The following is a 71,729-nucleotide window of genomic DNA, read 5'->3' on the forward strand; positions in this document are numbered from 1 at the left end:
CTTTTCATACGACTACATTTCTCCAGTCTGAATGACATTCCGATGTCATTGCTGTATATCCTGGTGGTGTGGGTCAGTGAATCAATGTCTCGTTCATGATCTCACTGAGGGGGTTCAGGCCTATGCATAACAGCAGTGGGGGACAGAGCATCTATATATATATATATATATATATATATATATATATATATATATATATATATATATATATATATATATATATATATATAGGGCTAACACACAGGGACAGACAACCATTCGCACTCACATTCACTCCCGCATTCAGACCTATGGGCAGTTTAGAGTTTTCAATTAACCTATGCCCACAAAGTGCATGTCTTTGGACTGTGGGAGGAAGCCAGAGTACCCGGGGAGAACCCACACAAATACAGGGAGAACATGCACAACTCCACACAGAAAGACCCTGCTGGCCTGATGGTGGAATTGAACTCAGGACCATCTTGCTGTGAGGCAAGTGCTAACGACCATGCCACCATAGATAGATAAATAGATATATAGAGAGAGATATAGATATATATAGATATATAGAGAGATATATATAGAGAGATATAAATATTTATATAGATATATAGATATATATCCTGTATTTACTTATAGAAGTTGCAGTTTCACATCTCCAACATAGTCATAAGTACATAAGTAAACTAAGTTCTATAATAAAAATGAAGAGCTTTAAGACTCTTCTGGAACCTGATCTTAGGATCTTCTTGGCCTCTCACATTGTTTCCAACCATTGTTGGTTTAACCACACCTTTGCTAGCTGCACACTCTGAAGTGCTGTAAAATGGTAAATGGCCTGTATTTGTATAGCACTTTACTTAGGACCACACCAAGGACCCCAAAGCGCTTTACACTACATTCAGTCATTCACCCAATCACACACACATTCACACACTGCCGTATATCATATAAATGACATCAGTATGCCTGTGTGTGTTATTTTAATATACGTGCTGTAGTTCAGTTTAACTTCAACCTCCTGTGGCTTCATTTATGCATCACAAAGTTTGTCACTGTGGAAAAGATGTCTTTCAGTGAGTAAAAGGGGCTTAAAGTTTTTTCTCAAAAAGGCGACTGATTCAGGAAATTAGAAAAGTAAATTAGTAAAATTCAGATTTTGGGCCTTAGAATGAGATTATGGCTTTGGTACTTTAGAACAACTGTAGTGTCTGTTTTAAAGTTTACTGAACTGCTGTTTTATATTTGCAACACCTCCTTTTGTCCTCAAGAGGGAGACTTATACCACATGTTAGATCTCCCCCACAGCTCTTTCCTTTGGATAGATGATTTAAAAACCTCCCACCAGTGACTATCAATTAACCGAGAAACTGACATTTCCCCCACTGCTGCCTCTCTCAAGGACCAGTGTCCAGCAATGAGAAAACTAAATTAAATCATTTCCCTTTTTTTCACGCCAGTATTCATTCTGAGTGCAATGTTTTATTTATTTATATTTTCAAGACTAATGGCCATTTGGTATTGATTCAGCCATCCACTTTAAAAGCCAGTCCATTCATTTTCTATCTCCCTAAGAGGCATAACGACCAATGTTAGGCTCCCCTGAGTCCATTATTCATTTTTTTTCCCTCACAGTAAGACATTTATTCATGCTAACGCAAGAAGACAAATGCTAATATACCCACATATAAAGTGGTAACCGAAACCTGAGCAAGTAAGCTGGACTTGGAGGGAGCAGAGTCTGAGCTGATAGTGAGTACTTCTCCTAAGCCTATTAGTACTGCTGGGGATACTTGGTGGTAATGATTGAAAGCCACTTAGCGCTGGTGTATTTACCAAGAGGATCATCCAGGGCATGGTTAAACAGCCCTGATGAATTAATTCAGTTTAATGTACATTGACAAGGAAAGGAAAGGAAAGGAAAGGAAAGGAAAGGAAAGGAAAGGAAAGGAAAGGAAAGGAAAGGAAAGGAAAGGAAAGGAAGTTAAGTTGTCCTACTAATTCAGGCTCTCATTGCCTCAAGTCATTTCGAAACAAAACAGGGTGTGCCTCACACAAATGTAAGGCAAATCCAGAGGTCAAACACCCGTGCTTTCTTTCCTTGCACAGTTTACGTGACAGCCTTTTTAGTTTAGTTTTGTCCATTTTTGATTTATTGCTTAAATGGATTATGAAGACCTCGTACCTGTATCCACACCGTACGTTGCTACTTTTAACAAAGAACTCATGCAGTATTTCCTTTTAATGGAGTAAATGTACGCCACAACACGTGGTGCTGGATCCCCCTCTAAAATAATGTGTGTCTAGAAACACTGCCGCATGTTACACAGACATAAAGATGCCATCTTTTCTACAGTGTAGCCGAGCCATGGTTGGAACATGTCTCACATGACACATGTAAAACATGTGTGGCCCAACAGTGTGTGAGGAGGCACACATGCAGGTAACTGACTTGTTTCTTGAACGGTGCAGTATGGTGAGTAATATTAACCTGTAAGACCACAGTACTGTGTTGCAAGCACTTGCGAGATTGCAGTATAAGTTGAATTCAATACAAAGCTGGGCAGGCAGCCAAGCAATGTCTGGTGCCTTGCCATCCATTTCCATGACAGACATAGAGGGCGTTATGGATCACTGGCCACTCATCTCATGTCTCAGGTACAACACACACATTTCAACTGGCAGTTTCTATGTCTATGATCACTATGCAGCTGACCATGAAACTTAAGGTAAAAAAAAGTACACTTAGATTACACAAGACATTTTCCTGAGAGTAAATGATTCAAATCAAAATAAAGGATTGGTTCTTTTCTCTTTCATGTGTAGGATGAGCTTGAATCACTATTTTTAGTTGCTTTGCAACCTCGGCAAACAACAGATTAACTGGAAAAAGAATTTCTCTGACACATTTTAGAAATGTAATGTTTTCATCTCAACAGCTGAAATATGCACAGCCCTGGCAGCCTCTCACATTAAAAACTGACATACTGTTTCCAGTCCAGCTGTCAGGTAGGAGCGCCCAGATGTTGCTGCTGCAGTGGCGTTATGTAAGCCAATGTAAACCAGAGATTTCCCTCGCAGTCACATGGGCAGAAACAATGAGCTTCAGTCTCACACACACATCCAGACAGATAGCAGATTATCTGCAGGATTTGCAGAGTAAATCTGCTCTTTTAAAAAGTGACATTTCTGTTTTTACTGGATGCAGAGCAGAAACACAAAGCACACAATAGGGCTTGTGTCACTGGTTACTCTGTACGTGATAGATGACGAGGCCTTAAAGGCAAGACGTTGCGCACACAGTCACTCTCGCCTGCTGCTGTCCTAAAGCAGTCTTAATCCTGGGTAAATGCATATCGGTGGCTTTTGGCTTAGTTTGTCTGTTTTTTGTTTTTTTGTAAGACTGCCATCATGAAAAGTCCAGCAGAAATCAGATAAACTGTGTGCTGTAGACAGTAGACTCACTCTGGCCACTTAAGGAGTAAAGGTGAAGGTACTGGGGATGATGCAAAAGCATGCAAATACATGGGCGTCTTTCCTTTTGACAGCAGGCCAGAAACAGAGGAGAGGAAATGCTTGGGCAGCTGCAGCTGTTCTGGTCCAAATATAGCTGCTCGAACACATTGATTACACAGGATCATTATCACTTGCCATTTGCTCTTCTTCACTCTTCATCAATAGAAGTATCATGTTGGTGCTTTCGATCACGTACAAAGAGCACGGTGCAGTCCTGAAACTTACAGATACATAAATTCTCAAGCATTCCACGTTAGGCATCATTTTCTCTCTATACATTATCGACTGACTGGGATGCAGCCAAGTATGCAAGGAGGGAGGGAAAAGTAATGGATTCATCACAGTGAGAGAGAAAGAGACACTTATACTAAGATGACCTCACTTTATGTGAGATGCCTTACAAGAGAAAATCTGGAACAACTGGTCTGGAGGGCAGTTTTAGAAGAAAGAGATAATGGATAAAAGATAAACCGACCAGTTTTTCCAGCTCATAGGTAGTTAGGTTTTACTTCAGGAGATGATAAATAAACAGTCTATTAAGATATTTAAGATACACTAGAATAAAACAAATGCACCTAAACACAATTTCCAGCTCCAAGTCAAACAACATTCGCTAGCTGCCTAATAAGCTACCTGGAGAACCTTGCACGATCCCTATTATACCATAGATCTGCACTTTAATAGCACAGCTTAAATTCTTATACACACTATGAACTATGTAGAGTGAGGTCTATCCCGCACAGTATGGAAAATATCTATCCAGCTACTGTATCTGTCAGTCTATCTAGCTATCATTTGTAAATGCAGACAGGCAGGGGGCGTGCAAAGGCCACCGGAGAGCAGCCAGAGCTGTATCTGCACAGGCTGAGGCTGCTGGCAGAGGAAAAGTGATCGTGGCAGAGGAGAGATGTAGCAGCGCTGCTCGGTGGGACTCTGTGGCCAGCCGTCTGTCACTTCTTTTAAAACCAGAAATTGTTTTTGTCAGACATTACCGTGAATGGGAAAGATTGAATGCATCTTATAGCACAGTGGCGCCGTGTGAATGTGTCGCGTAATGCGACCGAGAAGGATTGCCTCTCGGGGGAAATATTTATGTTTCGGGACGGTTTTGTTGGAGTAGCTAGTTGCTAGCGCTGGGCTAGCGACTGTGCTGGCTACTTGGAACGTATTCTGCAAGGATGATTCGGTGGATACGACAGCAGCTGGTAAATGAAACCGCACGTCCCATCTTCTTCATACATACCGCTTTCCTCTTATTAGTTCGCCACAGCAGCCAGCCTCCTTACGTATTGTAAGGCTTAGCCCGCGGAAAGCAGAATAAACTTTATTTAGAGAGCAAGCTAACCTAGCCAATTAGCTGTTGCTGATGTGTTCAAAACATTCCATTTCCCCTTAATGACAGTCAGGTGTAGGTTACGTTAGCTAACAATTACCTTATCTGCTAGCTGTCAGTAACAAAGAGTTTAGACCTCAACAAGGGACATTGGTTGAGTTCAAATTTGAGCTTGAGGTATAAGTTTGGTTCGAACTTTGATAGCATTTTAACAACTGTCGGGTGATTTCCGTTACTAAATGCACCTGAGAGTTAACTACCTTAACACTAGCTAACTGGCTAACAACGTCAAACTTGGCAAAGTTATAAAGCGTCTCTGGCTTGCTTTTATCTAGTGTTAATGCACAACTTTCGCTTAGACTGAGCTCAGTTTCAAATGTTCTATTTAATGTTTGTTCAGGGGACTAATAAACTATCTTTAACTGAGCTAGTTAAGACGTAAGCCTCAACACTCGAGGGTAATAATTGACGTTAGCTTGTGTTATTTTAACTTTACTTCGGCCCACTTCTTTGTTCCCTGCTTTCGTTACATGATCTATATCTGTATGTATTATTTGAAATTGAACTGATTTGATTCGTCACACCGCATCCTGTTTCTGCTGTAATCACCTGTTGTTTGTCTGCAAACATGACGGTCGCATTGACGGGCGAAGGCATCAGTTAAACCACAATAGTGGCCCGTTTTGGTACAGTAGAAAGAACGAGTTCTGAATTATGGCTAAAGAAAGCTACAGTGTCACGGTGCTTGTGGCTGTAATCATGAAGGTCTGTGTGGTCATTTCACTGTGTTTAAGCAGAGTTGGGATAAGAAGCACATTCAGTGATCGGCAAATGAGAGTGGCGTGACCAGTGGTGAAGAGCCATGTGAATGAATGAGTGATTGCATATTATGAGATTAGCCACACACAAACTGTTGATGTCACCATGTCTACTGAGTTTAATCAGTGTTGGGGGTGTTTTTGACCTCTCCCCGCTCACTGTGCACTCTCTGTAGTTAAGGTTAAGTTAAAGTGACACTTATTAAATTTTATGAGTCATGCTCAGCTTCAAGTTTGCCTGTTTAAAAAAAAAATCATTTTTGCTTTTGGAGATTAAGAGCACCACAGAGAGTTAGGCGTCTATTTAGAAATGGTACATAGCCTCCTCCTAATTTAAGATAGCTCAGCTCATTTGACCCATCCCGCCTAATTGACCTGGCTGCTTAATTAAAAGTGTAATTAAAATGCATCTTAATACAGCTGGCCTAATGAAAAAGTTTGTTGAGGGGCATTAGTCTGACCCAAATATCAGCTGGACGGTAGAATGGGGATGTTTGTTCACTCATACTATTTATCAGCTCTTTCTGATGGAATGAAGGGGGAGAGAGATGTGACGGTTTTCATTGTAAGTCTTGGTTCAGTTACACTATAAAACAAACCAGAAATTAAAGCACAAGGAATGGTAGCAAAAAAGCAAAGTCTTTGACATACTAGTTTGCAAGCCTGAAAACTGGGTTTTCTAGATGTCTTTATGGAGACTTAAAGTCTGTATGTTATTGCTGACAGATATTAAAAAGACTGGTATAAGTCTTCCTGAGGTTTTGTATATAGTTTAAGTGCACTATGAGAGAAGTATTTATTGAATTACCCTTGCTTTACCAAGTCACGTTAATCATGATATAATCATGAAAAATAGAGCAACTATCAAGAGCGCAAATGAGCAAAAGGAAAAAAAACATCTGTCTATACTACTCATCTGTAGCCCATTGAGTAAATGGGAGTTTCCTACATTTTTTTGAGTGTCATTCAGGCTCTTTCCTGGATATTGCTGCAGCAGCCCTTGTAATAATCCACTGACACCCAGCAATAAAACATCCTTATGTGACCCATGATAAAATATCATTCCTTACTCTCTAGCCCTGCTCTGACTACTCTGTTGCTGTGGGTTGCACAACAATATATTTTTTTCTAATATTTTATATTTGGTGATGTAGTCCATCAGTTTAGCTTATATGCAGTTTATTTTATTGTATTGCTGTTGTCATCAGTCTTATGTTTAAAACTAGTACCCACTGTACATGAGTACATACTGTTTATTGCCCCCCCCCCCCCCCCCTTTTTTTTTTTTTCTCTTTACAACCACCTCACTTTTTTGTTAACATTTCCATTTAGCTCATCACGTTTGATTAAGTGCCACTTAATCTGTAATATGACCCCTTGGTTGTGTTGCGTTGCCATTATTCAGGGCTGTTTCCCCAAGGCATTGTGGGACTTGTAGGCTTTATGTGGGGACTAATTAGCTGCCAGCCTTCAAATTGATGGGGGTATAGAGTCAATGGGTCAAAACAAGCTGATTTCAGCTTTATAGTTTTTAGTTATAAGCCTACTTTTATCTTCATTTTCAGTGGTATAATGTTCAAAATATATTTAAAGCATATATGGTTACGTGAAGGTGTTTAACTCAAAATTGTGAGGTACACCTGGTAGTGGTATTGAAAATTGAGTAAACCCAGCAGGAGTAATAGTATCTGTTACTCATCTGTTACTTGTATCCATCCACTCTCAGATTGGCAAGCAGTTTTCAGACATTTGTGCTATAGAAATAGAATGTCATAAATTACTGCACTTTTCACTCTAGACTTCACCTTAGGTGTTCGGCTTATTACCGCTGGTCCTCAAAACAACCAAACCATGTTCAACTGTTTAGGAATATTTTATTTTAAAATAAGTCAACCTCTTCATGTTATGTCTATCCAAACAAATGTCTACAGAGCCTTCATTAGATAAACTTCCTGCTGCACTGCAGAAATCTGTAATCTTATATAGCAGAGCTGCATCGGATCCACAAAATGCTTTGGCAGCTACCTTGTGAATTGAATTAGCATAAAATTAGTCATTTTTAAGCACAAATGCCAAGTTTGTGCTTGGTGCCAAATGTCAAAATTTGAAGTTTTTCTGTATCATATACAAATATACAGAATATCTTTTAGTCCTTGGGCTGTTGTTCAGGTAAAATAATTATATTTCCATAGCCATAGTCACACTAGTGGTTGCAGACTGTTGCGTGACTAAAATTGTAGGGCGGTGAGTTGTATCTATTTAACTTTGGTGTGTGTCAAGATGGCTAAAAGATGGTGTCGGTCTGTTGTTAGGTTGCAACTGAATGGGGGAAGTTGACAATTACATGCAGTTTGTTTGAAGTGTCATTAGCTTAACGCTGAACTATAGAGAAAACGGATCCTGTTAAAGCCGTAATGCTGGACTTGCAGAAGCATCGACTGAGGTGCTTCTCTCAGTGTTCTCTTTAACATGAGAACATGTTTGTTAGAGCTACGCAGGTTTTTATGTATATGGCCATCAGTCATTTTAACTGTAGTTATTGTTCACCAAGATATTGATGATCGGGTAACTTAAATGTTAGTTCCGTGACGTGCTCAGGCAATTTCCACAGTTGCCTGAAAAACTGGGTGGCAAATAGGAACAGAGTAAATCTCCAGTAACCGTTGTCTGGATTGCTCACAGCAGTTGCGTAAAGGTGTGTTAAGCATGATGTTTGCACTGTTAAAATTTGTAACTGCTTTAAGCTCTCTGTAAGGATTGACTAATTTCATTGACTCATCTGTTGCTTTTCTGCCTGTGGGGAATTTTTTGGCTTACAAAAGTTACTTCTTGGCCCCTCACCATCTGCAGTTTCATTTTCTTTAAAAAGAGAACATTAAAATATCCCTGGTTAAGAATTCACAGTGAGCTGTTGTTTGCCATTACTAATAAGACTAGAAAAGTTGCAATATACATATTGCATTTTTATACTACTACAAATAACACTTGTGTGGTAAGCCATTAAGTTAATGGTTTACTGGTTTAATTTAATCATTAAACTTTTGTCTACTTTTTCATTCCAATCCAAGACATTTTTTAATGCAGTGCTACTGGGACAAACAAGAAAACAAAATGCTTAATTCTACATACTTTCCAATCTCCAGTTGCCCATTAACTTGAAGTAAAGGACAAATATCTCACTAAGACAAATCCACCTTTTAGCTGCAATGTCTGAGTTTGTAAAGCACTTAATAAATGAGGACAGTGTGTATGTAAAAAAAAAAAAATGTATATGAAGGCATGCATATATATATATATATATATATATATATATATATATGCATGCATGCCTTCATATGTTTAGGGTTTCATGTCCTCTTTAAGATGTTCCCAACCCTGTTGCCCACTTTGTTTCAGGATCTGGTCAAATAGACCTTTGTTTTGTTTTTTAAACTGCTGCTCAGCCGTCAGTAAATGAGTGTTTGCAGACAAGTTGGTGTCTTCCCTTCAAACCGCAGACTACTTAAATAATCTACTGTGGATTTCGTTAAGCCATTGGGAAATGCACTCCCTGTCTTGTGATCGGAGGATGCCAGGGGCTCAGGGTATTTATGTTACTGAGCCCAACATGTTTTACATGTGTAAACACACATACGTAAAACATCTTGGGGCTCAGTGCCTGTGTGCCCTTTCCTTAATTCTGCAACCACTTCTTCAAAATCCTAATTGGCCATGGTGTTACTACAATGCAGAATTCAGCTTCTTCATGTACTTTCAACAATGCCTACTGAGCTGTGTATATCAAATAACTGTTGAACAACAGTTTCTTAAAGTTGCTGTAATGGTTAATTGATCAATGTTTATATCATTTTATAAATGTAAATGCAGAAAAAGAGAGAGAGACAATTTTCCCTCTTTTTTTCTCTGCCCATTTTTTTTTTTTTTTTTTTTTTTTTTTTTAAAGCTGAGAGCTAGGGGTTTGCGGTATAAACGGTATACAGTAGAAACGATATAAATTTGGCCAACGGTAGAGATTTTTACTATACCACTCTACCACGATAGTGAATGTTGATGGTGTCATCATCAAGCTGCGCCTGTTTTGGTCAAAAGCATTGCAGCGGCTGCAAACAACATTATCTGCAAATTATGCTGGGCGACAGTAATAGCAAGGAGACGATGCACTTTTGGAATATGAGGAAAGCCAAAAACTGCGCTTCCTCCACTTCCGTACCATTGATTCATTAATGCCGAATTCTCTCGCAGCCGCTCTATTCCCGTGTTGTTGCAGTATATCAATGACTAACCTCATATTGTGGATGGATCTCAGTTGTTCTCCTGACTGAAGTTTGGTCCGTTTATAGCATCCTGCTATGCAATTGCATTTGTCCCTAACCAGGAGAAACCCTCACGTTAACTTGTATCGAGTGGAAAAAAGCGTTCATCCTTCAGCTTCACTGTGCTAATGTTATGCTAACGTAGCTATTTTGCTAGCAATTACGTAGGACATCATTATACACCAGCTAGACCATCTTTAGTAACCCTACAAACGTCACTGCTTAGTTTTCTGTCTTCATTTATGTTGGAAGTGATAGCAGAGCTGTACGTTTTAATTTTTTCAGATATCTCTCAGTCAGAACATGGCATATCATGTTTAGGTGGAAGCTAGCAAGCTAACTTCCTGCTAACTTCTAACTCTGTTGAATTTAATAAATTCTGTTTTCATGGATGCCTGGATGTTAAACTTAATTGTTACACCTGGTAAAGCAGCAACGCTGATCATTTTAATAAAGATGAAATAATTTAGACAGTTTTTAACTCTCAGTGATGCCGCAGTGTTTGTTTGACTTTGGGACCTGAAGCAGACGGAGTTTTGGACCCAGATTACTCCGCGAGGCTCCTGACTATGGTAGCCGTAATGCTCCGACAATTCATCAGGCGGTGCGGCTTCGTAGCTTACCAAAGTCGTACTAAAACATTTTTGAGTGCCGTGTACTACATAAAATCTGTTTGAGGTCAGTAAGCACAACCAGAATTCATACATAAGGCACACTGTCGATTTTTGAGAACATTAAAGGATTTTAAGTGTGCCTTATAGTGTGTAAAATACGTTATACAGAAGAAAAGAATATATCGCAATATACAGTATATCATTACCGCACATGCTTCAAATTATACCGTGATATAGATTTTAGGCCATATCGCCCAGCCCTACTGTGAGCAAATAATACAAAAAAATAAATGAAGAATACTGAAAATATTATTTCCACAAGTGGATAACTGATTTTATGCCATCACCTGCATTGCCCATTGGCTGAGTTACTGTATGACAAAGTCATATGAGCTAAAGGCTAACAGGTGTTCTGTTATTCAGTCATTGAACTGCATGTGCTGCATTAATTTTCACAACGGTCAGATGGGAGAAAGATGAAGAGACTGAGAACATTACAAAGATGGGTGCTAATGGTTTACATGTGTCCCTGAACAGAGGTTGATCTTTCTGGAAGTGTAGTGACGTGACCCAGATACATTCCTTTTTGTGTGGTCGGGTGTGCGTATTGCGTCACTTACATTTGTGAATAATAGGAAACGCCTCCTTTAGTCGTCTGTGTACAGCAGTTGGGTGGGGTTTGTCAGACCAGTCAGCGCCAGAAAATCTTAGAAATGTCACTCGTTGAAAAGTTCACCTTGTTTGTCATTGGTGTTATTTTTCTTACATGTTGAGGGTGTAGTGACTATCAAAGACTTGCCAGAATATGCTGGAGATTTGAATTGCTCAATCTGAATGTAAATATGTTAGAGGTACGTTTTAAGTAGCATGTTTATGAAATATTTGCAAGTGACTTTAAACAACAAGTGCTGCTTTAAAAAGAAATGGAATGCTTTAAATGTGAAATTTTAATATGCAACTAAAACATGAAAGGTTGTTATGTAATTACATACAGTTCAACCAGAGTATTTTAGTATGGAAGTTAGCTTTGGACAGATTTATGTTGGAGACAGATTGCAATTAGAACATGGCCTCAAATGCATGTCAATGTCCTGCAGTTTGTTTATGCAACAGAGGGAATTATGAATGTATGGTGCACAATTCTGTTGCAGTATTATAACAATGTGTCTGAAATATATCAAAAACTGTCTAATCATATCCTCCACTTATATCACAAACAATGAGCAGACTAGCCTTGAGTCCAAACACAGCACTATCCTGAACACAACACAGCAAACCCTGAAGCAGATGAGGTACAGCACGATGCCTCATCGTTCTCACCTGACCGATATGTGTCGCCACTCATACAATACTACCACATAAGTGCCAATGTAGGAAGACAAGAAGTCAAAAGTGGAAGCAAAGACTTTCAAGTTTTTTGAACTGTTGCAACATCTCCCTCTGTATATCTGAGGGAGATATCTCTGAGCTTCTGTACTGAAATATCATTATTATGGCAGTAAAAACCATCATGATCATACCCTCATGTCTTCAACCCAGATGCAGCAGCCAAGGTAGAATGCAGCAGGTCAGAAAAAATTGAGGTGCACAATATGAACGTGTCTGTGTAGTTCTCAGTTAATAACAACATGGAAGTCTAAAGAGCTTGAAAAGCAGGTTGTTTTTTAAAAAAAGATGTTTTTCCTCATATTTAAGAGGCTTCTTCATTTCTAAGTCCAAGGTATTTATCTCTAGTTGAGGTTGTCACTTAGGAAGTGGTTGTTGACCCACTATTGGTTGTGTTATCACATAAGCCAAGATGTGAAAAAATGCATTGGCCATTACCATCATGATTTCGGGTCAAACCACTGTGACACCTTGCCCCACCCCTATTATGTGACCTACTGAGGTCACCTGATGTGAGTGGGGGTTAAGGCACCTGAGAATAGATCTCAAGACTTATCAGTCCAAAAACCGAGAAGATATATGGTTTGTAAGAGGAATAAAAGAAACCATCTATGCCACTCACCGAACAGAGTTGGTGGCTTACGATACCAATGGTCAGCGACCTACAATCCAGTCTTGAGATCCCTTCCCAGGTCCCTCACCCCCCACTCACTGATGACTATATCTTTATGGTAAGCGGGATTTACACCAGCTGTTCTGATCTAGTTATTCATGCCTTACCATATTGTTTGCAATAAGGCTTGTCTGCATCCAAGTTGATGGCATTGCTTGTAAAGTTGTTTTGCTTTCATAAATGTGTTATGTTGTCTAACTGTCTGAAAAAGTGAAAATGATTTGACTCTAGGGCTGTGCGATATGACCAAAATCTCATATCCCGATATAAGACATCTATCGTCCAGATAACGATATAAATCACAAGAATGTAACATTTTCTGTGAATCTCGGGCAGCTCGGCGTCATGTACGTGGAGTTGAGTGTTTTAACCGATGCATGAAACGATACATTTTTAGACATAAGTTGTAACGGACGCCTTTTTTTTTTTTTTTTTGGAAGTATTTATTACACGGCATGCTGCGGGGAAAAGAACATACAGTCATCATAAAACAAGGAATGCCACATTGCCATATTCTCACTCTTGATATGTGTATTTACATTCTGTAACAGTAGCATCGTGTCTGGTATTGCTTCTCTTTCTGTCTCTTACTGTAAAATCTATCAAGCCCCAACCTAAGCTGTGCTGCACTCGACAAAATAACAGCCCACAGAGAAATCACTTTACACTCCCAACTATACAGCAGCTGAAACCACAATGAATAAAAGCACAAAACGTTGCTCCAGGTGGACTTTAGTGCGGTGTAGACTTGCAGTGGTTTATCACACCGCCAACAGTATTAAATAACTTGGTTTAAAATAAGATCATAATATTGCAATGACATCATTAACTGCAATTTTATAGTTAGTGTGGTGTTGAAGTGATGATGTTTTAAATCTGGGTAGCTATACAGTTTTGTTTTGTTTTTTTTTGTTTGTTTTTTTTTAACCTTTCCTTACACTTGTCTGGTGTTTCTGCCTCACCCTTTTCTCCCTCAGGGCTTTGACCCCCCTCATCAGAGTGATACCAGGACAGTGTACGTAGCTAACCGTTTCCCCCAGAATGGCCACTACATACCACAACGCTTTGCCGACAACAGAATCATCTCATCCAAGGTATGTTACAATTATGATCTTAAAATTTGTGTCAAAAGTGCAAGGGGAAAAAAAACCCTCTTGATATGAACGCTAACATTTTGCAGTCACAGCAACTATGGCTACAGAAAATTTGTCATTGAGAGAAACTCTAAACTCAGTCTGGTTTCGAACACCAGTGTTGACCACTGCTAAATACATTAGTGTGTATCTCTGGTGTGGTAGGAGAGAGATAAGCTTAAAGTGTGATTTGTTGATAACAGGATTAGCACAGACAGAAAACTTGTGTGTTGGTGAGAGGCTAAGTTGGTTAGCTAGAGCACTGGCAAGACAAAAGGATAACAAAGAAAAGGAGCTAGGGCCTGCCTCCAGCAATCATGACTGTCATTGATTAGCCGGTAGATTAAATGATTGACGGGAAGGTTAAAGCACCTGCTTTAGTCAGGCATTGATTTCAAACTGATTTTGGATAAGGTTAATTCTGCCATTCGTGTGTACTCATACAGTTAGGTCCATATGCGTTTTATGTTTTTCCTCTTTACACAGCAATAGAATTTTTTTCAATTAAGATTAGCTTGAAATGCAGAGCTTTGATTCAAAGGGTTTAACAAAAACATTGCATTAACTGCTTAGTAATTACAGGTATTTTAACATATGGTCCCCATTTTCAGCTGCTCAAAAGTTATTGGACACGCAACTGACAACCAGTTTCCGGCGAGGCTTCATTATTTTATGTTAAATGGGGGTGACGTATATTGGCTGTTGATTCCAAATATTCAACTTGTATATTATAGCTTGTCGATGGAACTCCTAAAATGAGCTTGTGATGTATGCGACACACACACTCACCGTTTTTGCTCACGATCACGTTTTTATTTATAATAACAATGCGCCGTGACAGCTCGCCCCGGTCCAGCCCTTTCAGGAGATGAGAAGAACTTCAGGAGGGGCCATATCTACAATCTAGTACAATAACCCAGGCACTAGCACAGGCATGTGTGGGTGATAGTGGAACTGGGCTGCTAGTGTTTACTGATGATGTGACTGCTGATAGAAGCAGCAGGATGAATTGTGAAGTGTGCAGGGCTATACTCTCTGAGCAGAGAGTATCTCAACACAGCATTGATGATGTCCATAGGATCCAGAAGTCATTGACAGCAAAGGATATTCATTCAAGTATTAAAAATTCCTGTAATTTAAAATTATGCTTCTTTACTTCTGAGCCTATGGAAATTTGGGACTTGATTCAAGTCTTGATTGTTGGATTTTAAAATCCATTGTGGTGGTGCAGAGAGGTAAAACTACCAAAACTTTCATTCTTCAGAAACTTATGGACCTAACTGTCTGTAGCATTTTATCTTAATAAAGTAAGACAAAGACTTAAACGGCACATTTATTGAGTAAATTACACAGAGCAACCAGTAATCAGTTTATCTGAAGCACACTTTAACTCAGCACAGCTGCTGTACTCCTTTATCTCAAGCTCCAATTTGGAAATGCCAGTGAACACTATAGCCATAGACGAGACCTTTTACAGGGGTAATCAGAATATCATTTAACTATATTATTGTATTCATGTAAGGTCTTAAATATGGCCAGTATAAATATGACACAGTAAAAGTGTTTTTTTTTCTGCTCTAATAAACAGTTGCTACAGTAGTTTGAATACCTCCAGATACACTATCTATGTATTTGCAATTCAATTCCTCTGTTTTACTTAGTAAAAAAGAACCTTTAGTAGCAATTATTCTGTCCCAGTAAACCCTGAAAGATGTTTGCTTTTTTTTATTTCAGTATACAGTTTGGAATTTTGTCCCCAAGAATCTGTTTGAGCAGTTCAGAAGGATAGCAAACTTCTACTTCCTCATTATCTTCCTTGTACAGGTAACGGCACACAAATGCATGTGAACACTCCTTGACGTATTTCCTTCTCTTAATACAAATGCCTGTGCTCGTTCTTGTGCTTGTGCTTCCGAGCATTGAGTGACTCATCGACTTCTAGGTACCAGAGCAGAGACTGGTCTGCCTCTGTATGAAAGCGACACACTTACTCACTTAGTAATATGTGTGTCTTTGCAGCCAGCCCTAAGCATTAGGCCTTCACTGTGCATCAGTCATTTTATGCTGAAGTAGGATTTGGCTTTCAAATTTTTAGCCTTCTGATTTATTCTGCACTGTGTAGTGAAGCCAAAGCAATCGCCTTGACTCTGTCTATTTCACCCACTCAACTTGCCAGTGAGGCTGAAGTCAGCTTAGCCTCAAATCACTGAGAGAGGGGCCTCTTTTCATCTAAGATGGCCAATTTGACCATTTAAAGATTGCTTTAGATGGGTTTCTAGATGACTGGTGAATTCTTCTGTTAGTGTAGCCATTTACAGAAAGTGTTTGTTAAAGTGTTAAGATATCTTTTCCTTGAGGCGTCTTCCTTTTAAGCAAAGTTTCACTTTACATTCAGTGTTGCTTGCCTAAAGCCTTTGTGGTTACGCTTGAAACCTAACAAATGTTGCACATTTTCCTTACATGAAAAGTTTGCAGTGCATTTGTTTTTTTATGAACATGCATTGTTTACATTCATGTTGCTTTCTTTCTCATTTGTCTGCTCAAGGATTTTTTTTTTTAGAGTAATTATTATTATTTTATTTTTTTTATTGGATGACTACTTCCACCTGTAGATTAGTGCAACAGTGTGAAAGAGTTGCCAGAAACCTGCTTATGAAAACCCCCGCAATCCAAAACTAATATCCACTAATAAAAGCACTGCTCAATGGCACTAAACCATTTTAGCTTGGTCTTCAGTTTCACACACTTTGCTCAGCATTTCATTGTGATTATTAAGACCAGGATATGGGGTGAGGAAATATAATATCCCAGTGACCCTGCTTACAAAGACAGTAGTTCAAAAGTGTGTGTGAGACTTATTCTTATCTGATCGTTGACCTTTAAGGGAAGTTATACGGGTTTCCTGTTTATGCACATTGGCCACTACTTCTGTCGTATTTTTCAAGTTGCTTGTTGTTGCAAAAACCACTACCACTTTTACAGTCCCTTTTTTAGTTTGGCAGCATCTCTAAACTCTCTGTTTTGTATTTTTCTTTGAAGTTAATGATAGATACGCCAACTTCCCCAGTAACCAGCGGCCTGCCTCTGTTCTTTGTGATCACAGTAACTGCCATAAAACAGGTGAGAACATAACCACATAGCGGCTTCCTCTTCCTCATGAAAATGTGGAACAAACATGCATGCGTCATCAATGATTATTGTCTATTTGTAGGCAAAGCTCAAAGCTTTTGTTGTTGTACAAAGCACATTTGAAATGATAAAGTATTGATTGAGAACATTTGAAGCATTCCCGCTTCTGACATTAAACAAGTTTGTTTAGAATAACTTGTTAAATTTGGTGGCCACTTCTGTTGATCAGTTTCTAGTAGTGCTACACATGCCACACACATAACCATAGTCAGTAAATAAGATTATTTTAACCAGCTGCCATCTGCAGTTTGTAACTGGTTGTGTTTCACAGGGCTATGAGGATTGGCTGAGACACAAGGCTGACAATGAGGTGAATGGGGCTCCAGTGTTTGTGGTTCGCAGTGGAAGTCTGGTCCAGACGAGATCCAAGAATATCAGGGTAAGATCATCAAAGTTGTAAAGGACCTTAATCATGCCAGTTATTCGAGGTTAGAAAGAATTTCTTTGGTCCAAGAAAATTAAGGTATCAAAAAAAGCTTTTTGCAACTCCTAACGAATCGATGTAACTAACTTTAGCTTGGATGTTATAGTGTCATTTCTTTAAATTTGTTCCCATCTAAAGCTTATAAATTCACTCTAATACCTAATTTCCCGTGGTACAGTATGTGGACACTCAGAGACCTGTTCATAATTCAAATAAACCCTGAAACGGTGATGTGATTCTGTTCTATGTCTAATTGTATTTGTATAACTAGCTGCAGCATTTGCCCTTCAAACACTGTGTCATTTTATACCTCAGCATGTCTGGTAATGGTGGTTGTGTGATGATTATAGGTTTTTCCTGATCTTATCCGACACCATGGAAACACTGTGGGTTGCATGTCTGGGGTCATCACTAAAGACATCTCTAAATGTGTACTTTAGTAAAAGAATAAATTAATCACTTCAGGGGTTTTTTCCTCACAGGAAACTAGGTGCCAACAGGAGAAATTGTTTAATCTAATACAAAGGATGACTAGTTGCTTTGTGTTTGGTGTTAGTTTTGGTGCGAGTTAATTGTCCTCAATCTATGGAGAACTACATCGCTTCTAACCTGCTACTCACAAACATCTAACTGCATAGCTTCTATTAAATAAGTAAAATATGTAGTGTTGTATTACTCTGAAAAGACAAAAAGCTAAAAATTACAAACTGTAATATAACAATTAAACGTATTGTCTAGAGTGTGAACAATACAGAGTTTTTGTTTGATTTCTGTTCACACACAGAACATTTGAAACACTCCCAGCGAACTAAAATGCTTCACAACACTTCACTAACCAGTGAGAATGCTCACTACACTTCTTGGCCAGGCTCTGGAGTAGTAGATAACATGGAGAATGTACCTCTAACATTTCCATTTACCTAGGCAAATTTTCAGGCAAAATGGTATTCTTTACGTCTTTATGTGGTACCACATCCTCAAAGCACACCTGACTACAGGACGGCGTGTAGCTCTTGCAGCGTGCGCCTAGTACCTGGGTCACATTGACATCAGAACACATTGTCACAATACAAAAACGGCTCTGGAGCTTGTTTAGAAGCAGAGTGAGCCAACGCCCTCCAAAGGGTCCAACTGTGAGTGTTTTCATGTACGCTAAAGAGCACAGAGGTCAAAAACAACCAAAAATGAACACATTTGCAAATTTCGATAATAGTTGCACCCCAATCATTTTTAACTTGCCTACAATATATATTTTTTAACAAAGTCATTTAGCTATTTAGTTTTAAACATTTTTAGATTTCTAAAATATTTGTGTGTGTGTGTGTGTGTGTGTGTGTACTTATTTTTTCTCCTATCTGTCTGAAAACGTGTGATAATATTGCCTAAGTGATGCTAAACGTATTTTAACTCAATTAAACATCACCGTAAATGTGTGAATACAATTATTTGACAATCCAACTGAAATATAGTGAAAAACTGAACAGACTTTACCCCGTGCCTGCTTCTGTCTATTCATCTAGGTGGGAGACATCGTCCGTGTGGCTAAAGATGAAACGTTCCCAGCAGACCTGGTGTTACTGTCGTCAGATCGTCCAGATGGCACCTGTCACATCACCACAGCCAGTCTTGACGGAGAGACCAATCTCAAGGTCTGACAATAATATGAGTGGTGCTGTTAAACATACTTGGAGGTGTTTAAATCTCTTTAGCTTTGTCACTGTGAGTTTTCAGAAGCTATTTTCACCCTCTTTTCTTTGTCGCAGCTCAAGCAAATACTAGATTTTTGCTTTGTCGAAGTGACACTTTTTGTATATTTCTGTTTGGGTCATTTAAAGTATTATTTACATAAAAAAATAATATTGAATTTCAGTTGTTGCAAACGTGCTGACATGAATGCATGGCTAATAACCTAGTCAGGAAAATGTGAAACCAATTTTATAAATCGTCTGTGATCTGAGTCACTGCAGTGAGTAATTGCTCGTACCAGTGATGGTGTTGATATACAGGAAGGAAAGTTGCCGATATTGCTGAGAGTCAGACATCATAAGTATAATGGCCTGCATATTAAAGCCCTATGGATGGAGAGCCCCACACTGAGCCTCATTCATTAGCAGCTTATGGAAACAGTTTACATAGAATAGGAGTTCTTTTTTTATTTTATTTTTTTAGAAAACTGAGTTTAGTTCGAACTTGTTTGTGTCTGGCATAATAATGATCCCAACTTTGAGAGTGTGCTGAGTTTTTTTTGTTTTTTGTTTTTTTTTTTGCTTTTCCTCTCATTTTATCTGTGAGTTTTTACAGTGTTTTTCTGTTATAATTTTCTCATTGCTCACTCAGAAAACCACATTTGTCCCACTTGAAGCAATGCTTCCCGGCCATCACTAATTAAACTGTTGTGTGTGTGTGTGTTTTTTCTAGACCCATTACTCTGTGGCTGAGACATCAGTGTGCCAGTCAGTCTCCCAGCTGGAGGCATTGCAGGCTGTGGTGGAGTGTCAGCAACCAGAACCTGACCTGTACAGGTAATCGTCAATTAAGTGTACATATCCTTCAAGATAAATCTAAGGGTGTATTGTGTGGATTCAGACAACAGATGTTTAAAAAAGGTACTTAGTCCCATTAAACCACATAAGAAAAAAAAGCAACAACAACTTTCTGGGTAACTAAAGCAGTCAGAGGGTTATGTAACTATTTGAAAAAGCTGCTCAGAAAAAAACATGTTTACCAAACGTCTGAAGAAAATCTCGTAATACATGAACAAGGCATCTCTCCATATGTGCAGGTGCAAAAGTAAAAAATATAAATGGTTGCAAGTGCATGTGGATACTTAAATCAGAGGAAGAATTGCCAATAATCCGGAGGTATGAGGGCAGATGCACCAGCTTGGGTTGTGTTTGGGTGGAAAAACCTGATTGAGTATACGGTCTTAAAAATTCCACTATGATAGCAACCTTTCCTGTCTGTTTGAGAAACTAAAATCTGAACTGTTACCATTCTTTTGACTATTAGAGAGGAATGCACATTGTGTCTGAAAACCTTTTCAATGTGGGATCCTATTTGATAAAGTAGCTCAAGAATTGCCTGCGAGTTAATGTTCAACTTGAGGTTGGTGGATGGAAAAAAACAAAACAAAATCTAGCCAGGAAATTATTGTCACAAGACCACAGCTGAACTTTAAATGTAGGATGAAGATTATTCAGTATTTATCAATCATAAGATGTAAAATGTTTCGTCATGCTTGGACAAATGGCTTCATTATGTAACTCACCATAGGCCTAATTTATATTCACAAAGCACTGATTTATGTTGACTGTCCATTAGGGTGTTTTTTCTTTGTTGTTTTTTTTTTAAGATCTTTATTGTAACTTGTCTTTTTTTTTGTGGCATCTTGAATGTAGAATATATAGATACAGTATTAGAGGTCCATTACATTACATTTGCTGCTCATTATCACAAAAATGCATAATAATAAAAAAGAGAGCTTTTTTGTTGTCTTTTTGGGAAAATGCATTTGTTTCTTTATTATTTTTATTATTATTATATATTATTAAAATTGCATCTGTCACACATTGGATCGATCTAGTCTGATCAAAATTGAATCTCTGAATGTCAGCTTTCTCTTTTCTGTTTGTCATTTCTTCTAAGTGCTCTATGAGTCACAAAGCTTCCTTAAGCTGCAGAGGCATTAATCCAATTACTTAAATATGTCAGAGAATGGTGGATGGATAAAAATATAAACATAGGCTTTAAAGTAATTTGGTCATCACAGTGCATGTAAGTCTCAGGTTTTCTGTTCTTTCCTGAATTTTTCCTTTTACTTTGTGCATGCAAACAGAGTATCCTGTTTGGTTTATCAATCCACTTAACTCTGTTTTTTCTTTCGTTCTTCTTTTTCCCAGATTTGTTGGTCGTATGACGGTGACTCAGCATGGGGAGGAGATAGTTAGGTGAGATGAGTTTTCTGTCTGTTATAGTACCTATAGCTATAAGCACTAGAGCTAATGATACAGCACCATTAAAAGAGAGTGAACATAAAAAAATAAATGAAAATTGTTACTTAAATATGGAGACTGCGCATTCATTGTAAGATGCATAATGTCACTGGATACAGATACAGATGTATTTTTCTCTTGTTTGTATTTGTCAGACCGCTGGGTCCAGAGAATTTGCTGCTGCGAGGGGCCAGGTTGAAAAATACTAAAGAAATCTTTGGTGAGTCAAAATAAAAGGAACAAAAATAAAAGGTTCAGCAAAGCACAAACTTCACGTAAGAATGAGGCCGATTAAGAATTCACATTTTTTGCTACATTTGGAAGTATGATTTACCTTTTTGTGCTGTTGCAGGTGTGGCTGTTTATACAGGCATGGAGTCCAAGATGGCACTCAACTATAAATGCAAGTCCCAGAAACGCTCTGCCGTAGAGAAGTAAGCTATTTTATTATTGCTTTTTAAGATGTGCTTAATGAAGTCTCCAACTTAATATTTCCCAATGTTCACGATGTCAGGTCCATGAATACCTTCCTCATCATCTACCTGATCATCTTGCTGTCCGAGGCCATTCTCAGCACCATCCTAAAGTACGCCTGGCAGGCTGAGATCAAATGGGACGAACCTTTCTACAACCAAAAGACAGAAGCGGAGAGAAACAGCAGTCCGGTTAGTCTGCTTTGTTTTTACGACCAGAGGAATGCATTCTTATTGATCTGTTTTTGTGAAGACTGCAGGCTATCGGCTCCAGAGATTAGATGAGTTGAGATTTTAGTTGACATTCCACTTCTTCTCTCTGTTTACATTTGCACCCTGCGCTGTCCTTCACTTTCTGATCCCCGTAAAAATTATAAGGGGCCTATAATATAATGTAGATGTAAATTAATTAATGGTAAAGATTCTTTGAATTGACATGCACAATACGTCCACAAAACTACTTGTGTTAGTGTTTCTAGATTTTGTGACAAGACACTAGAAAGGAAATGCCTGTCACTGGGCCAGCCTGCCAGCCTATCAGCCAACCTGCCAGCAGTAATCAGTCACGGGGAACAATAGCCCTTATGTATTGAGACAGCAAGAGATTAAAAAAAAAAAATCATAGTTGTGCACAAGCCGTCCTGCTTCCTGGACACACAGGAAAAAACCCAGGAAATAATAAAGCTCTTGTAAAGTCTGAACTCTTTCTAATATCCTGGTCCAAGGATAGCTAAACGTATATTTGTAATATTAAATCACACATTTCTGAGAGTCTTTCTTGTGTCTATAATGCAGACAAACGTATATCTAAGTCATTAATTATAATTTCTTTATTTTAATTAGCATGTTAGTCAGGCTCACATAAAGGCTTATACAGTGCAAACATGGCTTTTAATAGCTGGTCATATGTTCAGTCTGTGCTCCTTATCCTTTCCTGTCAGTTAAATAATCAGTCCCTTAATGTCAGTGAATTACCTCGCCTACTTTGGTTTCATTATTCTGTATATGGCTGAGATATATGTAAGCGGATTTATCGAAAGACAGTCTTAATATTCTCCTGCCTTTTTTTTTTTAATGCTTCGCTCATACAGTTTATATAATTTCTCTTTCTTGCAGCAGTGCAAACGACTTGCACGTATATAAATTTACTTTATACTTTTCATTGTACTGCTCTCTTGTCCTCTCTTTAAATAAAAAAGAATCTGTCATGTTCTTTCAGATCTTAAAGTTCATCTCAGACTTTTTGGCTTTTCTGGTGCTCTATAACTTCATCATCCCTATCTCGCTCTACGTTACTGTGGAGATGCAAAAGTTCCTTGGCTCTTTTTTCATTGGCTGGGATTTGGACCTTTACCATGAGGAAAGTGACCAGAAAGCTCAGGTCAATACCTCTGACCTCAATGAAGAGTTGGGACAGGTATGAAAGAGGAATGAAGATACCTATGTATGCATATTACAAAGCACACCCTGAACATGGATATGCATGGATATCCTGCTGTATCATCTGAGTTTTAGTCTTGTATATAAAAATAGCATATACTGTAAAATATTTTACATTTATATGAAATATCATGTATTTTTAGTAATTTGGAAATATGAACCGGTTTGAATCGGTGAATTCCATTTATGTACAAATTCAGTATACAGCATACAACTGTGCCGACTTTAATGGTTAGTGTACTTCTGTGAGCATCTGTGTGTTTCTGTTTTTCAGGTGGAATATGTGTTTACTGATAAGACAGGCACACTAACAGAAAATGAAATGCAGTTCCGCGAGTGTTCGATTAATGGAACCAAGTACCGGGAAGTTAATGGCAAACTTTTACCAGAGGGAATGACAGACGACTCACCAGATGGTTCTATGCCTCCCCTGGTATTGCATATATATATATTGCAGGCTTGGTTCTTTTCTTTTTCTGTTTTTTTTAATAACATGCTGTGTTTGTATCCATCAAGAAAAGAGAGAGAGAGAAAATAAAAAATTATGTCTCATCTTTCCTTCCAGATGGGTGACGAATTGTTATTTCTCAAGGCAGTGTCACTTTGTCACACAGTTCAGATCAGCTATGACCAGTCAGACTGCCTGGCTGTGGGAGGAGACCCATTCTCCCATGCCAACGGGTTCTCTTCCAATTCCATGGAGTACTACGCCTCTTCACCGGATGAGAAAGCTTTAGTAGAGGCAACAAAAAGGTAAGATGACACTCGAGCTTCCTCTTCTGCAAGTTTCAGGTTCACAGGTTAAAATTTATGCACAAAAGACAGACTGTTTTTTGCGTTGTGATGTTAGACATTAAGAGCTGGTGGTTACACCGGACTGCAGAGGTTGCGACACAGGAAATGTGTAAATTGTAGTCTGCATCCCAGTAATGCCACAACAAAACTTCTTAAAGGACTTTATTAATTTAAGGATTCCTCAAATCTTTCTTAGTCTTCTTTAAACTTTAAAGATGAGTTTTGTTTTGTCTGTGCCTTTATAGATGGGTCAGTGATTGGCACTGGCACCTCACAGCAAGGTACCTAGTTCAAATCCCAGCTGGGGTCCTTTCGTGTGGAGTAAACACGTTTTCCCTGTGGCAGTGTCACTTTCCTCCAGATACCAGTGACATGCATGTTAGGTTAATTGGTGATATCCTAAATTTGCTGTGGATGTGATGTAGAATAGGTGCAGTCTAAAGTGCTGAGAACTGGAAATATGCTATATAAATGAAAGTGTATAAGAATCCTTGCTTTGACATGATTCATGCTGTACTGATTGTGTTAGCTGCAAAGGGAAATTTGGGGGGGAGGGGGGGACACTGAGGTTGGGCTGCTGACCACTTGTTCCTTTCAGTGTTGCAATAATACTATATGGGCAGGAATTCAATATCCAGGAAGCGATTCAAAAACCCAAGCTGACCACTGTGGGAATATGTTCTGAAAGGGCAAACGCAGTATTGTGCAGCTAAAGAAGCTGGAATCAAAACACCACCTCTAGATCTACAAGAAAACCTTGATAAATTGATCATTTCTGCATGTAGCTGTTTAGGACCAAGTTATGGTTTGCTTGTCCACGAGTGTTTTAAGGTCTACTTGGGTCAGACTGACGTTAAGTTCATCGTTGGACGTTTAGCATAAGGCTCTGTTTGGATATGTGTGTTTCTGCCCATTTTTATGAGAGCTATGTGAGTTCATCCAAAGAGAACTGCAGTGCATCAATTGCACATGCGCATGGTAATTGTTGTAAGATGTTAATATAAGTGCTGGGGTTTGCTTTATTTTTTATTTTTTCTCTCTCAGGATTGGAGTGGCCTTCACTTGCAGCAATGGAGATACCATGGAAATCAAAACTTTTGGCAAGTTTGAAAAGTATGTCACCTTGTTCATTTTTAAAATCGCAAATAACAGTGGATTGTTGTTTTTCTTAATCTCACTCAGGAGATGTTCCATGCTCTCATAGTTTTTAAAGTAAAATAATAAATAATAAAAACCTGCAGCCAAAAAATAAATCGTCCCTGTTCAAAACAAGTAACTAATCTATGTCTGACGGGTCTTTGTTTGGAAACTAAGGTATAAATTGCTCCATGTACTCGAATTTGATCCTAACCGCAGGAGGATGAGTGTCATACTGCAAACTCCCTCAGGTAATACCACATTCTTCACCTGAACTGTACGTTTGTTGCAAGTGACAAAAAAATGAATTTAACCATTAACAATAAAAACAGAAACATTGAGGAGTTGATAATATTCTAAAATAAGCGAAAAATGGAACGCTTATGTTTACAAGTATAATATAGTAAGTTTTTTTGTATTTTTTTTATATTTTTATTGAAAATTGACATTTTAATGCATATTTAGCGTATATGTTCTTGCTGTGTTGCTTTTCAAGGAGGCAAAGTGCTGTTCACCAAGGGGGCAGAGTCTGCCATTTTGCCTTTCGCGACTAGTGGTGAGATCGAAAAGACAAGGCTGCACGTTGATGAGTTTGCCATGGTAAGATTTTTGTTATTTGTTTGTTTGTTTGTTTGTTTTACTCTCTAAATATTAACCAGATGCTTATATTTTCACAATCATGATACAGATTTATCACCCCTTAAGCACAATATTTTTGGGGGGGATTTTTCATCTGTTGCAGAAACACATTTTTTTTTTAACCATTGAAGTCACACATCAGCTGCACATGTATTATTTAATAGGATACAAATGACTTACCTGTCTAGAGGTAATATGATTATCAATATGAAACTTCCCGATATCCCTGTGGTCAGATGTTGGATGAAGTTGATACATCTGTCTTCAAAAGAAACCTTTAAATATATATATTTTGATTTATGTCCTCAGATTTGTGTCTGTATGTGTAGGCCTGACATTTTTCAGTGTTACAGTGATTACTTTTGGCTCTGTGGCTCTCTGTTCCCATTACATTGTAAATTCCTCGCCACAACAGACACACACACACGCACTGCCCTCACATCATGTCATCATACGTCAGTACCCAGGAGTCGGTGGGTTGATTTGTGGTCATCTACCCCTCAGGCTCGCTCTGTGATTTAGAGTCAAGCTTTAATAATTTGTTTTTCTCGTCTTTCTTTCTCTTTGCTTTTTCGTTTCCTGGATTCATTTCTTCCCATCATTCTGTTATGATTTTTTTTTTTCCAACCTTGTCGACATTTGACCTTACCATCTGCCCAAACGTGGTGTCTCATTTTATCCTTCATCATTTTATCAACCTTTCTTTAGATTTTTCTTCTTTTTCTTCTCTGTTTTGAATCCTTTTTCTAAACTCCATTCTCCTAATTTAATTATAGAAAGGTTTGCGAACCCTGGTCGTAGCATGCCGCCACTTCAGTCCAGAGGAGTACATCGATGTGGACAAGAAACTAAACAGTGCCCGCACCGCGCTGCAGCAGAGGGAGGAGAGACTGCAGGAAGCCTTCAGCTACATTGAAAAAGATTTGCAGCTCCTGGGAGCAACAGGAGTGGAGGACAAGTATGGAGACTCAAAACATAAAATAAAATATTTTGACATTCTCATCACATTCATAACCCGTGCTAATCAATACAGAAAGGATTTTGCATTGATTATCCACACCTAAATCAGTATTAAGGACAAACACAGTCTCGCTAAACTAATAATACACAAAGCAGGCTTTTGATGTGTGCATTGAACACAAAGTAATAATCTACAGTCTAGTCTTAAGTAGAGTCAAGTGAACTGGGTAGACTGAGGTCTTACTTTTTTTTTTCTTTTTCTTTTTCTTTTTTTTTTACACAATGTTTGATATAAATTAAAGCATCAATTCTTTTAAATCAAGAAGAAATTGTTTAATTTGGTCAGTACAATCAGTACACTGAAGTACTGGTTGTGGTTTGCTTGCTTTTCCAAACAGTTGTGTGTAATCTGAGTCAATTTTTAGGAATGTGGGGTTAAGATAATGTTAATTGTAAGTGTTGCTCACTTTTGGAAAATGCTACATGGTTATGGGCATTAAATTAGATCAATTTAAACAACTGACCACTGTACTATTTGAAGATGGTTAACTTTAAAAACAGGATGCAATTGTACAGGAGTAGATGATTTATGTGCCACACAGGCTTCTGGATTTTTTGTTTATGCTGGCCAATTTCAGTTGACAATTTGTCCGTCCACTTTGGTGATCGAGATCTGGATATCTGAGCAGCTATTGGATAAAATCAAGAACTTGAAGGACCAGTAGGCTTATGCCATGGCAAAACATCTGTCACCCATCCATCTGTAATTTACAGGGCTCTAGAGTGCGACCAATTTGGTCGCAAATGCGACACACTGTCGGAGCTTAGCGATTCTGATGCGTCGGGTCCGCTCTGTGTTTACGTCTTTTTTGCGCTGATTCTGAGCTGCAGGTTTTGTCTCTCTCCAACCAAAATTCACAGAGCCAGCAGCAAAAGAAGCAGCAAACTGTGCTTCACATTTGATCAATGTCGTCATGAATTCCCTCTGACTTTTGCGGTTTTGCTTCCACCACGATAAAAATCACACTTCCTGCACAGCTCTCTCTCACTCTCTCTCTCTCTGTACTTCAAGAACAGTTTCCCGTCTCAAATCTGTTTTCTGCATTATTCATTCACTTATTACCCACCAGTCTACTGTTGTTTACAGCGCTGTCTTTTTCTTTTTTCACTTAAATGACCTCGGACAAGAAAGCCTAATTTCTGCTGTTCAATACTGAAGAAATTTAAACTTCTTAAAACTAAGCAAAATTACAGAATATTTTAAGGTTACCTGCTATAAAAAGCCAGGTCAGGAAAATCTCCTTCATGTTTTTCTGTGTTTTATTCTCAGTTACTTTCACACAAAGGCATCTGCTGTGATGTTCACAATTCTGATGAAGTCTCATGTGTATCAGTACTGATAAATGATCAGAATATATATAATATTTCTGACTGTCTGAGGCTAAATTGAATCAAATCAGGACTTTGAGAACCGGAATCAAATGGATTATAGAAATCAGTGATGATACCCAGCCCTAGTGAGCAGCCTAGGCCTGAGAGAAGTGGATGTAGCTGTGGGTAATAAGAAAAGATGAAAAATACTATTGATAACTTTTTTGTTAAGTTAAGGCCTGATCCGTCTGAAATTCAAAGCCAGTGCTCTGACATGGTGCCATCAATCTTTGAATGCTGAAAAAGCACAGTGTATCCAGGAAACACATTATATGCTGCAATAAATGCACTGCCCAAGTGTCCCCTCTCCCCACTGCCTTTCAGCAACAGACAGCAGCAAACAGGTTGTCAGAGGAGGCCAAGATGATGATTAAGTTTAATATTTTCTACAATATTGACAAAGCACTTAAAGCACAAGTTTGTTAGTTAATAATTTAGAAATGAATATTGTCTGTATGGACTTCCCCCCCAAAGAAAGTGCACATGTAAAACTGCAGAGTTAAGCGATGCGGTTGAAAAATTTGAGTGCGCCTAACTTTTGTGCCGGTACGCCTAACTTTTTAAAGTTAAGCGTACCGGTGCGCCCATGTCAAAAAGTTAGTCTAGAGCCCTGATTTATCGTGGTTGAAGACACTTTTAAGTTTTAAGATGTTTCACCTCTCATCCAGGGGTCCTGGTTATTTAAAGTGTAGTTGGGTTACGTTAAGGGTGAAACCACTCTAAAGGTGCCAATATACCCTCCGTCGTGGCAGGAAGCCGCTGCAGTATTCTCATAAATGTCAGGTTTCACCACTCACACAATATCGCGTCATGCGCGCTAATAAGGAGGCGAAGTTGTGAAAACCATCTCCCACACAACAAGCAACGCGATGAGCATAAAAACTGTGAGACCTTGCCCCGTAATGAGCTGAGGTGTGAGTTGACCCATGCCATTTTTTTCACACCTTGGCTCATGTGATAACTCGCAACCTCAAAATGGGACAACCCCCTCCGGGGATTAAATACATTGCACACGCCACCTTTTGGTTTTAGAACTGAAGTCCTTTGAGAGATGAAGTGTCTTCTCAAATTGAAAGAAGTACAGTTGCCTTCTTTTTAAAAAATCTTTTATTCAAGCTCTTAAGACTATCATGACTAGGATGAGACCTTATACAGACAGGTATTCACCTAATTTGCTCTCAAGGTGTAATGGTTAAGTCCTATTGGTAGCTTTACCAGAACTTTAGACATTTTTGCAAGAATCACTAGACCCCGTAGAGTTTTGGTCAGACTGTAGTGCAACGAGATTCATTTGTCATGTTTATCACTATTTGCGAGCCTTCTTGAGTTCTCAATGGATTTGAAATCTCAACAGTTTGTGCAGTACAGTGGTCCCTCGTTTATCTCAACTTTATTTTTTACAATTATTTTAGATGTTTTAAGGCTGTAAAACCCCTCACTACACACTTTAGTTTTGAGAAATGGACATCATCCACAGTGGATCAAATCTGCTTGTGTTTTGTTGTTGTTTAGGCTTTTTATGTCTTGGGCTTCCAGCCCCCCCCCCCCCCAAAAAAAAAAAAAAAGAAACACACAGGCAAAACGGACAGATAAACACAGTGGGAAGATTTTTAACAAACAATAAATAGTCAGCAGGGAGAAGAAGACGTCACCTCACTGAGCCTCTCTGGAAATGAATGTTGATGTGTGTTTGCAGCCGCTCGCCATCTGCTCCTCACATAAGCCTCTTGCGTCTCCCACTTTGTTTATCTTTTTGCTCGCTCTCCCTTTTCCCCACTGCTCTGCTTCTGTATCTGAAATGAGATCCTCCCGGGGCACGGATGTTCACGGTCAAAGAATCTCCTCTGGTATGGAAGATGAGACGAAGGGTTCCCTCCAACATCTGTGTAACATGAAAAATGTAATGCCGATTGGCATGAAAATATTAGATCAGATCAAACTGTCTTTGAATCTTTCGAAAAACTGCAGCGAAAAACACAAAGTAGTCAGTCACCCTCTGCTCACCAGTTCTTGCTAACCCTTCAGTAGATGTGTTAAATTATGAAGCTTAGTTTGATCAGTTCCATCAAGTTACCCACACTTTGTCTGCGTTACCTTGGAGAAGTGTTTATTTTCTCTCTTTCTTGTATCCCTAGACTTCAGGACAAGGTCCAGGAGACCATTGAGGCTTTGCGACTCGCAGGAATCAAAGTATGGGTGCTGACAGGGGACAAACATGAGACGGCAGTCAGTGTAAGCCTGTCCTGTGGCCACTTCCACAGAACCATGAACATCCTGGAGCTCCTGCAGCAGCACTCTGATAACGAGTGTGCTGAGCAGCTCCGCAGACTGTCCAGGAGGTAGGTGTGATTCTGCTGAAAGTCATCATGTTATCTGACAGCATACATGTTGTTTAATTTTATAGATAGATATTGATAGATATATCTATCTATATATATCCCCCTGACCTCATATTGTGTTCTTTTTTTAACTTTTTCTCTGTCTGTTCGCAGGTTAAGGGAGGACCATGTCATACAGCATGGATTGGTTGTAGATGGAGCTAGTCTGTCTTTAGCATTAAGGGAACACGAGAAGCTCTTTATGGAAGTGTGTAAAAACTGTTCAGCTGTGCTGTGCTGTCGCATGGCCCCACTGCAGAAAGCTAAGGTATTGTTGTCTTGTAAGCATTTTTAATTGTTTGTGGGTGGATGGAGTTCCTTTGTTTTGTTTTTTATGTTTGTTTGTTTTTTGGCTCTGCAAATTTTCTGAAGCTCACCTGTGATGCCATTGTTACTTTGTTATGTCTAGGTTGTGCGTCTTTTAAAGACATCTCCAGAAAAACCCATCACCTTAGCTGTTGGGGATGGAGCCAATGATGTCAGTATGATACAGGAAGCCCATGTGGGCATAGGTAAACACTTAGCTCACGTACATACAGACTGTATTGTCTCACACGACATGGTATTAGTGTTCTGCAGTGTGATCTCCAGTATGTCTGTGTCTCCAGGTATCATGGGGAAGGAGGGTCGTCAGGCCGTGAGAAACAGCGACTATGCAATTGCCAGGTTCAAGTTCCTGGCCAAACTCCTGCTGGTCCACGGGCACTTCTACTACATTCGAATAGCTACGCTTGTACAGTACTTTTTCTACAAGGTAAGATCTAGAAAGAGACTTTCTACTTCCGCTGTAATCGTTCAGTCCCACTAGAATGATAATACGAGACACATTCCCTGTGGCTAAGAGAAATCAGTGTGTTTTTATTTGTTTTGTTTTGTTTTTGTTTTTTTAATTTAGCAACAAATGGTTGTATTCTGGTTATTTTCCTAGCTAAAACAAGTTTGCACAGGGCCTGTTTTTACATTTTCAAATAACAAATCACTTATCTGTGGAGAACTACATTTCTGTTCAGGATTTGGTTGTTCTCTAAATGTGAGTTCTGTGTCTATAGATAGCAACAGATTTGCAATTTTTGCTGATTTATCCCAGTTATTTGCTGTGTAATTGCACGTAATTGCCAACTTAACCCCATTCAGATAGCAGACTGACTCTTTTATTGTCATTTTATCATTGTCGTGATACAATTACTCACTGACTTGGTTCCCATCTTCAAAGACACCATTTCAAAGGCAACAGGACTACAGGTTCACTGCACACAGTCACAATAATTTAGCTTGTGCTGTGGCCTCCGACCACTGTTTCCCCTAGTGTGACCGTAGCATAACTAAGAGCGTGTTCAGTCGTGTCTCCTGTCACTGCAATATTTTTAATGTTTCTTTCCTTCACTCTGTCTTTTCTAGAATGTGTGTTTTATCACGCCGCAGTTTTTATACCAGTTCTTCTGTTTGTTTTCACAACAAGTAAGTCTCACACTCTCTGTATCTTTGTCTTTTTAATGTCAGTGGTGTTTTGGTCCTAGTTTTGTGCTCCGCTTTACCAGCGTATCTTATTAGGTATCGGTTTGAGTGCATTTTTATAGAGTTTTTCTTTTTCGATGTCTCTTGTAGTGAATCTGTGTTAAATAAAAACGAAAATGGATCTTATTATTTATAGGCTTTAAAATTAAGAATCAGAAGTCTATTGAATTTCTGTCTTTTCAATTATTTATGTAGCATGGTTTTGGAAGCTCCCAAAATATTATTAACCATGTAAAACTATAGTTTTTACTGGGAGGCCATATTATAATCCTCTTGCCTCATCTTCTAGTACAGTGTGTGTGTTCCTACTCATTTGTTTTTCCGCTTTGCTCCAACTCTGCTCCACCTCTCTCCCTGACATCTTTAAGGTCTGTTGAATGAGTTGTGGATATCAGTTCTTGTTAATGGGTCATTGATGAGTGAAATGCTGTCTCTGTCCAACCTAGACTCTGTACGACAGTGTTTATCTGACACTGTACAACATCTGCTTCACCTCGCTGCCAATCCTTGTGTACAGTCTGTTTGAACAGCTGGTCCATCCGCATGTATTGCAGAACAAACCTGGCCTGTACAGGTGAGCTTATATGTCATCTCTAGGTGATCACTACTTTGTATATTGTTTTCTGTTATGTCATCATCTACGTACACAGTTGGCCCACTGGTTCTTTTTTTGTGTGTGTTAATTGGAATTTTATGTAATGTTTTTAAATTGGCTGTTAGCATCTAGATGCTGCTTGTTACATAAATCATTTTATTTTTCGGAACCGCTAAATTGCAATGTATTTATTTATTCATCACAGTGAAACATGCAACTTTGCTTGGATCCTATGATTGCTCTTAAGGATTATATTTAAAAAAAAAAACAACCCAAAACTTTTTATTTATTTATTTTCTGCAGGGATATTAGCAAGAACTCTCTGCTCTCTTTCCGGACCTTCTTGTACTGGACTGTGTTGGGTTTCTGTCACGCCTTTGTCTTCTTCTTTGGATCCTACATACTAATGGGAGAGGACACCACACTTATGGGCAATGGACAGGTATGTGTTTTCATGCTCTATGATGCTGATATCAGTCAATTGTTAGTTCAGAGCAAAAAAGGGAAAAGTAGCAAACAGATACTATAGAGTAACCGTTCGTGATTGCATCTTGTTGTGTTGCGGACATTAACGGGACTGTTTACCCGCTGGTATTTTTGCACTCACGTCTTCCCTTCATCTTGCACTTTTCTTATCTGTCTCTTTGTCGTTCTTTTTGTTTAAGAGCATAACAAATCTTCCCTTTTCTGTCCTGCTGCATATCTCATCATCTTTCTTTCTTTCTGAAGTTTGGTATTTCCGAAAGCACTCACTTTTACTGCACTCTCTTGGTTGTCTTTTTCTTCTGTCCTTTGTTGATTACGCCTTTTCCCTTTTGCCTTCATGCTGTGCATGTCTTCAGATCTTGCGAGCTAACAGGCAGCTGGTAAGCGTCTGCTCTACAGATGAATGCATGTCTTCTTAGGGAGCTAATGAGAGAGCTCCCAGAAAGATTTTCTTTTAAGTGAAATATTAAATTATTAGTAATGATGCTATTCAAGAGCATGAATTTAAATGGCTAGTCTATAGCATTTACATTAGTGGTGTCTTGAAATATGCTGAATCAACTCATAATAGAGTTACATGGCTTGGTTTAATTATTCCCTACCTCTCCTGTACCCTTAATGACAATTTTTGAGTATATACAGTATTTTACAATATATTATATTTTGAGTTTGATGACCATTAGAATAGAATAGAATTTCTGCCTTTTTCAAAGCGTAGCTGCATAGGCAGAAACCATCGTCACTAACATCTAGTCAGATTTTTCTATAAGTAGGCCTGAAATATGAGAGAAATCACTGCTCAGAAAATAGTTTGAAGGGTTTTACCTAGTAGGCTTTCAAGAGGTAAAGAGTAGATATCAGTTAGGGGGCCGAGTTTGTAAAAGATTTTAGTTTAAATCATAATTCTGAAAATAACGAGCACAAACTTGAACTGTATTCCGAGCACAAACTTGAACTGTATTCCTAACACAGGTCCAGAAATGGTGTTTACTCCCCTGTGTGTCACTATTAGCCCTCAATGTTCAGACTCCAGCAGGGTCCTGAATTGGCTGGCAACAAAACAATGTCTCCCACAGCTCTCAACCTATAAGTAGAACAGTGGAGCTACTGATGGTACTCACACAGTTGGAGGCCGAGGTCTTATTTTGGGCACCGTGATGCCAAAACAACTTGTTAACCAAGGCTACAGTCATAGTGAACTTGTCTCTCTTTGCACCACATGTGTAGACTAAAGCTTGTCAGTGATCCGAGGGAACAAGAGCAGTAGGGTAACGACGTCCCTTATACAGATGCGAACACACAGTCTGTACATTTATGCAAAGCTTCTGTTTTCCTCTCCTCATGAAATCACTTTCAGGAAGTGCCAAACTACATTGTAATGCTGTTTATTATTATTAACTGAAGTACTGTATGTCTGTTTTTGTAGATGTTTGGGAACTGGACATTTGGAACACTGGTCTTTACTGTCATGGTCATCACTGTCACGTTAAAGGTAAATGATATCAAATATTATACCCTATCAACAAACCACTGTACTCTTTCTAAAGAAGCAGTTGTGTTTGGATCATTTTGTAATGTTTACGACACTCATGGTTACATTTGAAGCTTTCAGAGTAATGAGTGGTGGGTTCATATAATAGCAGGCACTCTCCCAGTCAGATTTGTATGTTTGCCACCTGCTGAGAACAAAGCAGCAGGAAGCCAAGTTATTCAGTGAGTGTAAACAAGGGCTGGGAAAGAAGTATCCAGTGACACATCTTCAGCTTAGCTGGAGTTTTGCTTACGTGTAGGAATTTATAATAAGTTGACAAGCTGACACTGAAGTACATCAGCAATTTATTTTTGAGTGTTTGAGTCTTTTCTCATGTAATGCCCTCTAAGGATGATGGCTGCTGTTCGCATAGCAGAAAGCTGAGAAACACATGCAGTTTCAAAAGGAGACATTTGTATTGTCAAAGTCCCATTAATGAAATATGTTGAAAGATGTTGTGATGAGGATGATGTCAGTGGCCATTAATTGGAGAAGATAATTTATCAGTGTCACCTCAAGGTCTCTCTTTATAGCACGGAGAAAGATTGCTGTAGTTTATTGATGCACTGCCTGTCCCTGGATCCATGTTTTACACCCATCTTTCTTTTCCTCCCCCTCCTGTATGTGTGTAACATCAGCTTGCATTAGAGACTCATTTTTGGACGTGGATGAACCATTTTGTGACATGGGGCTCAATTGCCTTCTATTTCATCTTCTCTCTCTTCTATGGAGGCATCATCTGGTAAGAACACCTTCTTGGCAAGTTCTTTTTGCTTCTGGAAAGTGATGCTTTTAAACTCAGTTACTTCCTGTGTGCTGTATGTTTATGTCAAATAGGTCTGGGCAACATGAACAAAAAAAAAAGCTCTTACCACTTTTTTTTCAGGTTTTTTTCTCATATATATTAAACATTTAAATATTATTTTCTGTTAAAAGCTGAGCATGACAAATGTACAATACACAGAAAAATAGAACAATACACAGATCTGTAAATCTGTGTGTCTACAGTCATCTAAAACATTAATTCTGACCAATAGGATGATTTATATAGATTCAAACAGTTTTTGGGGTGAACAACACCAAAAATAAACAAAGCTTTCTGTATATATCATCAGTAAAAATTCAGGAATCTTTCAAATATAAAAAAGAGAACATAAACTAAAGTGATATTTTTACACAATTGTGGTGTGCTAATGCTTCAAGACAACAATCCGTCCATCCTTTCACTTATCCAATTCAGGGTTGCGGGGGCGGGACTGGGAGCTATTCTAGCTCCCATAAGGCGAGAGATGGGGTTCACCACGTATAGGTCGCCAGTCTGTCGCAGGCCTAACTGTCAAGTTTTTCTAAAATATAAATAGAAACGGTTTGAGAAAGCACAAGAAGTACAGGACTGGCTCATTGAAATGCATTGTATTTGACCACAAATCCGATCGGGTGGTGAAGTATGATAGCTTTGCAGATCTCTCTACACTCCTGTGTAGCTGGGACAGTGCTGTCTGAGAGAAATGTTTACAGCTAGTTGAACCAGCAGCTTCAATCAACATTTTCAACTGTGCTTACTTGCATCATACAGATTACAGTAAGGTATTGCATTGTGCAGGTAAACGGTTAGCTGTGCATGGTGTAAGGATGTCCTTGCTTCAGGTGCTTATGTGGCATTTATGTGGAAACGTGCTTTCAAGCCATTTTGCAATGTATGTTGCTCTGCTTCTTTATCAGGCTTTAGCAAAGTCCTCAGACTCTTCTTTTGAATAATAAGCTTGTCCTTTTATGGCTGTCATGTTCAGTAACGCTGTCTCTCGAGTTTCTGTTACAACCCTAATGCTGCAGTAGCACAAACATTAGCACATGTGCTGCTGCCAGCGGCTCCTCTTACACTGATGTCAGTGTTCCAACCATGTCCGTCCCCATGATTGGTTCAACAGGGTGCTATTCTCACCGTCATTGGCCTCTCGTATTGTCTGTGAAAACATGGATGTAGTGAGTTCTATCGGCTTTATATTGAGCATTTGTTCATATTTCTATTGAGGGAAAAATTACTTCATAATAACTATTTTAGTGTTTTATTGCCCCGCCCTGATGTCAAACTATACCTCACACGACTGCTTTGTTTTTGTTTTTTCTGGTAGTCTGCTGAGTTGAACAGATCAGTCTCGACCACGTTACACAGGCCAGTGAACTCACAGACTTGCAGGAGCCATGCTGATAATATTGGACCATAATGGATATTTGTAGTCTGACATCTGCACCAGTCATTAAACTCTGGTGTCAGGAAATAATGAAATTACTCTAAGAGCATGACTTCCAACTGCCAGTAAAACCTGAATTTATGGTGAACAGGGCAAAGTCGAGGCTGGCTGCCCATCTCTGTTGCTGTTTTGTTTTGTATGATTCTTTTTTTTTTTTTTTAAAGGCTAACCAAATGTTACTGTTGCTTTTGGACAAACTGGCTTGTAGATGTTTTTAAGCATAAAATAGACATTGTTTCCTCTCCTCTTGCCCCCTCAGGCCATTCCTGCACACCCAGGACATGTACTTCGTCTTTGTGCAGCTGCTGTCCAGCGGTTCAGCCTGGTTCGCCATTATCATCATCGTCATAACTTGCCTCTTTCCTGATGTGTTGAAGAAGGTCTTGTACAGACACCTGCAGCCCACCAGCACTCAGAAGAGTCAGGTAATGAGGGGAGGAGGTGCAGGAGCCGTATTATAAAAAAGAAAAAAAAAGTGGGAAGTATGAATGTGTGATGGTAAGACATTTATAGGTTGTTGCCTGTGAGCCAGTACTGGCCTAACTCTGTAGTTTCTCTGGTTCACAGCAGCTGCCTAAGTGCTCTTTTGTTCTACTTGCTGTTTGAACTCTACTGTAGTTACTGAGAATACTTCACCCACTTCTCTGTTTTCACTTGCATTGAAATCGTTTTAAAAAGGGTGAAAGCTAATGAAAGATGACAGTATTCTTAAGTAGTTAACAGACTTTGAGAATAAGTCAGATATTGTTAGTTTATTACCAGATCTATGTAAACAAGTCTAAAAAAAGTTTCTGTGGGTTTGGGGTTTACTGCAGGCTCAGAATGAAAAAATTGGCAAAAGGCTCGAATGCTTTCCAGTAGTTAAACTTGTGTGTCAAGCGTTAGATTTAATACATATTCCTACTTGTTTCACAAAAAGGGAAATTGTATTTCCTGCTATTTGAAAAGAGCCTGGAGGGAAGAAATAAACTAAAATGCCACTGAAAGTTAAAATGTGACAGAGGCAGGGAGGAGAAAAGGTTCTGCCCATCGTGTTGTTTAAATGAGCCTATGTGGTCACAAGTAATCAACTTGGCAGCACAAGAAGGACTTGGTGTTTATACACACATTGCATGAGTCGCCTTTGATCACAGACACGCAGACCAGCTCCACACTGTGCATGGTCACCTTTCAGAGGACCCACACTGTTGCTGTATTGATTTGTCCAGCTGGAGATTGCTTATGTTTTAGTTTAGACCCTTCTCCTTTGAAATTTGTCCAGTCCTACATGGAGTTTGTATTTTCTGCGAGTGGGCTTGTGGTAGTGTGTGTGTCTGTGAGAGAGAGAGAGACTTTGATTTTTAACCTCTCTGTGTGTCTTCATCCTATCCTCTGTGTGCACTCTCCTGGTGTAGATGTATTCCAACCGTGTGGCGATAGGTGATGACTTCATCGCTCTGCAGCCTTTGTCCAGAGCCAAGAGCCAGCTGGGCAAAATTAGGTAGAGGAATTGAGTGATTCAGCCGTGGACTTAAAATACACCCAAAACAAAGTTCAAAATATTATAAGGAGTGCTTTATTCAAATGCAATATTCTTGTACTGTGTGTGTACTTGTATTGTGATCCATCTGTATTTATAAATCTATATTTCTATGATTTGTCAGCTATTAACACCCTGCTTTTGTAATTGAAAACGTATCAATTCTGACCCTTTTTAGGGAGCTGTTCTTTGATAATGTGGCGTGGCCTGACAGTGACATCAAAGCATGCTGTGCGCCTCTCTTCATATTAATTCTGTTTGGCCAAAAATACACAATGTAGTAGTTAAAATCCTGTACACAGCACACTGCAAAAGGTCCGTAGAAAGTAGAAGTATTGCTTTATGGAATAAGCACTCCTGTGTAAGATCATTCATACAAAACTCAAATGTTCTTTTTCCCAGGCCTCAACTTTATTTGGTCATTTTTCTAACACTGGCAGTACCACAACTGCAGCGTTGTGTACTGTCAGTTTTAGAGTAGGAGCCTTTGTTTCATGCCTGTAACTGCATGCCCTGCACAAGCCAATCAGCATTCTCTGTGACTGGGATGTAGAGAATATATAAATGTATGGTTGGAGATCATGTCGAAGAATCGGGTTCAAGCACTTCAGCCGCTGCATGTGTTGCATTTTCAGTGAGAGACTGATGTAGAGAATGTGTTCTGAGACCACTTTCCACTCCTGCCTGTCACAGCATGCCGCTGTCATTACCGCACCACCCACTGCATGTACAAATGGATAAATGAATGGGGGAGAGAATGAATGAATGCCGAATCACCTGTGAGGCCTCATAGACTCTTGACTCTTTCCCTCAGCGCTCATAACGTAAGGGGAAATGTGTTGGGGAGGCGGCTCTGATCGTCATTCTTTATCGCTGCAGCTGGTCAAACCTACCACTTGACCATCAGCAAGTGGTCTTGTCACATGAGCACAATCTGGAATGCCCCTCACATGTTAAAGTGACACATGAATCAGATGCATGGTGCAGCCCATCAATCCACTACTTTTATCTATATGGCATGGTCACCTATCTTGATGTATGCCCAACTAAAACAACTCAATCTAGGACACGGAAACGCCCTCCTTAGCTCAGCGTTATCCACCTGCATGGTTTTAGGCAGATCCTCAGGGCAAGACTGCCACTCCCACAGCTGCATGACAGACTCTTGAACTGGTTTGGACTGTTTTGTACAGCAGCATGTTGCTATGAATGAAACCCTGTGTTGTCTCACGTATTTTTCATTGATTGAGTTGAAGATCTTGCTCTTTCGTAGTTGATGTCAGGATAAAAACCTGTAAGGAAAATGCTAACAATAGCATAAGCTCTCTTTGATAACACAAAGGCCAAAGAGCCAAATTGAGGGTGGTTCTCTCTTAATGAGTGAACATGAGCAAATGGGGAGTTTTTTATTCTTTTTAACTGTCCGAGGTGAGCAAATCTTTGGTTGATACAGAGGTCATATTTAGTTTTGCTGTTATTACTTTTGTTATGAGCAAGGATCATTGAATTTTTATTGCTTCTGCATGTTTTTATAGCTTGCTAATTTTTATGGTTCCAAGGTGGGTGGGAGGAAGTGTCACTTATAAAAACAGTGGGCTGCATTTACTGTTCATGCTAGTTTATAGCACACTTAGTTGCTGGTTTATACACTATCAAAGTAACCTGAATCTGCAGGCTGTAGTTAGTGGGGCAGATAGATTGGGTTGCGAGTTGCTTTTTGTCCTCACTGACAAACAGCCTGTAAGTTACAGTAAAGTTGAATCAGTTATCTGAAACTTTTGTAACAGCAACTAAATGTGCCATCTATGACAGTAGGGTTTATTGCCTCTCTCGTTACAAGTTTTAGCTAGGCGTACCTAATAGACTACTGTCTGAATGTGTTTTGGGCTGCTTGTATAAAGATAAAGCTGAGCAGAAGCCAGCTAAATGAGCAGAAACCAGCTATTGATTTGGAGAGCACAGGTGAGGGTACAGAGCACATTATGCAAAACAGATTCACTCAGTCTGAGCGATTTGTTGAATTTCTGCATTCAAAATCTTAATAGTTTATTCATGTTAATGTGCTGCATAATGCAGTATGTTCAGCTCTGCTGAGATAATTCTGGAACTATTCAGTTTCCTTTTTTTCTTAATTAGATTAGATAGAGGTAATCGTAAAAGATCGTAAAAGAACCCAGAGGGCTCTCTAGGGTTTACTGTTGTTTGCCTACTCTGCAGCTCTGACAGATTCAGCAGCAGGTTAATTGCTTTGGATTCTAATAGATGTGCTTCTATCTCTGTTTCCCTCAAGACGCTTGTCATATGAATAAAGCTTCTTTCTGCTCATTTGTTGCCTAGTTTCACGGCTGTTTTTGAGCGCACTGACCGTCTAGCCACTGTGTTTAGTTGTCTTTAACTTTTGTAGGAAATGAAGCCCTCCACTAGTGCCCTCATCAAAGCTCTTTACATTTTCTAAAAGACTTATTTCACTTATTCGCAACTAGTGACTTCTGATTATCTCGCAGTCTTAATTAAATTGTGGTTTAAATGTGCAGCAGGGGACTTTAAGCAAAAAGCAGGAAGCAGCTGGACTTGTCAGCTCTTCTTCTTTGTCGAGAAGGTCACTTGTGAAGGGCTTTAAGAAGGAGCGGCATTGATTTGGCCTCTCTGTATGACGTAATGTATTCGAGTACACTGTAGAGTGAAGGTCAGAAATTCCCCCAATTAACTGGCCCCCTATAGTGCAGCCTGGACTGGCTCTTGACCGAATGATCACTTGCTTGCCGACTAATGAATCCTCCAGTTAGTAAATAAGCAGCACTGGAAAACATATCCACTGTTTTCCACAAATTGTTTTCCAGCTGTACGAGACAAAAGCTGATCTGCATGTAAATCAGGTAAATCAAAATAAGAACAAATATTTGATACATTTAGAAAAATTGCACAATTAATGAAAGGTAGCAATTATTTGATCCAATCATCCAAATCGTTTTGTTTCAATAAACACCTAAAGATTGAACATGAGATGAAACTGCTAAGAAGGATGTGTTTTGCAGTGCACCTGGTTTGCTTTTTTTAGTGTTCAGCCAATCGTCCGCAAGGTTGACTGTATGACTAGCTAGTGGGGCTCACTGTAAGCATCTTGTGTCCTTCAGATGGAAGAGGGTGAGGGTTCAGTCGGCCCAGAATATGACCCTGTTAAAGCCCAGCGGAGCCCAGGGGAGGACAATTGGCACCTGCTAGCTGCTTATCCTCCCCCTGCTGCCCCCGGCCCAGACTCATGCTCCCTTAGGTAGTACCGTACATGTACTTCACTTCCATCTGCCCCCCTCCTTGTACAATCACTGCCTGGGCATCGTCTTCACCCGAAGACCAACCAACCCTGTGCACCCTTTCATAGCTGCACTCAGTTGCACAACCTGCAGCCCTTGATCATTAACCCATAACTGTTTGTCACAGCTGCTCCCACACAGCCTTTTAACTCGTTACTCAAATAAGATTCCTGTTTGTCTTTGTGTCTGTCCCACGTTGTATATGAGTGACCCCATGCTTTCCCAGCCAGTCACAATTAACTTCATCTTTCCCTTACCTGTCAGTGAATAACACCATCCTTCCCTGCCCAGATGTGACTGACCCTGTCCTCCCCTTACCCAACCATGATTTTTTTTTACTCATCCTTTTCCCAACCCGGTCTCAATTCACCCCTCACTGGTTTCTGATCAGGTATGGGTTCAGAGTTTAGACACAGAGAGAATGCTGTTGGCATGCTGACTTTGTCTTTGCCATGTTTTCATCTCATACGCAGTGATATATCTTTGCTTGCTTGTAAGGGTTCACCTTTAATTCCTTTTCAATTATGACTTTAAATATCTTTTTTCCCATTAGTTCCATAATTTAATAGTTTTTGTTTCTGTGAGTTATTTTTGTGAGTGCTAGAAACCAAGATTATTCTATCACGCAGGTCGACATGCACTTTCTTGTTTCTCTTTAAAGCAGCAAATTGCTGTGCTCAGTAACAGGACAGAAAGCAAGAACTTAGTTGAAAGCTGTAATTAATATTGTGGTAAGTCAGCCAGAGGATGACGTCAACCATACAGCTGTCACTGAGGCCTTGGCTATTTTAATGGCAAAGCCTTCAGCTCTAGCATTCATTTTTCAAAAGGTTTACATGAGAATTATTAATCTTACAGTCTGGTCGTGTTTTAATCTCTGAATTATGTGACTGCCTCTTTTTTTTTAGAGGTTAAAAAATAAATAATAAAACCCAAGAGTTGGTTGAAAACACTGCAGTGCTGAATTTGGCTCTTTGTATTTACAGGCTCTGTGATGACTCATTGGTTCTCCACAGGTTGATGCAGGGGTTCATTTGTTTGATCAGTATTGTTAGTTAATCTAAAGACAGACTCATATGGTGCTGTCTACTTAGAAAGGATATTTCTCCAACAGATAATCAGTAGAATAAGGTGCGTAATGTTCATAGCTACAGCTGTGGTTGTGCTTCTTTTCCTGTTTTCAACAGCCCCAGCTTTTCTTTTCTTTTTTTCAATAGAGAAAATGCTGTACAATAGAACCTGAGTCTAAAAACCAGACATTTATAGTATAACCTTGGAGCACCTGACAGTGCCAGAGTAATTCATATTCACTGTGACCTGTCTTTGTTTTGCTGTCTCCAGCGAGGAAGCAGAAGTTTGGATTCACGCCTAGCATGTCTCCAGTTTCAGCTGCAGAAAAGCACAACATCCATAAGTGAAAGCACACTGGAATCCACGGGTCACTTACCCAGACACAAATGACTGTCAGCATTACCACATTAGAGGGGACATCGTGAAATGATCGAGTTTAGAAACCGTTTTGTACAAAAGACGACTTTGGCGATATCTCAACTTTCTGATTCTGTACTATGACACAGTATCGAACTGTACCTGTGTGTTACTGAATCTTCAAAACAATCAAAACCTTTTTCCTCAATACTATTAGCATAGTAGATTTATGAATTATGTTCATGTAATACACAGTAATAAATGGGACCTACACTTGAGAGGTGGTAGTAGGGAACACAATGCCAGCTGAATAAGTGTAACTCTACACCACTGTCACTTTCCTCGTTGTCTCTACTGAATCACCTACTGTCAGGTGCTTCCTTAGGTCAGCAGACAGGTTTCTCATTTAATTTAGCTTTATCTACGAGTGCACTACTGGCTCACTAAGCAATCTAGTTTTTAAAAAAGTTTGTTTGTTTGTTTTGTTTTTTTTTAAATAATCCCAAAACATGTAGTCTTGTGAAAAAAGACTTAATAGAGAGCCAGTCTGAGCATAAGGAAGTAGAGAAAAATGGGCTTATGGTTAGTTTATGTTAAATGTTTATGTTGATGTTAAGTGATCCATCACAGATGCGACAGCCTAGCAGAAAGACCTGCGTTGAGTTTTCGAGGCTCTGGAACAAAAAGTCATCTTTCCTTGAAGGTTTGTTTTGTAGTCGTAGTCTAATGCCACAGCTTCTGCTCTGTGAACAAAAATCCTCTGCTGAGGTGCACAAGGAGGAAAAGAATAGCTTTGGGTGGTCTTCATTTGCTGCAGATGCTACGCAGCCTATCTTGTGTAATGCCCAGCTACTATCAGGAACCTAGAATAGAACCACTGCAGGAACTTTATGTATTTAGCAATTGATATTTGGTTTTGGCACAAGGCCAAAGACACTTGATCTGGTTTAATGTTGCCCAAAAATTATACAGCAGATCATTTTTAAGTTTAACTAGTAATATATGTTTTTTCTCATAGGATTTTGTTTGGTTTTTAAGTATTTATTTACCACATTTCAATCCCTGATGTAGCATGTTTTGAATGTTTTCCCTTGTACATCACTGTTGCTGTGACAGCATGCAAAACATCATCCTCCAGTCACTCTTTTCATACCAGTCATCCTGAATTGTTTTGATCTTTCTTTGTTTTCTTCTCTTTCTCCACTCAAATCTTGTTTTTTTTTTTCTCCTGAATTTTCTGTGATTTCATTCTGTGCCACCTTTTCATTTTTGTTTTATTCACTTTCTCTCCCTCTGTTTCTGCGCTTCTTCCACTTTTTGCCTTCCCTCCAGTCTCTACCAGCCTCCCAGGTGCAGAACCTCAGCTGCATGGAATCCCTGTGCTGCTACCAACAGGGGCAGAGCGGCTGTACCCGCCTGGCCCGCCTCCTGGAGCAAATGACTGGACGCTGCAAGGCCAGCGCAAACAATTGCCACACATCCAGCCGCAACAACAGGTGGGGAAGACTACGACATCGAGAAAGCGTGATTTTGAATGACGAACCCTCGGCACCTCTTGGTGTCAGAAATCTGGGCTTCAGTCCCGACCGTTGTAGCCCATAATGTGACTGCAGGTCAACTGTAACTCTTGTTCAGATTTATAGTGATTTGAACTTAGTGGTGGGGAAGCTGGGCTCCAGGTGTTCCTAGAGGCTGGTTTTAGGCTGAATCTTAGCAGGACTTTGGGACAGCAGCCAAAAGAAGGAGTTAGAGGCTGAACATATGTGGATCAAGCCATCATGGACTGCACTACTATGAGTTTCTCATTTCCATCAAAGTCCGTGTTGGGAGTCTGGAGTCTGAACATTCTGATTAACCAGACAGAAGGGTGTGCTTAATGTCATATCCACAGAAATGCATCAGTACTCCATAGAACCAAAACCACAGGGCGATTCTGATGGCTGTGCTGTCTTACAAAGCATGCAGGTGTGAATGTTTGGCAGACTAACAGGGAGACTCTGGGTTACAGTATTATTTATTAATACACGATATACCGGTGTCCAGCGGGTCTGTCTTGTGTAACCCACACTTAAGGGTTTGTCTGTCCGTATGTTAACCCACGTGTCTGTGTCCTAACAACATGCTATGATCTGTTTGTCTTGTCTGTCACCCTTTCCAAAATATTCTCCAAAAATCACATGGCAGTGAGTCTGATTAATAACCAAGGAATAACTAAGGTTTCAAGGAATTTTGCAATGCGCTTTAACAGATAACCCAAGCACTGCATTAAAGTCGGTTTGTTAGCCTCGTATTCACTAACAGGCCCTATTTTTTATTGGAAAGCTACTTCACATGAGATGAGACCAGACAATGGTTAACTTGTCCAAATAATAATGTGGATTTAGATATTTCTGGGACTGATGAGCTGTCAAAAACATTTAAGTGGGAAGCCGAAGCAATGAGATTGAACAGTAACTGCAATGCGAGGTCTTTGCTGCAGAGAGAAAATGAAATATTCCAGTTTACAGCAGAAAATGAGCATTTGATTATGCAGATTTCTTCAAAGCTGCAAGTCCACTTTGTGACAAAAGGATGATAAAACAGAAACAGTTTGATTATCTCTTTGTTTGTTTGTTTGTTTGGGGGGAGGGGGGGGTGCAGCTTTAACAACTTCAGTTTATCGGTCTGCCCAATCTGCAGTTTCACTTCTGTTGTGTCTTTTCACCCGAACCCCGGCGACTCTGTGGGGTCATCGATTTATCGACTGATCAGCCGTCTCTGCTGAGCAGTCATTATTTGTTTAAACAGCTTGGGACCCTCAGTATTGATCGCACTGAGTTAGATGGTGTGAGCATGTGTATTTGTTTGTTTCTAACTGTTTGTGTGTGTGTGTAAAGGTCATGACAGCATGCAGGGCAAATAAGGGATTCGGGGGTCTCCCCGTAGCCCGCATGGGGACTAATAAATGACAACGTCTTATGTGAAGAAGTTGTTTTTAATCTTTTGGAACATTCTCATAGTAGAGACATTGTTCCTGGCTGCAGTTACATTTTTCAATCAATAACCTCTGGTTTGGCATCAGATGATCACGTTAGACTTGCTTCAGCTGGTGAGATGATAAATTGGGTCCCATGCTTTAATATTTATGCCCTTCATTATTCCCTCAGCTGTGGGGGGGGGGTTTATCTACCATGAAATGTTTTAGCAGATCTGATGTCAGCGTCATTTTGCTGAAGCCCCTTTGCTTCAGGGAGAAACTGCCACTAAATGCATGATTCAATTTAGATGAATTTCTTCCTGTGGGAATGATTGATTTTTGTTTTCTGACCTTGGCACAAACCAATCACTCGTATTCTTCCAAGTAAGGACATGGCTGCCAGTTTGTTCTCGCCAAAGAATAAATAATGAACATCTAGAAAATGCTTTGCCTAGCTGTGCTTCATACTGTAAATACAAAAAAACAAAGTGGAGTAACAAACTCGTAGCTGATTCTGCAAGTTTATTTTCCTCCCTCCCCTAGGCGTTCCTCTTCTCGCTCTTCTTCACCTTTTGGGTGTGATGGCAAAAAGCAGGAAACTGCAAAGAACGCCTAAACAGGTAGTGAGAGCCAGCTAATATTTGGCCTTAATGCTAGGATACTGCCATAGAGGAAATGGAATATATCCACCCATTCCTATATTCTATGCTTAATGACTGGAAGGGACATATAGCAAGCATATGTAGTACTTATATAATACATGACACATTTATCTCATATTTATTGGAAGCCCAGTTACAGTTGGCTGCTGTACTTGGCCTGTTGCTGGCCAAGGTTAAATATTTTAGTGACAAAGCAGAATTTTTTTTGTTTTTTGATTTGTGGATTTGGATTTTTTTCTGGAAGTTTTAGGGGGAAACTGCAGGTTTTATAACAAAAAGACCTCCTAAAGAGAGCAAGACTGCTTAGGACACCAGAGGGGCTGCTGGGATGTGTAGTCTCAGTCTCAGTTTTGAGGTGGGTTTTTTCTTCTTCTCCCTGCTACTTCCTCCAATCGTTTTCTATCGGATCCTGAAGCCTTATTATGCTTCTGAGAAGAGGCCATGATTGAAGGCGTGCTCGTTTTTAATCCCATGGTGTTCCAGTTGGGTGGAGTTATCGTCCCTACAGGTTTAAATTACAGGAACAAAAACATGAATGCCCAGAGTGTGTCTTGTTGCATGGGGGCTGCTGTTGCCTTTGGTATTTTGTAAACAATATAATCATGTATGTATCTATCTGTGCCTACACACACACACACAGTTTTTCTGTCCTCACTGTGTGCGTCTTTGTCCTTCCGTGTCTGAAATCTGCATAATGTTGTTCGACCTTCCAGATTAATTATTCATGTACTGTTACCGTCCCCTGTGAGCCGTCTTGTCAGAAATCTGCTTGTTCTTTTCCTCTTCTTGGGTTCACGCTGCCACCGTCTTATAACCCCCCAAAAAAACAGTTTTAGGTGTTAACATAGTTCATGGTAACCCAGGGAGCAACGATGGTTTTTAGTACTGAGATGCTTCACTATAACCCCCCACCCCCACCCCCCGCCTGTGAGTAGACAGCTGAGCATGTGACAGCATGTGAGAGCGCCCCCAGTCAAACCATTTGAGTCATGAGTCTATTTAAAGTGCCCCTGTAGTTTCTTTTCTTCTGTTTAGCAGGTATTAAAACAGTTGTCTTCATGTTGGTGTTAGACTAAAGGTTGAGAGATATACTTTGAGTAGACCTACTGACATCTTTTGGGGGGTGTTAGGTGAGAGATGCAGCAACTCTGAAGTTGGACAACATAAAACAATTGATTTTTGTAAAAGCTGTCCACACGTTTCAGACGTCACTCGTTCCATCATGTGAGGTTCAGATGTGGTAGCCAGGCTTGGAGGTGCTGTTTGACGTCAGTGGATGCTGAGCTGTGGTCTCTCTGTTACTCGCTCGAGCTTTGAGGCGGAAGCTCTGATCGTGAACTCTGGTTCAGCTTTGATGTGAGTCAGCACATTGGAGGCTGGTGTGTTGTGACTTTTAAAGGCGTTTCAAACAGTGTTTGCTGTGTTCATGTTTTTCTGGTCCCACATAAACCAAATGGATGAGACTGTATGGATTTGTTTGTTAGATATTTCCAAAGGAGTCTCAGCTCACCAAGCTAATAATAGGGAATTGGCTGTAACTCAGTCATGTCATATAACGTTATGCACTGTATGTGTTTGTGTTCAGTACTAAAGAATAGCAAGTCAACCCTGCTGTTGTATATTTAATAGGCAGGATATCAGATGCTGATGGTTATTTTGAAGCTGATAAATGATGAAAGAATGTTTCTGATGCTTGTTCATCTTAATTTTATTTCTCTTTATGATTCTACTCATGAGTTGAGTAGCTCAAGTCTCTCCCCAGCTCCTCAAAGGGAAAACACAGGTGGAGAAAACAGCTAAACCTGTCTTAAACACATTTCTGGAGGCAATTGTTAGAAGAAGCACATCTACTGTATGAACCTGTATGAAGAACCCTAGTTGTAATGTTGAGTGTCAGGCTTTGCATTTTATTCTGGTATCTAATTCAATTCCAGCCAGGATCGTACCATCTTTAAAACTGACTGATGATGCGTGTCCACATGGGTGTTATTCTTTGTGAGTGATCACCCCAATTCCCAGCACTGGAATCTCGATGGGAGAGCCACGATATGATGATTGGCAAATACTCCAATAAGGGTGCAAACACTGACGTGTACCTGATTGGCCGTTTGCTCCCACCACAAACATCCTAAAGTAAATATCGCTCTAAATGGCACAAGTAATGGGTGACATCACCTTGTTTTTCATGAGCCCCGCCTCTTCATAGTGTAAAAAGCTACAGCCACAAAAAGATTAATGAAAACGTCCCATTATTAGGGACCCCAACAGGTCAGAAACACCAGCAACTAGAAAAACACTGCAAAGCACACAGAATGCAAACGAAGTGGAAAAAAATACAATGGAAGTAGGAAAGAAAATCTCAAAAAACACAGAAGTGTTTTGGGGAACAGCTGTGGAAGTGACAGAAACCAACACATGCGACGCACCGAGACACGCTTAAAAGAAGCAGAGGATTCCTATGAGGGACAAAATAGATGCTGTAGATGCATGTTTGTCTCCCAACAACACTTCTGTTTTGCTTTGTTAGGGTGTGTGGGGTTTGTTTTCTTGCAATGTGTTTGACCTCTCGGAGCCACCGTACAGCTTTGGTAAACAGTTGTGCCTTCTTTGGTTCAGTCACTGAGTGCAGGACTTCTAAATTGTGGGCCGTTGCTGATAAAGATTAGTGCGAGTTACTGAGGAGAGACTTGTGATACTCACTAACACCATCACACCATTACTAACTTCACTCATCACTCACTCAGAGAAGACTCTGCTTCTTCCAGCCTGGTTGTGTAGATTGTAATCACCAACCTGTGGACAGCAGTGTAAGCTAGTGATAGCTCAGCCCCACTCTTACACCCACACACAGAAACCCACTTAGGCCAGCCTCCTAACCGTCACTCACCCTGCTGCCTGTTTTCAGGTCTTGGAGCGACACGGAGAACATGTACTCCAACGATCGCAGCATCCTGACGCTGTCGCCCATCGAGGCCACCCACTGCTGACTCCCGGGGCCGCTGACTGTAGCACAGGGGGCCGAGGGGAGAGCCACCGCTCCATTATGAGTCATAATCACACCCCCCGCAATCTCAGCCACCATTTTCGAAACAATTTCATTTTAAACTCTGTTAATTCCCAGCAGGATGCAGCACTTCTACAAATGGGATAAGGATCCAAAGAACTCGTTTGAGTCTATGCTGAGAGGAATGTCAGATGGGAGCGAAAACTTTGAAGGAAATGGAACATGTGGTGCGAGCCATCTGTGCAGCTACGTTTACGCTTGAACATCCGGTCTGTATCTGAGCTGTAAAATGCCTGGATTCCTGCTGCTACTGCTAGCAGCGGATCTGCAAGTCCATCAAACTGGAAAACACCCTCCATAAAATCAGTTTTTAGTCACGTGAACTCCTCTGGAGCCCTTTCATTGTCAAAACAGCGATTTCTGACTGAGTACACTTTTTGCTGCGAGTGTCAAAGTGAGCATCCAGAGGATTTGTCAAGTCGACAGCAAGCCAGGATCATATACGTAGCAAAACATCCTGTTGCTTCCATAAACTGCTACAAAAACTCTTCATTCACACCTCCCACCACAGCCCTGCAGCATCCAGAACATGAAGCCTCATCTCTACCGCGGTACCAAAGACCAAAAAGGATTCCGACTGGAGTTTAAAAGGAAAAGTGTTTATTTTTTGTGCCTGATTGTACAGAAGCTTATATTGTTAAAAGAGACTTGTTATTGTTCATGCTGCTTTTGTCGTCTGTTCTGGCCTCTTTGTCCCCCCCCCACCCCCACCCCTCCCAGTGCGCCACTGTGAAAGAGGCCCAATGTTTTAAAAAGCCATACGTTTTTGAAGAGGTCAGATTATTGGAGGTACTGCAGATGGACGCTTGTGGGAGCTTGTTGTTAAATTTGTTCTCCTCGAATGCCTTTTGTCACCCAGCCCGGCGACCAGAAGCATCTCAGCATTAAAGCCCACGAGGTCTGGCAGAGTCATCCATGTCAGCTGCCTAAAAATACGTCCGATTTGACACCATTATTTTATTTATGCTTTTTCCGGTGAGGCTGTAACGGTGAGATGCTTTTCCAAACCGTGGCTGATGCACGTCGACCCAAGACAGCAGAATGTGTTAAAGTTCAGAGGGGAAAGGAAAAGCAGAGCATTTGCACAAATCACATATCAAAATTATTTTGTTGGGTTTCTTTCTTTCTTTCTTTCTTTTTTTTTCCATTGGGAAAAGTCATTGTCACCATTCACATCTGAAACCATTTGAATCATCAATTTTTTTGCTGTTACATTGTTATTTTATTACCCCCCCCCATGTGTGTTTGTCTCCACCTGCTGTTGGAGGTGTGTGTGTGTGTGTGTGTGTGTGTTTTGTTTTTTCTCTGTTCGTTGAAGGAGGTACGGTCCATCATAGCTGTTTGTACGTATTTGAATGATCTCAGCGACCACCCGGCGCTACCACTTTTACTCATATCGGCGTATGTGCAAGCGGGATGTTGGTGTGATATTAAATACAAAAAGGATGTTTCACTAAGGTCACTACTACACTGTTGCTCCACATTTTACACAGTTTACGAGTTGACCTCATATCTGCTAATAAAATATCTACCTTGATGCACCGCTGGGCTCACAGTGGATGAAGGAAACTATAACTTAATGCAGTTTTATAGAAGTATTCAATAGATTACAAAGTTTCTGTGAACACAGTTGTGTTATTCCACCGTGTGTGCGTGTTGTGTTAAACTTGATCTTGATTTAACAGAAAGTCTTAGTCATGATCTCTGAGCGTGGAGCTGGAAAGACCAGGATGTAACCAGCAGAGCAAGTTGCATTATGGGAGCTGTAGGAACCACTTTAAGCCAGGATATCCATGCCTCTGCAGTGTTTTACTGGGACTCCTTCTCTGGCTGCTTTTTGAACTCAATGTGGATGTTTGATTCACCATCATCCCTTTAATACCTTTTTAAAAAAGGGACTAAAATACGCAGATTTTTTTTAGTTTCCTTTTTTTAAAACTAGAAGATGGCTTTAAAAACACTTGGCGCCTCGCACAGCGGCATCTTTTCCCTGACCCTCCACGTCTTTCCAGCTCCACGACCCTCCTCCTGTAGCACGCATTCAGTTGATCTCATGTCAAAACATTCCCTCTGTGTGAGATCTTGTAAGAGCTGGTGCACATCACAACTTGAAACATTGTTTGCTACACACACTAGCACATGACTGATGTTTTAAAATAGACGTGAAAACGTCCTTTAATGCTGGGGAAACAGCCCGCATCACAGCGAGCTGAGGTAGCCGCGTGGGTGACGTTACGACATTCGTTTTTGTTCAGGTTGAACCCGTACACTCGTGTGAAGCAATAATCATCATTGTCACGATATGAGTCTGCTAAAAGGTCAGGTGATGTCATCACTGACCCCACCTCCCGACACCACATCGCCCCAGATAACAGAGCAGCCACTGAGCTCGGTGTTTGGGGGCATCAGCACTGCACACTGCAGAGTTTCTGCATGATATTTTGGAGCAGATGGCAGGAGGAGGAAACGCGAGTCCTTCCTGACCGAAGGCAAGTGACACAAAGCCCAAAACACCTGCAGTGTCAGTGCAGTTCTGATGCCCCCTTGTGCTCAATGTGGACACCAGTAGTGTCCAAAATAATGGTGTCACATGTTGGAGGTGGTGGTTACGTGGCTCCAAAACAGCCTCCCTTTTCAAAGTAGCAGAGTTGATTACATAACAGTCTCTGTTAGACTGAAACAAAAGTAATAACAGCTCGAAATTTATTCTCCACACTCCACCACAGCCGTGACGGCTGGAAATGTTTTTAATTAATGTAATCCACTACCAAGTGGCACCAAAGTGATCTTTTCACGGCTGTTTTCTGTGCCCCGGGTTCCAAACAGCCGTGAAAAGAGCTTGTGTGAAAACACGGACCAGATCCTATAAAGCGCTGCAGCACTGACGTCATCCGGGGGCCTTGTATCTGAGTTCAGATACAAGGCCTGGAGGGGTTTTGTAGAAGCAGATGATTACTCAGTCACATAATTCAGTCGTGACTTAATATTTCATCACGCCTCAAGCCCCCGTGATCTTCACGTCCAAATGAGAACAAATGCCGTCAGGAATACTGGTCATGTCACACTGGCCACTGAGGCATGAGCATGAGTGGAAATTGGTACTAAAGATCAAACCACTTGTTTAAGTAGAAAAGTAAGATCAGAGCTGGAGGCTGATGACTTCAGTGCCAAGGTGCTCTTTCAAAATAAAAGTTTGCAGACTTGCATGAAGTTTCAAAACCCCTGACGGTAAATAGAGGGAGTTCAGCTGCCAGTGTCGTGCAGCCTGTCACTCGGAGCCCATCAGAAAGATGCGGGGATGCATGTCAGCGCTCAGTTTGACTTCATGTTTGCTCCCTCCTCATCAGTAAGTCGTGCTGCACCTGAGCATTACTACATAATTTCTTCTGTTATCTGATGCTGTTTGTCTGTCCTCTACTGTCTGTAAACCTGTCTTATAGCTGAAGATGCTGTTCTATTTACGAAATAAAAACATTTTTAAAGAAACAGGTCTGTGGCCTCCACTCATTTAAAAACAGTCATGGGAAGTTGGACCCTCACCAAAGGCAAGTGGAGCAGCTTACCACTGATAACGCTCCATGGAGTTAGTGATGGAGAGACGGCACAATTAAGACGTGCAGCACATAGCTGAGAGGAATGAACACAGACTCCACCCACATGAAGATCCATGAACATGCTGGGATACTGTCCATTTTTATTGCTTTCATCAATAATGTGAAGTGCTGCAGTCGTAAAAAGAAATTACCTCAGTGTGAGAATTTTCAGGCAGAAAACCAGAGTTTAGTGCAACCTTTCAGTTAGTGTTCATATCCTCATGTCACATCCTAGTAAGCCACACTCTACGCCCTACTATTGTGTTGGTCCCCCTTTTGTTCTCAAAATATCCCGAACCCGATAAGGCATAGGTGTCAAACTCTGGCCCGCGGGCCAAATTTGCCCTAATTACATTTGGCCCGCGAAGCCATACCAAATTACTATTAGAGCTGGCCTACTGGTATTATACAGCTAATATATATGTTTAGTATTAAGCTTTGCTTGTTCCATATTCAGTTTTTCAGCAAAACGTGTTTGAGTCCATAAGAAAAGATTCATTCTTATATCTGGAGGAATAAATATATTTCAATAAATATTAACGTTAGCCCGTGACTTTGTTCCAGTTTTGAATTTTGGCCCACTGTGTATTTGAGTTTGACACCCCTGCGTTAAGGCATGGACTCCACTAGACCCTTGAAGCCGTACTGTGGTATCTACAAGATTGACAGTAACGCTTGTGCAGGTGGTATGTGTGAAGAGTAATATCCACATGGCTAGCAGGACCAGATGTTTCCCAGCAGAACATTGTTTTTTAAAAAATGTTCCTGTGCTTCCTGATATCCCACTCACTAACAGGTGACATGATGAAGAGATGATCAGTGTTGTCAGTGGCCATAATGTTATTCCTGAGCTGTTTATACTGCTCTTTAATGTATAATTTTATTTTATTTTTTTTAAATTCTGCATCGAGAATTAGAAAAAGAACTTTAAAGTAATGCCTCTCTCAAATCAACTTTCTTGTGCCATTAGCATTTTTAGCATGCTGAAGAACTGAACTAGTCTGTGAAATGATCCTTTTAATTACACAGTAAATTCAGACAGGGCAGTTCAAGCCATTCAGCCCAGGAGTAATGCACCTTGTAGGCTGAGATCAAGGTTAAAGCCAGGAGCAGAGGGTGACGACCTGAGCTTAAAAATAAAGCCAGTGTATATTTACAGTCTGGCCTCTATGGATAGATCTCCCCCTCCTAAAGACTCATAGTGGGATGTGACCCTAACCCTTACTGGCAGGGGTGTGGTCCTACTGACTGATAGTTTGTCCCAAATAATGCCTGCTAGACCTGGTCTGCTATGAATCACTACACTGGACCTCTTATATGAGTGTATTAGTAGTACAGAAGTGCTGTGCTTGTTGTCCTTCACTTCCAGTGACTAAAATTCTGGTTCTTAGTTTGTAAAAGCCAGTCTTCTAACCAAGCTAACTAGGTTAGCTGAGAATGTAGCAAACCATCCGTGTAAGTCAACTGCTAGCATCAAAAACAAGCGCCAGCACTGAAGCTTCAAAATGCAGGGGCCCAGACCACTGAGTGAGATCACCATGATTTAAACAATGTATGAACAGGAACTGGCACGAGGTAGTCACCAACCCATTTCCTTTATTGTGAGCACAAACACGCCTTTAAGTTTGCGGCTGTTCTGTGTTTAACAGGCTTAACAGAGTGTGTTGAACAAACAGTTTCAATAAGGACAGTGAGTGAGAAGTGCTGCAGTGGCTGCACCTGTAAAAGCAGGTGCACGTGGACCGTCTCAGCTGTTTCCAGCGTGAGGCCCGAGTCACAGTCGCGTGGATGAAGTTAAGATCCTCGGTGTAGCAGGCATTTTCACATCCCGTCACACAGCATTTAGGGCTCGGCACAGGCGCGCAGCTGTTCCCATCAGTCACACTGAGCTCTGAGGGAGGCGACGCCAGGACACGACAGCCACAAACACTCAAAACCCAAACACAGGCGCATCAGTGACGACACGGGACAGTTTATACTTTAAAAAAATTTATTACAGAATTTGACTATTTGATTATTTTACACCTACAAACAATCCAGGAAATGTGTTCATACTGACAGTTTTTGTCTACAAGATCTCAAAGCACACCGGTTAGTGAGAAGAGAGCGATCCACTTCACCGCCGACTCTGTGGCAGATCACTCCCTCACTGGATTTACGGGGATGCAAACCATCTGTCCGCCAAAATCTCTCCGTGACCGACATTTCATCCTTCAGGAGCTACTCTGAACCGAGAGACAAGTGCGTGCAGAAATGCTGCACATGAGACTGATTCGTCACAGAATGCACTCTGGAGTGCTTGCAGCAGCAGAGTGGAGGGTTAAAGGAGACCTGTGGTTTTTTGTTTTAACTGCGACAGAGAGGTGAGTGTGAATAATGGAGAGTTTGGAGTCAGTCTGGAAGCACAGAGTGGCCAGATTTTAATTAATAAAAACAACTTGTGCTCACGTTGTCAACTTGGCGCAACCTTTCCTGTACAGCGATGCTCTTTCACCCCTCCCTGAAAAGCCCAGACTAAAGCAAAGAGCCTCTGATCAAAGAGTAATCTGGCTCGAGGAGTGGTAGCTTTTGGTGCCAATTCAGGGAACCGACACATGTTTGATGACTCAGCAGCAACTGTATAAGTTGGCGCTTGTAACAAGCCTCCTCAGAGGAGTTTAAGCCATTGATGAGAAAGCTGTTAATGTGCCCTGACATGAGCTGAACTTGTCAAAGTTAGGAGGATTTAATCTGCTGCGATGGCGAGAATACGAGAGCAGAAATTCAAGAGAAAAGCTCCCCACTCTCTTGTTGCTACAGTAAGGCGTTTCTTTCCTATGCGTGACCAAAATGCCACTGAGAGCTGTGGACGCAGAGGGAAGAACAGCCTGTGAGCAAACATGTTACACGATCAACAGCACTCACCTGCCACCGCCGCTGTCTCCATGTTTGTGATATGGAGACACAGACAGGGATATCTCACCTGATCTGCCTGATGTTCCAAGGTTATTCCCTTCAGGTCTCTGTGGCGTTGCAATCAACCCCCTAGCCTGTGTCTAACGTTCAAACTGCCTTTTTTTTCCCCTTCCTCATTCATTAGTTTTCATCTTAATTACAATTGAAGATCAATAGAAATCCCCAGCAAAGATATTTTTGTGGTAAATAATCAGATACATTTTGAAAATCAACATTTTTTAGAATTACTGATGATCATTCTGTTGTAACTGAGTAACCCTACTTTCTTCAAGAATCCTTCAGACAGTACTTGATAGAAAAAAAGTCTCATTTCTCATCTAGAAATTGTTTAAATGCACAAACAGTAAAGAAACTAAAGGCACGAATCAGTCTAACAGAAAGACAGGATTTCGCCAGGTTTAACCATCACTGCACCTCCGACAAGCCTGATGCCGACCAAAACTGAAAGGAGAGATTATTCACTGACAGCAGAAAGAGAATATGGATCTGCCGATGAAGACGAATCCAGATCAGCTTCTAGTGGAATAAAACACTTGTTTGTTCTCTCTGGGTAAATCACACTCGCTGCACTGCAGACTGTATATTTCCCCGATGGTCATCCACACCCCACTGCGGTGGTTTCATGCCCCCCGAAACTTTGAGAAATGCTGACATGTAGGCAAGAATTGCTGAGTAAAAAGAGCAGCTGTACATGATAGAAGTTTTAGCAGGAAGACATCCAGCAAACACGCGGCTGCCACATCTGTCTCAGACTGACCCAAACTCTTTGTCGAACAGATGATTTAAATCCTGCAGGAGGCCAAAACTCGCTCACACTGAGTAGCTTTCCCTCCAGCTCTTACACGTGCTAGCCCTCTTCTACCTTATAGTGTAACTGTGGCTTTGATGCGTTTACTGGTTGCTCCCCTCCGCCTGCTCTTCCTCCTCCACCAGCTCAACCAGAGGAGCGTGGCGGTTGGCCTGAGAGCCCTCGCTGAAGAGAACCTTCTTGATCACACCTGACTTTGGCGCCCGGATCGTATGCTGCAGGGGCAAACACAAGAGGTGACATCATTAGAAACTCAGCAGTGTGTGTCTGTGTGTGTACACCGGCTAAAAGGCAAGAATCATCAGTGCCTCACCTCCATCTTCATGGCTATCATGACCATCAGTGGGTCTCCCACAGTCACCTTATCTCCGGCCTTCACCAGCACCTGGACACAGGAAAAGCGGCTCGTTCACGAGGGACGTTCATCTCAAACCAATACAATAAAACCAAACCAATAATGTCACTCAGAAATAAAAAAGTAACACACACAGTATGATGACTTCTTCCTTCATGTCTCCTCCACAGTCTCATTGCTCCAGCTGCTAGTGGATTTGAGGGAAGCAGTAATAAACCCAGACATGTCCCCATAAATGTAATAAACAAGGCAGAGGGATTTACTATCACTCTCCAGTTAAGCAGCATTTGCATCTGTCTGAGCAGTGAGTTAACTGGAGGCATGAAGCAGAGACATTTTGCTGTCTGCTGATTTACAGCAGGTGTTAAAAGAAGCTGACAACATTAGGCAAAGTTTATTTGTTACCTTGTTATGAGTTGAAGAAAAACTGGGGCACCAACTATGATTGTCCTTATTTTCTGCTGTACATGATTACATGTTGATGCTGTTCATGCTGTTCAAGAAGCAGCCAATCAAAAGAAGCTAAAGCTACTTTTTCAAACAGTGGATGAACTAAAGAGCTATACCAAGGCCCAGAAAGATATATAAGAGCTCCAAACTATGGATCACGCAAAGATATTCTAGCAGAGTCCCAGATAAAAACATACCAAAATAGAAATGTGATTATTTTCCTATCAAAATTAAGCTAAACAGACTGATACTATTCAAAGCTTTGTTATACAAAGTTTAGAGGTGGGATCACTTACCATCAAGACTAGGAAATATTCACTCTCTGAAGCATGTAAAGCTAATAATAAACAGACTGGACCTTTATGTCTTACAGCTGTCTAATTATAGTAATTAAGCCTAAAAGGCACCCGTACAGTAGATGTGGGTCTGTTTTTTAAATACCAGAAAGTACTCATGGCTAAACTACTTACTGGCTCAACATTTATCCTCACAGCCATGACAGTGGCATCGATCTTTTAGCTAACTATCAGCAAAAAAACAGAAAAAGGTCAGCATATTTCCTAAAATGCCAAACTTTTGTACCCTGACTGGATGGAGTTTGTGGCCTTAGGCTCCATTAATCAATCAGAATTCTTTATTTATCCCTAAGGAAATTATGTCATGGACTTTGGGTTACTGATGTCAGAATAGTGGCTGTGATTGATGTATTTTTATGTGTCCAGATACAAAATAAAGCTGAAGAACAAAATAAGAGATGTATGGAATTTTTCATCTGCTCTGTGCGTGTCATTTCCACATATTAGGGCATCTCGTGTCATACTGGTTCAGCACTGAGACATTCAGAGTGGATAGTCTGACTGTAACGTCTAAAATTATATATATAAGCTCTTCAGCTTGAGATTGACTAAGACTGCATTTTAACTGGTAAAGAAACTTTACTGGACAGCTTTTTACTCCCACAAAAAACTATTAAAACTTCAAATTGAACCTTAAAAGTAAACTTTAGAAAAACACGAATATCCTTTACGCAAAAGAAAAAAGTCACCTTCTCTATAGTTCCAGTCATGGGGGCCACGGCTCCACCCTGAGCTCCTGAACCGCCAACACCAGCCTGATACTTTGGCACGGGAACAGACACCTGAGAGCTTCCCTCCTGCAGCGAAGAGGTAAAGACGTCAGAAAGTGCAGTGACAGCTCGCTGACAGCTGAGGTGAGAGGACTGAAACAGGTTTTTAATTCCCCCTGATGTCAGACTGTCAGAGGGATGTCAGAGTGGAAACAGAGACAGTTTGCGCGGCGACAGGTGAGACGAAAACATCTTTAAACCTCCAGAAGGAGCTTTTGCATAGGCAAAAAAACCCAGCTATAAATAAAACTGCTGAGGTTAAAAAGGCCACTTTTCCCTCCACTTCTGCTTAAGTGACTTTTCTATGTTTGGGAAACCTTTAAGCCTTGTTTGGACCATCAGTCACCAAACATCAAAGAGTTTTGCATAGAAGACACTGCAAGCAACATGATAGATGATAACTTGGATTTCAGTGGTTTTGAGGAATATGCAAAATAGAAATCTGTATACTGTGCATGTCAGATACATACAGTGGAGAACAGGTGCACCGTGTTGTCCAGGATCACAAGTTTAGGGCGGGACTCGACGCCATTGACAGTACAGTGCAGGAACGATGCCCCGCCTTCCATCTCCACCTCCCCTGTGACGTGATTCACCTCGTCACCAATCTAAAAAGAAAGCAGAAGTGATGCATTTGTGGGAAGTAACCTGGGTTTGTTTAAGCACCGACATCCCCCATTGTACTACTGTTATTTACAAATTTGGAGAACTCTACTTTTATTGTAAAAAGAAAACTTTCAATAAATACCCAAAATATACAGATTATAAAACAGAATTAAGTATTTGTAGCAAAAAAAAAGTTAACTTTCTCAGCTCACCTGCATACTGTAGCTCCCATCCTGGTTGTACATGATGACCACATCAACTTCTAGATGGTGAAAACAAACAAAAAAAAGTGTTAAAAACAGTCTTGAGATAGAGACGGGAGAGACTGACACAAAGTCTTTAGTTAAATAAGTCCCTCAGCTGCTGCTGTCTGCTTTATTTTTAGCTTTTCGGTGACATTTTTTAATAGAAACACTGAATAATGAATACAAGTTCCTTAATAATGTGTCACAGACCAGACAGGCTTTAATTTAATTTTTTACACAATCATTAAATCAGATTATGAGTCAGTCCCAACTGTACTCTACTACAAATTAACAAATTTCTACAATTTCATTCATTCCTGTCGTTCTTTAGATTTAAAACCTCCAAAAACAGTCCAGTGACTAAAACCCATAGCCTGAAGTCACCACACACACACATGCTTATACACGTGTATCTGTATCAACTGCATAAAGACGAATCAGAAGCAAAAAGCAAAAAGCAAGCCACTAGCGTCACTAATAAAAATCACTCTTTTTATATCGGTTTTGTTGATTAGATTTCCATTTACTTGCACGCACATTTAAACACAGATCTTTGTTTAATCTAATGATCATAAATAATTGAAAAGCTTAAAATTTCTGTTAAATAAAGGGAAACCGGACAAAGATGTTCATGCTTACATGCCCCCAGTCTGAACCAGTGTGTATCCATGCCCACATGTGGAGCACATATATGCATTTCTGCAAATATAAAATCCAGATCTCTGTTGAGCCAAGAACGAATTAATAACTGTTGTCGATCTTTCCGAGTTGACTTTTAATAACTACTTCTTGACTTTCAGACCCCGTTCCCACAAGACTCAAAGAAATGTCACCATTAATTAAATGTGACTAATTTACATTCACCTTTTATGTACCACAGGCCTTTAGGCTGGTAGTAGTTAAACCATTACTTAAAAAGTCCTCACGTGATCCAGCTGTGTTAGCTAATTATAGGCCAATGTCCAACCTTCCCTTTATCTCAAAAATCCTTGAAAGAGTAGTTGTCAAGCAGATAACAGACCATCTGCAGAGGAATGAGTTTCAGTCAGGTTTCAGAGCTCATCACAGCACAGAAGCAGCTTCTTCCTGTGGCCTCAGCAGAAACACCTCAGTGCAGCACTTGACACCTCTGATGACAACATTTTACTAGACTAGTCTAGACTATGCTGTTAGTGTTGAAGGAAACATGCTGCACTGCTTTGAATTGCATCTACAGTAACTACAGTTAGGTTCATAAATATTTGGACAGAGATAACGTTTACTAATTTTGGTTCTGTACATTGCAACTAATTACCAATAATTCAATGGGTTACACAAAAAGATTGCATAAAAAAATCTGAGGAACTAAAGCAATTTTTTAAACATAATTTCTTTCTTTTAAGGGGCTCAAAAGTAACTGAACAAATTAAATAACTGAAAATAAGTCCTGAACTCATGGACTTCACCAGATGCTTGGTTTCCTCCTTTTTAATACTCTGTCAAGTCTTTACTGCAGCAGCTTAATTGATGATGACATAAGGAAGCAATTGCCCACACTTGCCCATGAAATAGCCTTGTGACCTCATTGTTCAATTACTTTAAAAAGAGGCACATATTAAGGAGCTGAAACTCCTAAACACTTCATCCGGTTTGAATGTGGATACCCCCAAATGAAAACGGAGAGTCTACATATTATGTCCATGTCCACTGTATAACTATAATTAGAATACGTTTCAGTGAAAGGGGAAAAAAAAACCCTAAACTTGTCAGTGAGTATATGGACCTAAGTGTGCATCATGTCATGTACACAAGGAGTCCTCCTGACACACAGAAGTCAGTGAGAAAACACTGCACACATTTGCATTGCTACACAGATGATAACCAGCTTTATCTGCGACACCTTATTAAAAGAATAATTAAATTACAAGCGTATGTTAAAGACATAAAACCCTGGCTCACCTGTATTTTCTTCTCCTAAATTCAGATAAAATTGAGGATACTGTATTTGGCCCCAAATATTTTAGAAACATGATATCCAACCAGAATTTTACTCTGGATGGCTTCTTCCAAAAGAACATAACAGGTAAGAGTACAAACGGGGATTAGAAAGAGATCAGGTTTCCCCCATATTACCTTTTCTTCATTGGCTCCAAGAAAAATCCACAATTACATTTAAAATCATGTCAATAATCAGGCCCCACAATATCTTAACAACCTAAGTCCAAGTACCATAGTGTCCAAACAGAGCACTTTGCTCTCAGACTGCAAGCTCACTTGCGGTTCCTAGAGTTTCTAAAAGTACAAAGGGAAGCAGGCACCTGTCCTGTGGACCCAGTCTGTGGAAGACACCCTTTATTTTTAAAATTAGACTCAATCCATTCGTTTTTTAATAAAGCGTACAGTTAGGGCTAGATCAGGTGACCCTGAAGGCTTGCCTTAGTTATGCTGCTACAGGCTCAGACTGCTGGGGGCAAGCTATCAGTCTAGACTCATAATAAATGTAGTGAGACCTTTGAAGGAATCCATTAGGTGGGCTATCACAGATTACTGTCGCCAGTTTCACACTGAATACAAAGTAAAATCACAACCTTCTCCTGACTTACGATGTTAAATAATGTTTAGAAAAGAATTTCTGCAGAACCGACACACACGGTAAGGTTGACCTTTTCCTTATAAAATCTCAGAAATTCATAATCTGACCCTATCAGACATTTGTATTAACCTGCCAGTCATTGCAATTTAATATCTGGCAACAGAGTCACAGTATGGCTGGCACTTACTTTTATCTCCCACCTGTAGTGTCACATTTCTGTTAAACAGGATGTTGTTTCTCCAACCACGGCTAGAGCCAAATGGGGAGAAAGGATCTGGAAAACACAGATGCACAGACTTAGTTTTTCAGCTGTAATTTGTCCTGATCCAAACAATATCATCTCTGTCTCCTCACCAGTGGAGCTCTGGGTGAATCCCAGTGTGTGGTTCCTCTCCTGTAGTATCAGGCCGAGGGCTGCCTGACAGATTGTTGCCCCAGAAGGTGCTTTCGGAGTGGGGAAGAGCTCGGCGTAGTGCTGGGGGATGAAGCTGGTGCTCACATTTCCAGCCTCGAACTCTGGGTGGCCCGAAAGATTCAGCAGGAAATCTATGTTGGTGTTTAGTCCTACTATCTGAGGGCACAGACGAACAGACAGGACGCAAAAACATCATTTTCAAGTGTTCGGCACTGATTGTTGAAGCTCGCACATACAGTGGCTATAGTACTTTTTTTTTTTTTAAATCCTGGGCTCATTAAGAAAAAAATAAAAAATAAAAATTCAGCAGCACGACATGCAAAGCATCATTTAAGAGTGTGCATTTGTATCTTACATTGTACTGTCGTAAACAATACCGCAGCTTTTTTAAGGCAGCAGATCGGTCCTCTCCCCACACCACCAACTTGGCAATCATTGGGTCATAATGTGCCGAGACCTCGTCCCCTGAAACCAAACACAGATAAAAAGCTCCCACCATTTAACTTTATTAGTGCCTTACTGCAACAGATTCCCATTTCTGATGTTGTGGGCCAGTAATATGTGGGGCTCAGCAGTGAGGAGCTCCAGGACAGAGCTAAAGCTTTGGCACCACACTTGAGAGAACTGAGCAATCCACCATCGTTATGACAACATCTACCCCAAGCATAGAAACTAATACCCTAAAAAAGAAAAATAAATTTATTTTTTACCCTATTTGTATATATAGTTGACTCCTACCTTCTCTGACGCCAGTCTCTATACGTGTATGTTGGTCTGGTGGGGGAGTGGAGAGATGCAGCAGAGGCCCCGCCCCAGGAAGGAAGTCATTATTTGGGTCTTCAGCATAGATACGAGCCTCAAACGAGTGTCCCCTTAGCATTATGTCTTCCTGAAGGAGAGGCAAGCGCTCCCCTGCTGCCACCTGGAAAAGAATTTCACAAATCAGTTTTTTGTCACCTCGAAGACATTCTGCTCTCCCCTTCCTCCCTCCTTCCTCACCCTGAGCTGCCACTCCACCAGGTCAGTTCCAGTGATCATCTCAGAGACGGGATGCTCCACCTGCAACCTGGTGTTCATCTCCATGAAATAAAAGTTGTGCTGGGCATCCATAATGAACTCCACCGTACCTGCACAGTGAGGCAAACACAACGATGGCCCTTTTCTCCCTGCTTGTGCAAAAGCTGTTTTACTGTGAGTCTGGATCACTCTGGTGCGATAAATGCAGGAGAGTGAGTGTTTTACCTGCTCCAACATAGTTGACAGCCTTGGCTGCTCTAACCGCTGCTTCTCCGAGTTTTCTCCTCACTTCAGGGCTTATACCAGGCTGAAAAAAATGCCACAAAACACAGAAACATGTTCATTTAAGTGGGAAACAAGCTATTATTTACTTCACTAAATGGAAAAACAAGAAGAATTATTTTTTCCAGAAATAGCCGATGGACCTATCACGAGGTTAACCTCAGGCCAAGATCATTTCAGTTAGATGTGTTGATCCAAATGTATTCTTTCTCCTTAACTTTGTTCAAACTTTATCACTCACTCACCCCTGGTGCTTCCTCTATGATCTTCTGATGTCTCCTTTGAACGCTGCAGTCCCTCTCAAACAGATAGACGGCATTGCCATGCATGTCCCCAAACACCTGGACCTCCACATGTCTTCAGGACACAGGAATATGATAATTATAAAAACTTGTCAACATGGAATTTTACTGTCGACACATCATATTCTATAACCACGTAAATTTGTTTTTATAACTGCAATACTAGGGATGGGTATCGAAACCCGGTTCTTGTTGAGAACCGGTTCCCACTGTTTCAAATCCTTATCGATTCCAGTCGCCCCGAATGACGTCATCACGTTGCGGAGCGTCATTTACCTGGCACGGCGCCTAAGCGGCTCAAACGCTCAAAAGTTTGGTTATACTTTACGAGAACAGATGACAACAGGGCAATTTGCAATACTTGAAAAGTAGATATTTAATTTAAGGGAGGAAACACTACGAATATGCAAAAGCATTTGCTCACAAAACACACGATAACCTTAAATGAATGTCGTGTTTTTAATTCCGCTCCAGACTCGTGAATCTCAACCCAGCAGCAGCGGTAACGTTTGCACGTCCTCTCCCGTTAATGCGGCAGGTAAATAATCAACTAACAGTGCTTATTATGTTAGCACGATCTGCCTTATTACAAAACCTGCCATTACTGTGCATTTAGGTGACCATGATGAGACAGACAGAGTCTGGCTCAGATGCTGGCAGTTCTCGCTGCAGTCTACCGGTAGCGTCTCCTTTCAGGCCAGGATAGACGAATGTCACCGAGCAGTGACTAAGTTTGTGGTAAAAGGCTTGCACCCATTTGCCACAGCAGATGCCCTCGATTTTCGGTAAGTGAATGTGTTTAATTGTAGGCAGGGACATTACTGGATATTCTTGTGTAATTGCTACAGAATAATTGATGTTATACTTTGTTGTTGCTACAGAAGAATATTTATTTTATTATTTTACATTTACAATTTTTTTTTCCTGGGGACCCTGGACACCCCATTGAAGAGCCGTAGGCTGTGGATCTCTTAAGATCTCACTGTGGGGTTTGTAAGGCCGTGTTACTCCTAAATTTCTATCTTGTTCAAAGAGAAGATATAAAACAAATTTCTAAGCTGATCACCCTTAGTGTTCTCCTTTTTTAAAAAGAATCGTTAAAGAATTGAATTGTTAAACAGAATCAAAAATGAAATCTGAATCGTGAAAATCTTATCAATACCCATCCCTATGCAATACACTACAGAAATCTATGAGAACAGTATATAGCCTCTGCCGACGGCACTCAATACTAACAAAGAAGAACATAGCAGGAAGACAAAACAGGAGGATGGAAGAAAACGTTTTTTTAAAATGCTTTCACTGTTTAAAAAAAATGTGAAAGTATTTCACAGAAAACAAAGTTGAATGCAGACTGCGCAGCTGAGCACGACAGCACTACTGCAGAGCACCAGCATTTAAAACGATGGCACCCTGGAGCTGTGACGTCAACTCTGAATGGGTCAGTTTTGGGGAGTTACATTAGTGCATCTCGTTGATACCTTGTTTATGTTAATGATTGTCCAGTAATCTTTATGTTATCGTGAATATCCCCAATGAGGGACAAAAAAGGATATTTCTATTCTATGATATTCTATTCTATAATAGCTTATCTGTCGGAAACTCACTGTCTGCTACTTTTTTTTTCCTCTTCCACCTAACGTTAGGTAGTTAATCTGTGGGTCAATATCAATAAATAATTATGTCTATAAACAGTTGAACAGTGCGTTAACCAAGAAACTATGACATACAACCACATTTTTGATTAGTAACTGTCTTTTCTAATTCTGTTTTACTAGTATTAAGCACATGCGCATACATGAGTTTGTCCTGTAAAGAGGCTCATGCACAGTCATGACAGTCATGTTTAGCCTGGTTATCATCTGCAGCTGGGAACAACATATCAAACATGAGAGCATGTCCAATCATAAATTCATAAACTGAATCATCTCTAAACTTTGAAAACTTCAGATTTCGGACTGGGTAAAAAAATTATTTTGATTTAATTTGAAGCTTTATTCGAACTTATGGACAGAAGACATATTTGTTAAATACTACTAGCAATTTAATTTGCATTCCCAAATATTTTTACTTATTTCATTTTTATTCTGATGGTCCTTTTGAGTAATGTTTAAAACACATTTGATTATTTTCAAATTCATGTTTCCTGGGTCATTATTCTAATTTGCTGTGGTAGGACGAGACAGAGTGATATTTACAGGTGGGTAGACTTGAGCAGGTGGAGCCTAGAACAGGAGGTTTGCCCACAGGAAGTGGAGTTCAGAGTATTAAAACTGTTGTTGACTAATCGAAGAAGAACTGGCAAATTAGTCGACTACCAAAATCATCTTTAGTTACAGCCCTACCTCTCTGTCACAAAAACAAGACAACATTTTGGCCACACGGTGGTGCTAAAACCTGCCTGGTTAACAGTTAAATGTGTTACCTGGGGTCCTCCACGAACTTCTCGATCAGCATGACATCATCATTGAAGGATTTTCTGGCTTCCCGCCGTGCTGACTCCAACTGCTCCAAGAAGTCAGAGTCTGAGCGTGCAATACGCATGCCCTGCAAAATTTTAAAGACAGACGAGTTAGGGTGGCAAGAGTTTAAAGACCACTGACTAACTCATAGCATAACTCTGTTCTGGGCCCAACTTAATGTCAATCTGTCACGGTGTTGACGTGTATCAGCTGATAAAGGCTGGCACTGAGATCAGTTGATCTGCCAGGATTGGACAAAAGCTTGACTTGATGCATCCTCTCACCTTCCCCCCTCCTCCACGAACTGCTTTGATCATCACAGGGTATCCAATCTGGACAGCCTCTGCCTGCAACTTCTCATTAGATTGGTCCTCTCCATGGTAGCCACCTATAATTGGCACGCCAGCAGCTGACATGATATGCTTGGATGTGCTGAAAAACAAAGTAAAATAAAACACATGAGTTGAAACACATGGTTATTATTTCTCTTTCCTATAAATTTGGGTTACAGCAAAGAGACCAAACCTTTTAATGCCCATGTCTCTGATGGCGGATGAGGGAGGCCCAATAAAGATGATTCCTTCCTGTTTACATGCCTCAGCAAACTCTGTGTTTTCTGACAAAAAACCATAGCCAGGATGGACCGCCTGCAGATACAAAATGTCAGCAGCAAATAAGTCGATTTAAAAGAAAACACAAAAAACGGTTACAACACAGAAATCAGACATAAGTGATTAAAGAAGGCTAAATCCTACAATGAAAAGAATTCCTTACGTGTGATCCAGATTTTTTGGCCACTTCCAAAACTTTGTCCATAGAGAGGTAACTCTGCTGGGAGGGTGCAGGGCCAATATGGTAGGCTTCATCTGCCTTGAATAATAACAAAGCAAATACAGGTTTAAAAAACAAAAACAATGTCATATTTTATCAATTAAAGGCAGCTTCAGGAAATTATAAACAACTACTTCTTATAAAGTAAAAGGATCCAGTGTCTCACCATAGCTACATGCATGGAATGCGTGTCTGCATCACTGTACACCGCCACTGAGCGTACACCCATCTTCTTGGCTGAACGCATCACACGGCATGCAATCTCTCCTCGATTGGCAATCAGCACCTTTTCTATCCTTCTCACCCCTGGAAAAGACAAACATCACTGCTCCAAACAACCTCAGCAAGGTGATGGACTTGGACGTACAGTGTGTGCTAGTCAGTATTTGTAAAATTGGAAAGCGATCAGTTCAGAGATTAATCAAACAAACATGCTGAACACCATCAGCTCCTGAAATGGCTGCATGTTGCTTTTCTGTGTAGTGCATGTGAGTTTTGGACTTTTTGCATCACTCTTTGTGGTTACTCAATCTTTTGCATGTATATTTATGCATCCTCACCTCCTGAAACAAGCCTCACGCCTCTCGTGCTCCATGACAGCTTCCTGTGGAGAGACAGAAATAACAACTTCAGCACCACTCGTTACTACACAGGCTGAGCTGCTGCTAGAGCAACACAGCAGTGGCACAGGCAGTTCATCACAATAAGCATTCAAGAAACACTTTGCAGTCAGAAACAAACTCCAAGCTAATTTGAGCTAGTTAGACAGCATGCGAGGTTGCTCCCACAAATATGTTGTGCTATGTTATGCTAGCACCATTAGCAACGCCAGCAGACAATTTGCTAGCCGTTTAACCTTGGTCCATTCTCATATATATATCAGGACAGCGTCTCGGTGTTGAATGCAAATAACATTTTCTGCAGGTCAGAAGTCGTGTCCACAGGCTTAATGCTAGCGCCGTGTGCTTAGCTCAGAGAATAACATTAGATAGCCTCCCAAATTGACACCTGTAAGCTATCGTTAAAAACGAGTGCGCTAATTGTCGAACCCTCTATAAGACAAAACAGCCCTTCAGTGCTCTTAGGTACTCACTGCGTGAATATCCGCAGGCCCTGTAGAGTTGGGAAACTTAAAATAACTGCAGCCATAGCCACCAGCTGTTGAGGCTAGCTGTGCTAGCTAGCTGAATGAGCACCTGAAAAAAAGGTCTCGGTGCTGGACTGGATAAGCCAACAAGAGAAATGTGATCGACTAAACTGTATATCTCAAAACCACAGCGACTCTCCGGTAAATTTCGTTATCATTATTTTTGACCTCTCCAAGGACTCGTAGGGGCGACAGCCAATTAGAAGGGAAGGATAAGGAGGCGGTGAATAAGCTGCAGTTATCAAATGTCGTCAGCAGATGGCAGCATTTCTCTGTCGAGAAGCTTGAGAATTAAAAGTTAACAGGGACTCGAAGTACAAATTTTACTACATTCAGAACGTTGAATACATTTATTTTGTTATGTATCCCTTAAATTATTTCAAGTATTATTTTTAATTTTTGTGCAGTAAAATACAACAATGCAATGAGTATTAGTTTCCCCCCCTTTCTTAAGGTTACAAAGCATGATGAATAGAGACTATTTAATAACGATATTAGTCTGCACTCTCGCACCCATTTACTTCTATTGGCATTATTTATAGCTTTCTAGTGCGATTAAAAATATTCCACTCTTAAATTTTGAACAACACTTGTTTCAAACAAACATGCAGTGAAAAAAAATAGCAATTAAAATTACACAAGACATTAATGAAAGCAACAACAACAAAAGTTAACCAAAAGACAACTTTTTAAAAAAATGTTTTATTTATTAAAATTGTAAATACCAGACAAACTGTGTTTTCTGTTAACAGAAGAATGTGAAAAGCCCAATGAAGGTTTGGGAAAAGAACAAGTGAAAGAACAAGTGTATGAACAAGTCAATAGCACCCCCCACCACCACCCCCAGTCCAGTTTTACAGTGAACTCTTCGCCATTCAAATCCGTTCGTATCCATTTCTGCGGCGATCTCTGACCACAAGGAAGCTCATCAAAATGATAAGAATGAGACACACGACGGCTGCCCCGATGATGATGGGAATGATCCTCTTGTTATAGTCAGCCCAGCACTCCACCTCTGAACCATGGAGAGAAACAGAGCAGCATTTATGTCTGGGATTTAAGTAAAATACCATTTTTTTTAAATTCTTCTTTTCAATAAAAAATTTAATGTCTAATATTAAACTTTTAACATCTAATGGGATGTCTTTACACACAGTCAGATCATAACAGAGCTCTCATTCTCAAACATGGGAACCTATACTGACCACAAAAAAGGCTGTAAACCTGAAGGGTTGTAAGACGTTGTCCAATTTGTTCATGTTTTCTGCCTCAACTTCCTGTCAGAGATTCTCAGCCAACATGGGTTAAACAGTCATAGAATGAAGCTGCGCTGAAGAGAAAGAGCTTAACAGACAGTAAGAAGCATTTTACGTTGGACTCCTTTGACCTGAGATTGTCTGTCTTGGCTACTCTGTTTAAGAAGTGCCACTTATTTACATTTGAGGATGTAAACTCTAAAAACCTAACTTTGGGCAGGAGATATTTGGTTTCCATTCATTTGTTGCTGTGAAAGCTAGTCACCTTTTCCATACTGTCCTTGAGACAGGTTGAAGGCCTGCATCTGCACAGGAACCAGCTTGATCTTCAGCTCAGACGACATCAAAAGCAGATTCTCAGACTTGCACGTGAAGCTTCGACCGTTAGCAGTTTTGAACAGCTTTTCATGGGCCAACACACCTTTGTAAGTCTTGTCTGTTGGGAAGAGGATGAAGCACAAGAGTAGTTAAATTTTCAGTTTATGCTGGGCATCTGAATCACACACCGGCTGTCTGCTGCGTCTTTTCCTTTGGCTCTTACTGGAACAGTCTTTGCAGACAGGCATGGGAGACAAATGAGCATTCATCTCAATGACGTAGGAAACATTCTTCTCCTGGGGACAAAAAACAAAAAATTTGAGTTTCATAAACAACAGAACATTACAGCCTCGATGTGAACGTGGATAAGGCAGACCTAAAGTGAGTAAAACTGACTATGATGTGAAGAAAGGTATCTACAGCAGGCATGAGGATGACATGGAGAGTTCACCCAGCAGTGAATGAGTGTTGTACCTTTTTGAATTTGAACTGCAGGCTGGCACCATTGTCTGGCAGTGTGAGAGAGAGCAGAGCCTCTTCTTTGCCACAGTGACCACTGACCCTAACTCTGGATGGGTCCAGGTCAAAATACCAGGTTTTCTGATTTCAAAAGGAGAAAAGTAAAGGCTCAGGATCAGCATTACAAGTCATCATCTCCTCTCACTTTGTTTGATTTCTGCATTACATTGAAACAAAGACAAGCAAATATTTCCTTCTGTGCCGGGTCACATCTGGATCAGTCAGTGAAAAAAAAGGAGCGCCTCACAAATGACTTAGAATCAGATGATGTCTGTTAAATATTGTAGCCCAATCAATGCCACGCCCAGTGTCTCAATTTTAATCTATATTATTATAGCATAGAAAGAAAAAAAAAAAAAAAAAAAAAAAAAAGATTACACTGAGGTCAGGTGGAAAAGACTTCCAAACTGATTGACTCCCATGTGAAACGATCCAACTGTAACTGGAAAAAAAAAAAAAAAAAAAAAAAGCTGACGGCAGTTGGAAATTTTTGCGGTGAGAAACCAGCTTGTGACACCTCACAAAGAC

General features: G+C 40.3%; 3 protein-coding genes across 6 annotated transcripts in view; 1 reads left to right on the forward strand and 2 right to left on the reverse strand.

The window, feature by feature from the left end:
- The first annotated feature begins 4,388 nt into the window (after positions 1-4,388).
- On the forward strand, positions 4,389-53,428 carry atp11b (ATPase phospholipid transporting 11B). Of its 4 annotated transcripts, XM_087830574.1 has the most exons (32): positions 4,389-4,700; positions 13,610-13,726; positions 15,500-15,589; positions 16,805-16,885; positions 17,226-17,333; positions 18,899-19,027; positions 19,797-19,900; positions 21,278-21,325; positions 21,526-21,590; positions 21,723-21,804; positions 21,885-22,035; positions 23,063-23,260; positions 23,558-23,716; positions 23,849-24,036; positions 25,123-25,191; positions 25,393-25,466; positions 25,712-25,815; positions 26,631-26,812; positions 30,381-30,584; positions 30,738-30,891; positions 31,033-31,135; positions 31,232-31,377; positions 32,022-32,081; positions 32,585-32,712; positions 33,037-33,175; positions 33,576-33,599; positions 34,646-34,711; positions 35,389-35,492; positions 37,262-37,427; positions 39,429-39,431; positions 44,593-44,756; positions 49,784-53,428. In XM_087830574.1, the coding sequence occupies exons 1-32, from the start codon at positions 4,674-4,676 to the stop codon at positions 49,863-49,865; spliced, it is 3,519 nt and encodes a 1,172-aa protein (XP_087686700.1). In that variant the 5' UTR covers positions 4,389-4,673; the 3' UTR covers positions 49,866-53,428. The 4 variants fall into 4 exon arrangements, with proteins under 4 accessions (XP_087686700.1, XP_087686699.1, XP_087686697.1 ...); XM_087830573.1 differs by lacking the exons at positions 33,576-33,599; positions 39,429-39,431; XM_087830571.1 differs by lacking the exons at positions 39,429-39,431; positions 49,784-53,428 and having other exon boundaries at positions 44,593-45,882.
- A 2,079-nt stretch (positions 53,429-55,507) lies between these two features.
- Positions 55,508-69,325, reverse strand: mccc1 (methylcrotonyl-CoA carboxylase subunit). Its single transcript, XM_087830575.1, has 19 exons — positions 69,055-69,325; positions 68,522-68,565; positions 68,128-68,267; positions 67,905-68,000; positions 67,656-67,777; positions 67,415-67,562; positions 67,094-67,215; positions 64,612-64,723; positions 64,310-64,391; positions 64,067-64,194; positions 63,806-63,989; positions 63,423-63,532; positions 63,007-63,223; positions 62,840-62,926; positions 60,048-60,097; positions 59,700-59,837; positions 59,149-59,256; positions 57,612-57,683; positions 55,508-57,513 (listed from the first exon to the last, which is right to left on the reverse strand). The coding sequence occupies exons 1-19, from the start codon at positions 69,108-69,110 to the stop codon at positions 57,382-57,384; spliced, it is 2,148 nt and encodes a 715-aa protein (XP_087686701.1). The 5' UTR covers positions 69,111-69,325; the 3' UTR covers positions 55,508-57,381.
- A 656-nt stretch (positions 69,326-69,981) lies between these two features.
- lamp3 (lysosome associated membrane protein 3) overlaps positions 69,982-71,729 on the reverse strand; it is a 4,065-nt gene continuing 2,317 nt past the window's right edge. The window contains exons 4-7 of the mRNA XM_087830576.1: positions 71,157-71,282; positions 70,906-70,978; positions 70,630-70,800; positions 69,982-70,123 (exon numbers count right to left, since the gene is read on the reverse strand). Of these exons, the coding sequence (XP_087686702.1) occupies positions 69,984-70,123; positions 70,630-70,800; positions 70,906-70,978; positions 71,157-71,282 (510 nt within the window). The 3' untranslated portion in view covers positions 69,982-69,983. The remainder of the gene's footprint in view (positions 70,124-70,629; positions 70,801-70,905; positions 70,979-71,156; positions 71,283-71,729) is intronic.

The sequence above is a fragment of the Neolamprologus brichardi genome, chromosome 17 (assembly GCF_056152115.1).
Source record: "Neolamprologus brichardi isolate AB-2024 chromosome 17, ASM5615211v1, whole genome shotgun sequence".
Classification (NCBI taxonomy): Eukaryota; Metazoa; Chordata; class Actinopteri; order Cichliformes; family Cichlidae; genus Neolamprologus; species Neolamprologus brichardi.

What these genes read in the sequence shown, in the direction of transcription:
- atp11b (XM_087830571.1), top strand. Translation starts at nt 4,674, where the DNA reads ATGATTCGGTGGATACGACAGCAGCTG. An exon ending in AAATACTAAAGAAATCTTTG is followed by an intron (nt 21,591 to 21,722) that starts GTGAGTCAAAAT and finishes GTGCTGTTGCAG; the next exon opens with GTGTGGCTGTTTATACAGGC. An exon ending in GCAACAGGAGTGGAGGACAA is followed by an intron (nt 26,813 to 30,380) that starts GTATGGAGACTC and finishes TTGTATCCCTAG; the next exon opens with ACTTCAGGACAAGGTCCAGG.
- mccc1 (XM_087830575.1), bottom strand. Translation starts at nt 69,110, where the DNA reads ATGGCTGCAGTTATTTTAAGTTTCCCAACTCTACAGGGCCTGCGGATA. An exon ending in AGAGACATGGGCATTAAAAG is followed by an intron (nt 67,563 to 67,655) that starts GTTTGGTCTCTT and finishes TTTGTTTTTCAG; the next exon opens with CACATCCAAGCATATCATGT. An exon ending in TGTCAACTATGTTGGAGCAG is followed by an intron (nt 64,195 to 64,309) that starts GTAAAACACTCA and finishes CTCACTGTGCAG; the next exon opens with GTACGGTGGAGTTCATTATG.